The sequence below is a fragment of the Pyrus communis genome, chromosome 16, assembly GCF_041283825.1.
Source record: "Pyrus communis isolate YQ-2024b chromosome 16, ASM4128382v1, whole genome shotgun sequence".
Lineage (NCBI taxonomy): Eukaryota > Viridiplantae > Streptophyta > Magnoliopsida > Rosales > Rosaceae > Pyrus > Pyrus communis.
In genome coordinates this window covers 20062757-20134845 of record NC_142580.1, presented here as the reverse complement: position 1 = coordinate 20134845, position 72089 = coordinate 20062757, and the positions used below count along the sequence as shown (strand labels likewise).

Genomic DNA, 72089 nt, shown 5'->3' with positions numbered 1-72089 from the left:
AGAAAAAGTAAATTCTACCGCAACAGTTTCTTTTTTGCAAAAACAATACTACCACTACTAAAAGTGGCATTTGTGGATAATTTTAAGTCTTTTTCACTATAGCATTTTTGTCTTGAAGACAAACTCAATTAGACTGGCAATTTCGGCTTAACACAATAACTAATCGGATCGTTATCAAGTTACATGATAAGAACCCGTTAATAACGAGTGCTTAACAGGTTTACACAAGGGTGACACGCAAATAACCCGTTTCGACACGTTACGAAAAAAGTTATTTTGATGATTTTAATTTTTTTTAAACTACTAAAAAAACTTACTAAGAAATATTGACACACCCAACCCGGATTATCCAGTAGGACTCCGAATCGAGTTGTGTTGACCGACACCTGGAAGGTGACGAAGCCATAAAGTGTGGTGTAGTGGAAAATGTGAATAAATTTAAACCTAAAAGTGCCCAACCAAAAGAGTGCACTGGTGAGCAGGATTGAACCCATTTCACACGTGACGTCAGAGCATAAGAACAGTACAGCAAATAGGGTGAGGGTTATACCATTGAAGATAACCATCTATTGAGATTTGCCAGAGTCCTCGTTTATACGTAGGCACAGCTACTAAATGTGGAGGGGCGAAAAATAGAAGGGTGATTGGGCACAAAAATAAAGGTTTATAAAATCCAATTATTTTCCAAACATACTAACCCCTCACTGTAAAACATGTATAGTTTCCATAAAAACATACTACGTATAGGTATGAAATCAAACGCATGTCAACAGTAAATCCAGAAGTATGCCACATCACAATAACTCAACAACAATATAAATATAAGCATGTTCTCAACAATCTATACTAGCATGCAAGTCGGAGTCGCCTAATGGGACCTGTACGACTACACCTATTGCTCATTAATCTATACTAGCACATGAGTCGGAGTCGCCTAATGCAACTTGTACGACAGGATTAGTTGTAATAATAATATACGCTCTAGTCCTGTCATACAAGTCGTATAGGTTGCATTAGGCGACTCTGACTTGCGTGCTAGTATAGATTGTTGAGCACATGCTTATATTTATATTGCTATTGAGTTATTGTGTTGTGGCATACTTATGGATTTACTGTTGGCATGCGTTTGATTTCATACCTATACGTAGTATGTTTTTCAGGAAACTATACATGTTTTACAGTGAGGGGTTAGTATGTTTGGAAAATAACTGGATTTTATAAACCTTTATTTTTGTGCCCACTCACCCTTCTGTTTTTCGCCCCTGCAGGTTTAGTAGTCATGCCTACGTATAAACGACGACTCTGGCAAATCTCTATACATGGTTATCTTCAATGGTATAACCCTCACCCTATTTGTTGTACAGTTCTTATGCTTTGACGTCATGTGTGAAATGGGTTCAATCCCACTCACCAGTGCACTCTTTTGGTTAGGCACTTTTAGGTTTAAATTTATTCACATTTTCTACTACACCACACTTTATGGCTTTGTCACCTTCCAGGTATCTCCCAAAACAACTCGATTCGGAGTCCTAGTGGACAATCCAGATCGGGGGGGGGGGTGTCAAATACAATAGCCATAGTGTATATGTATATATTGTATATTAAATATGTATTTTCGTATTTTTATTCTATATAAATTTTAAAATTTTAATTTTTATTTATTTATTTTTATAGTATGTTATAGGCTGATAGGAGCATATTTATGCGACTTAGTTAACTTTTTTCTTGCATTTATGTTGTTAGTTCCTAGTTATTTTAGTATTTTAAGCTATTTTTGTGTGTTTGTAGGTCCTAATGGCAAAGTTGGCAAGAAAGTACATTTTGGTGCATTTTAGTGCAATTTTGGACTGGAATGGATAGCTTGCATATGGAGCAAGGTGGATGGATGAATTTGAAGTCAAAAGAGGCTAGAAACATGTTACAAATCTGGAGAAACAAGTTCAAGACAAAGAAGATAAGGAAAGAACAAGAAACATGGAACATTATCCAAATAACCTTATCTTATCCTTACCTTATCAAGCCTTATCTTATCTTATCTTAACCTAATATTTTCCCACCTTAATTCCAGCTGCAAAGATGACTAATTTCATATTAATTCACCTAAATATCAGGTTCTAGAAGCTCTATCCTTCTCCTACATTGGTGCCGCACCCCTTAGCCCTTGTTCTTCTAGAAACCTGCCATGATACCCTTTCTAGAAGCCCTAGTCCTGATCTTAAATGTATGCCGCACTCTCTCCCTATTGTCTTTGGTCTTTGCCGTGTAACCCTAACCTTTTCCCCTTAGGATTGTGCAATCTTTTTCCCTTCAGATTTTGGTGCACCCTAGTCCTTTTCGCACCTGATTTCTGCCAAACCCTAGACCTAATTCTGAGGGTTTCCAGCCGTGCATCATATATATATATTTAAGTGTGTGTCGCAGAAAAGGGTTGAGAACCACAGAGAGATATATTTTAGAGAAAAGGGAGGAAGGAAAATTCTTGGAGATTTGTGCGTGCTTGCAAGGAAGGAAGGAAGGAACTTTGTGCCATGGCTTGCAAATCCAAGGAGGGTTCGAAATCTGCCATTGGAATTGCCGGGACGTTCTTGGTTCTCTCTATCCTTAGATTTGTTTCAATGTTTGTTTTAATTTGGTTTTATGTTTTCAAAGACATGAGGAACTAATTTCTTTATAGTTGGAGGTGAATTCGAAGCCATGATTATATGTTTTATATGAATTGATTACGTCCAGTTATTGTTTCTTGAGTCTTGAATGTGATTTGCTTATCTGAGTTATCAAAACTTGTTTATGTATGTTGATTGAGGGTCGACACTTAATTTGCATGCATGAATTTGATGCTAGAGTATAAGGGAGTTTCACCTAATCGTTATGAACTTATATTCACAAGTAGTGGAAGTCACTAGTCATGATTGTGTTAAGTAAATTCTTGGCATAAGTATCATACTTTTCATAGTTACGAATACCTCGTCAACGCTTATGGTTTTCAAAGAACTTAATGACCTTTGATATGTCTTTCTATCATGCTTTTCATAGTTAGGGAACTTGATAAGGATAATTTGGTTGCGATGCGTAAGCCATCCAATTCAATGAGTTAAGGAAAATCTGATGGTTAATTTGTGCTATCACGGTTAACTTGGGGTGTTGTCATTCATAGTCTAAAGGAATAATAACTGGAAATTGGTTTGTATGCATATGTCATGTGTGGAGAATGACCCTCTAACTAGCGTTTCACCCTTTTCAATTCACCAAATTCGTTTTTATAAAGTGTTTTATGCACAGTTTCTGTTTTAAGTTTTAAATTCGTCAATCCCCCTTCCATTGAGTCTTGATATTTGAGTCAAAATCCGTCTTCTTTTAGTCTCTTGAGTCAAATTAAGTCTTCTTTTCGTAAAAATCACTTGTTAGGTCTAGAATTGAGTCTTTTTTATTGTTTCTTGTTGTTTTGAGTGTTTTGAGTCAGTTTTGAGTCTATAGAGTCTAATTTAGTGTTTTTAAGTCTTATTTGTGTTGATTAGCATTCCTAGTTAATTCCCGGTCTAGAATGATCCCTACTTACATATATACTACAATTGTTAACATTAGGGTTTAATTTGTGTGTCAAGTTAATTTTCACATCATAGGCAAAGAGTGAGACTAAAAAATTATAAAACACATTAAATATAAAAATATCAAGTAATTTAAAAATATCAAACACATTAAAAAATTATAATAATTAATTTACAAGTGCAAAAAATGTGAAAAATATGCAAATACTCATGATCGCATACCCTACGCTTTGAGGATTGGTACGTCATCGTTTGAATTTATAAAACCACAGAAACTCTCACGAATAGTATTTTTAAGGGAGTTCAAAATAAATAAAATTTGGTATTTTGCATATCCTTGAATATTTGGTATTTTGTAATACTTGAAAGATAAATTATTTTTTCTATGTTTTGAAGTAATATTTATGTGACAATGTGGTATGCATATACTAATTTAGTATTATGTTTTTCATTTTCATTATTTATTGATTTAAAACATATTTTCTTTAATAGGTAACAGATTGGGTCATATTACCTGATAATATTAATGGATCGATTTCGTTTCGGGTCATGTCGACACGAGCCGTTAAGATATCAGGTATACCACGAAAACAACATGAATACAGAAAACACGACTCGAATACTAGATCTAAACTCATTTGTATATAAAGATTATTGTAGTCAATTCTAAAGAGAACAAGAAATTAAGAAGCCCTCTGCTCTCTTGTATTGTTCACTTTGTGAATATCGCTCTCGTAAACACTTTCTATGTAAACTCTTGTATATCAATAAAAGTTCAAGTGTACATATTCAAGAAAGTCTTTAATGTGACAGCCCGTCCCGGACTTTTCGTACCGTTTGGGTGAAATGACAGTTTTGCCCCTAATGGATAATTGTTGTTTGTGTGGTTGTTTTGGGTTCTTGGTTGGTTTCATCCCAGCCACACATCCATCATCATCCTCATTCCCCTATCCTGTTCACCCTATGTGTCCCGAGACCCCCTCTCTCTCTCCCATTCCTATCTTCTTGTACGGACAACACCACAAACCCTTGAAATCGTCACGGATCGAGGAAACTAATTACACAGTTGTGCTCGTGAGGTCTTTAGGAGTTCAACCATACCCATTTTAGGTAAGGATACCTTCGTTTTCATGTCGAACTCGGGATCCCCGATTTTGGTCATTGTTCATGCACACGTTAATTCTTGTGTTTTTTGGAATTTCAAGCTTGTAGGAAGCTTGGTGAGGTCCTTAGGAGGCTCGGGGTGGTTCGTTTGAAGGTTTTGGACGTCAGGATCGTGAGTTGCAGGTTTGGCCGGAGTTGGTGGTGTTTTCCCGGTGAGATTCCGTTGGTTTTAGTGCTTGAAAGTGGTATGGATTTGTTCCTCTTGTTGTAAGCTTCATTTTGGTACCAATTTTATGAAATTTGGTTGAAAAACGAGTGAGATACGAAGTTTTGAAATTTTCCCGATTTTTCGGCACTGGCAACAGCGCCGGAGTTTGGCCGGAGAAGATGACGGTTTAGACGGAATATTCCTAACGGCGTTAACTGATACGTGAATTATACGCACACAAATTAAACCCTCTTTTTGACAATTGTAGTAAGTATGTAAGTAGGGATCGTTCTTAACCGGGGATTAGGAGGGATTGCATAATCACTTGGAAACTAACTCAATAACGTAAAACAAAGTTTAAAACACTAAACTAAACTCAAAGAATGCAAAACTCAAAATAAGAAAGATTGTAATGACTAAACAAAATATTGGGGGGGGGGGGGGGGTTGTGTTTGGACGAGATTAAATTAAATGGACAGATTATAAATAAAACAGATTGTAAGACAAGTTGTGATAGAAAATATGGATGATGGAATGGCTAAGGGGTTTTTCTTCACACATGAAATATATGCAACGTCAATCACTTTCCAGTTATCGCTTCAATAAGTTATGAACCTCGACACTCCAAGTTAATTAGGTCCGCTTAAATTAACCTTCAGATTTCCCTAGAATCATTGAATTGGATGAATATGCATCGCAAACAAATTATTCCTAACAAGTTCTCTATATGAACAGCATGATAAAGATACAAGTTAGAATCATTACGTTCTTTGGAAATCATAAGCATCGACAAGGCATTTGTAACTATGAAAAACATGATACTCTTGCCAGGAATCTACTTAACATGATCGTGACTAGCGACCTTCACTACTTGTGAATATAAATTCATAACAATTAGGTGAAACAAACTTATATCCTAGCACCAAATTCAAGCATGCAAATTAAGCGTGCACTCTCAATCAACATACAAGAATAAGTTCTAAATCAAACGGTTAAGCAAATTGTATTCACGACTTATGCAACGATAACTGGAAGTAATCAACTTATTTCACATATATAATCATGGTTTCGAATACACCCTTAGCCATGGGGGGTTTAGTTCCTCATACGTACAAAACAAAGATAAGTAAATTTAACCATTGAAATCGAGGAAAAGAAACACCTAAACATTCCAACAACTCAAACTTGAATTGTATGAACGTTTAGGCACTCTTCTCCTCCTCTTCGTTGTAGCATAAGGTCTAAGGGATGTTGTTGGTGTGTTGAATGGATTGGGGAATTATGGAAATGGATGAGGAGTGGTGTTTGGATTATAAGGGAATGGGAGCTCACGGCAAGGAAGAATGGATGTGTTTGTGGTGTGTTGTGTATGAAAATGAGATGTGTTATGGAGTGGGGATGCAAGGGTTTTTATAGGAGGAATGAAGGTGTATATGGATGTTTGTTTAAGCATGCATGTGGCTGGAATGTGGTGGAAAAACAGCTAGGAAAGCTGGTGGAAAGCTGGAAAGCATGTGAAGGTGCTGGAAATGGGAATGAAGGCCACGGCAAAGGTGTTTTCTTGCTGGAAATGCATGTGAATGCATGGCATTTGAAGTGATTGTTGTTTGGAAATGAATGTGAAGGCATGTGAAAGCTGGAAATGCATGTGAAGATGCTGGAAATGGGAGTGAAAGGCACGGCATTGAGTTGGGAAATGAATGATTAAATGTGCATGGCTGGAATGATGAAGAATAAAGGGTGCATGTGTGAATGATTGAATGTGCATGGCTGGAATGATGAAGAATAAAGGGTGCATGTGTGAATGATTGAATGTGCATGTGGGTGAATGTGAAGGGAATGCATGTGGAGATGCACGGCATTGAGTTGTTTGTTTGTGTGAAGTGTGTGTGAATGCATGTGAGTGCATGTGTGTGTGAATGGTGGTAGCTAGGGTGAATTATGATGAATGCATGTGAGTGACAACTAGGTTAGTTGGTGGAAATCTGAAAATGGCATAAGGGATGCACGGCACAAGGCTAGTGTTTGGTGATGGGTGCATGTGTTGGTGGTTTTGCATGGCTTTGATGGATTGTTTGATTGGGCTAGGCCCTTTGTTTTATGTCCCAAAGAGCATACAAGGCTTCAATTTCGTCCATCCTCTTTGCTCCATGATTAAGCTATCCAATCCATGCCCAAAAATGCTCCAAATAGCCTCAAAATGCACTTTCTTGCTCCCTAAGCCCTTAGAACCTGAAAACACACAAAAGAAGCATAAAGGACTAAAATAACTAGAGAAACATAACGTAAATGCACGAGAACAAGCCATTTAAGTAGCATGAATATGCTCCTATCATTAACGACATTAGTTAGATTTAACAGAATATTAATGACGGCGTTAACTGACACCGTCAGTGTGCCAGGCACGTGCCTGCATGTGGGCAGCGCATGTAGCCATGCCTTGGCCGGCGCGTGGGGGCACGTGCGGTGTTAAAAAATTATTTTAAAAATATGAGGATGTTCGTGAGGTTGAGTAGATCACGTTAATGTATTCATACACCCCATTTAAGCATTGTATGAGAAGTTATTTCGTAATGTTGGTTATGTGCTTTAAAAGTAACGTTTTTATAGTTGTTTCGCATATAGGTGAGACCTATCCCGAGGACGAGCGCGGTCACTCGAGGTGATGCGATAAATAATAGCACACAAATTAAACCCTCTTATTGACAATTGTAGTAAAGATGTAAGTAGGGATCGTTCTAGGCCGGGGATTAGGAGGGATTGCTAATCTACTCTAAACTAACTCAAAAACATAAAACTAAACTTAAAAACACTTAAATAAACTCAAAGACTCTTAACTAAACTTATATGACTCAAAACAAACTCAAAAGACTCAAAACAACACAAAACAACCAAATAGACTCAAACTAGACTCTAAGACTCAACTTGGACGAAAATAGGTTTGGTTTTGACTCAAAATACTCAAAAACTCTAATTAGGACAGATTTGACACAACTAAATAAAGGGGATTGGGTTTTTGACAAATTTAAGAGAAAAACAAGTAACTAAAAGACTTAAACAAGGGTTGGATGAATTTGGGAAAAACTATGGATGGGTGATTAGCTAGCTAGAGGATTCTTTTCCACACATGATACATTCAAACACAAATTGATTTCCAGTTGCTTTTTCGATAAACCATGAACCTCAACACCCCAGATTAACCGTGACATCACTAATTAACCCTCAGATTTTCCTTTAGTTATTGGATTGGATGACATCATACGACAACCCAAAACATTCTTCAAAAGTTCCCTACATGACATCATAATAGAGATACAATCAAAGATCATTACGTTCTATGAAAATCATAAGTATTGACAAAGCACTTGTAACTATGACATCATGATACTCATGCTAGGAATTTACTTAACATGATTGTGAAAACAACCTTAACTACTTGTGAATATAATAAGTTTGTAACGATTATGTGAAACTCCCTTATATTCTAGCACCAAATTCAAGCATGCAAATTAAGTGTGCACCCTTAATCAACAAACAGGAAAAGTTATCCATCAAACGGTTAAGTAAATTGCATTCACAATTTATGAAATCACAACTGAAATTAATCAATTCATATCGCAAATATAATCATGGTTTCAAAGTCTCCTCTAGCTAAAACAAGTTTAGCTCCTCATGTTGACAACAAAACAAAGAGAATATAAATTAAACATTGAAAACAAAGATTGAATACACCTAGAAACGCTCCAACAATCCAAGCTTGAATGGCCAAAACGTCCAAGGCTTCTCCTCTCTTCTTTCTCCTTCTTTGTTGCGGCACAAGGGTGTTTAGGTATGAATTATGGTGATGGATGGATAGGTTGGATGGTGGTAGAGGGTGGATGATGGTTGAATGAATGGAGAGAATGAGAGAGCCCTCTTTTGTGCGGCAGACTTGTTTATATATAGAGGGAGAAAGGTTAAGGCATTAAGTAATTAATTTGGGAAGGTTTTAAGACTCCAAATCCTCCAAGAAAAGGGTAATTAAATTCATAGTCCAAGAGGGAAAAGGGAAGTAAAATAAGCAGCAAGGAATTGGGAAAAGGGAAAGGGAAAGCTGCGGCAGTGATGTTTTAGAGAATGGGAAAGTGATTTGCTGCAATAAAAAGGGAAATCTAGAAAAGATATGTGCGGCATGGATTAGGAAGTAGGACTAAGTCTTCTAGACATTTATTTAAGTGTCCTAAATTAATTAGGAACCCTTTTTGGGAACTGAAACTTAGGTAGGAAGAGATTAGGAAAGTTATGTCAAAATAAGGAAGTTTGACTCATGTTTCCTTCTTTGTAGTTGATTCCTTTTCTTCCAAGTCTTGAATTAATTTCTTCCATCTTCTTAGCAGATTCCTAGACTCCTTTGGACTTCAATTTCGTCCATCCATATTGCTCCAAGCATGTGCAATCCATTTAATGCCCAAAACTGCTCCAAAATGCACCAAAATGCACTTTCTTGCCACTTTAACCATTTGGACCTACAACCATACGAAAATAGCTTAAAATACTAAAATAACTATGAACTAACAACATAAATGTGAGAAAACAAGCTAACTAAGTTGCCTAAATATGCTCATATCACGAGGCAAGGGGGTTACGACCCTTCTACTTACCAGTGAGTGGGCTTTTGGTTTTCCGTATATACCTATATACTTATGTTTTTCCCAGAAAGTGAAATGAAACGTTTATACGTTTATATGCCATGCATATTGTTTGCCCATTTAATTATGCATTATTAGTTGCATATATATATATATGTTGGTGCTACGGACGCACATGTAAGTGCTAGGTAAGTTATGGTTTATGTTTATGTTCAGTAGTGATTTAAGATGCATAGAGAGCTCATAACCTGCACCCCCGGTGTTAGTGCTCCCGCCCAGAGTTGGGCACAGTCCTTCACATGATGTTCACCTCCCGCACCACACGCTCATCTTGGATCTAAGTTAGGTGCACAGTCTTGTCGTACAGACCACTTTAGGTGGTTCCAACTCGTAGGTGACCCGCGATTATTTGCCCAATCTTCACGTGATCGTAGCACTTGAGCGTACTTATTATACACCCAGTCCTGTCATACAGACCACTTTAGGTGGTTCCGACTCGTGTGCAGGTGTAGTTAGTGAGTTAGAGATTTGAGCTCTAGATTCAGCCGTACAGGTCACGTTAGGTGACTCCGGCTGACAGATTACATGACATTGTTTGGCATTACCTGAGTACTTGCATTTTATCTCGAGGCATTTGGCATGGCATATTTCTGAGCATGGTTATTATGTATATGTATATTCTATTTTCTGGGAAGTATACAGGTTTTACGGCGAGGGGTTAGAACTTGTTTATGAAATGATTTTTGAAAAGCTTTGTTTTTGCCCAATCACGCTTTCTGTTTTTGCCCAATCACGTTTTCTGTTTTGCGCCCCTCCGGGTTCTAGTTTGGCTAGCACTCTTGGTGGCTCCCCAGAGGATTTCCCGGCTTATCTGACAGATTATCACCAGTGTAGGACCACCTTTGGGTGTGTTTATTTAGTGTTGTTTCTCCCGGACTGCACTAGGTCTTCCATGCTCTAAACTTTGTTTTTACACTTACGCTTGCACATGTATGTTATTTACTTTGTGTATAGCGAGGTTTTGTTTTTATTCGTACTTTTATTATTATTTATTAGCTTCTGCACTATGCACATGGTTACGTCACTTCCACGTGATGGCCAGTATGCCCTGATCTCGGTCGGGGTGTGTCATTCAAGCTTAAGTAAGCGCTCTATCTTTTCTTTTTGTGTGTTTGAGCACTCTTTTATAGTTAAATGTTTGTTATACAAATGTTTGACATTAATCAGAGTACCTCTAAGTTCTTAATATATCTGAGTTTAGCCCTTGCAGGTGACAAATAACACATATAAAAAATAAGGTAATTTAGCCAAAGATCAATAAAAACTTGACTATTTAACCATATATCAGTGACATATTTTTGTTGTGGACTTAATCAATGATATATTTTTATTAATTAGGTATAGGTCAATGATAAATGCTACATGGGCTTTAAGGAATTATCAATAGTTAGAATTTTACCCTTCTCTCCTTCTCTCTCATTTTTTTTTTTTAAAATTGTGATTACATGCTGTCCAACCTTTTTCCTCCACCTCACAACCAACTGACAACCTCATCTGTGAAATATGCAGTCAAACCGTCCATGTGCGCTCCGTCTTCCCCCGCAAGGACACCATGTTGATCTTTCTCAGCCTTCTCCCACTCCCAATCCAGCAACTTGTTCTTAGCGAAACTATTCAACGATGCCACACTACCACCTCCCGCAGGAGAAAAAAGACCCGAAATCAGACCCAAAAAGCTCTAATTTCAATACACATGCCTCTTTGCCACCATCTTTCACCGGCAAAGTCTTCTAGTTGAGCCCAAAATGGGTAAAGCCGTGATGAGGATCTGTGGGGATGAATTTAGGGTTGAATTTTATGGGTTTTGATGTTTTCTTCTTTTGGGTTTGAAATCTTTTTGCGTTTCTATCTCCTTTTGTTCTATGATATGAAATTTATAGTTTTTTTTAAGAAAATTTTTATGGGTCAAGAGAGACTATGAAATGTGGAATGATGACGGGAAAAAGAAGAAAACCAGGAAATGGACACTACAATGCAACTTCTAAATAGAAATGTAAAAACAAAACAGGAAACGGACATTGCATTGCAGTGTTTGAATCAAAATGCAAAAAAGAATAAATCAAAATGTTAAAATAAAAAAATAAAATAAAAACAAAAAAAACGGAACCAAGAAACGAACACTGAATTGCAGGCTCTAAATCAAAATATAAAAATGAAAAAACAGAAGCAGATAATGGACACTGCATTGTAGTTTCTGAATCAAAATGTAAAAAAAGAAAAACAAAACAGGGAAACGGACACTGCATTTCAGTGTCTAAATCTAAACATAAAAATAAATAATCGCTCGAAGAATGAAGCATAGAAGGTGTGTGAATGATAGAAAAGGGAACCAGGAAACGGACACTGCAATGCAGCGTCTAAATCCAAGTATAAAAAACAGAATCAGGAAACAGACACTACGTTGCAGTGTCTGATCCGTATTGACCTATTCCAAAATATGAAAAATATGAGAAAGGGGGTGTCAGTTGAAGTAGGTGCCAGCTATAATGGTAGATTCTATAATTTTTGTTTATTTTAAATGTATTTAAGTGTCACAATACATGATTAACCTATTTATAATTAACATAAATATTGTTGATCTATTGTCAATATGGTAACTTTGTATTGCTTTTATACAAAATCACTCTTAAATATTTAATGTGGTCAATTTATTCATTGACATGAATTTTACACATAATTTACCACATAGTTATACCGAATGTGGTTTAAAAATGTAATATTCCGATTGTTTTTCATTTGATACTATTTCGTTTTTTAAACTAAAATATGAAGGAAAATGTTACAACATACCACATTATATCACATCTCTAATAAATATGAGATCTACTTGGTGGACTATGCCTCTGTCAGAGAGGCACTAAAGTGTAGTTTACCAAGCTGTGCTCTCTCTAGAAAGTAGGAGGAATGAGAGTGTGTATTATTCTCTTTATAATGCCTATTTATAGGCTTAGGGTTTACTTGGAGTTGGACACAGAGCAAGTTCCCCTACTTACATGCCAAAGTGGACAGCTACATAAATGACAATATTTACAACGCTTCCACATGAATGTCCAACGATCAATGGTAGTTGCATCATAAAAATCTTACTTGAAAACCTAATGAGATAAAACAAAAGAAAAGGAAATATAGTACAACCATTTGTGAATTCTTGATAAGGGGTTGGACGCGATCAATAATGTCTTACTAAAACCTCGCTAGGAAAAACCTAATGGGATAAAAGGCTTGGAAAAAAAAAATGAAGAAGGAAGAGCGTGGTGGACTTATGTCTCGTATAGCATCTTGTCGAACACTCCCCTTGACGAAAATCTCCTTAGATGAATTGCTCCCCTGAAAGTAAACATTAATTCAATTGTCGTTATTATGTTGAGTTTGAAATAGTCAAAATCAATCTCCAAGGAATTAAAATTTAGTTTAACTTGTTCTTTGGAAGTACGAGAGTTTATTGGAAATGAAAGACAACAACAACTCTTCACTTCCAAATCCAACTCCCTCAATACACTGCTCCAAACTTCAACCAGTTATGCCTCTTGAAATTGTGTTTTGGATTATTTCATTCAAACCGGTTATGTAAAATCGAGTCGTTCTTTAGAAACAGTTCGATGTCAATGAAAGATTCTTTGGGCTATGTTTAAGTGAGACATTTCAAAATTATGGGATTGGAAGCCATGTATAAGGAAGATGAAAATGTTGGATAGGAAAAATGTGCATCATGGAGCATTACAAGGCCATATAAAGAGGTATTTGCAAAGGACAACTTCTAAGGAGCTTGAAAATCTCTCATCCAAACATAGCCTTAGCCATAACGTTGATGTCGTCATTCTGTTTAGGCCTGAAATACTAGATCTGAGCCGAAGGTGGATGGTTTGGGTTGATTCTCGGCCCAGTAGTGATTCCTCAGGCCGAATGATATTCAGCCCATAAAAGAATTCAGCTGAGTCGTAATAGAAGTAGGATTCTTAAGGGGTCAGATTGAGTAATGACTCGGCCGAGTCTTGATTAAATTGAAATTACCAAGGATTAGAATAAGATTTGATAAGATTCAAATTATTCTAGGAATCGAGACTTGCGATTGGTCAAACAAGAAGTTAATTAAACACATCAAAGGACTAGGTTCATAATCCTAGTCCAGATCAAAGCGGCCAAAACCATGTGCGGATTAGTGAAAGGATAATGTTGTGGATATTCTGAAAAGTGCCGAAGAAGTATAGTTCTATCAGGAGTCTACTATGGCATGCTTGGCCATCAAGAAACTCACCCCTAAAAATAGAAGTGGTGCTATAATGAGAAGAGGACCTCTAACTCAACACGCAAACGCTCTACGCAAAACCTCGTTTTACGTGAATCTTTGTCACACTCTAAGAGATTACTGTTTATTCCAACCCTTCCATCAACAGCATTGTGTTGACAGTGGGTGACATCTTCAGTTTGGATTAATAACACTAGAGCTATAGAATTAGGCAGTCGACAAGTATCTTCATTTTGGACTAACAACACTGCTTCATGTTTGGCTGGTTATCCATCCAAGTCTCTAACGGCTAGGAGTCTTTGACTCTCTCACTGAAAGAGATGTTCTCATTAGCCTTGTCGGCCAAGTGAGATGCTACTAGGTTACGTAGTGTTCGGCACATTGAAAACCAAACCTTTATTAAACTTTGCAGTGACTAGCAACCTTGTCTTCAAGTTCTAGAACCCAAGGCCAAGACGTTTTCCTTCCTCGGTAGTGATCGCTCAAATACAGGAGTCAACATCACATTCTACACTACCACCACATTTACCTTGCTCGCCGGCCAAGCTCGAATGCGAGCTAGCATGCCACATTCACCAAAAGAATGTAGTTAGCTCTTAGTTACTTGACATGCACACCACGTAGACGTGGTAGTTTTTAGGGCCAGCCCGTTCAAGAGCCAAAGACCATCTAGTACATAGGCAGTCCCTTGGAAATCACACCCTAAACCTTAAGATTAGGTCCAACTCAGTCCCTGGATATCGGATGTTGTAGCCCAAACAACAACGACTTTCGTATAACTCAAATATCATAGGATCAGTTACATTTTGCAGCGTTATAATTTCCCAGTACTCGGATGGATCTACTGCGGCATGAAGAAGCGAAGATTATAGTTTTCCTTCCATACCGTCAAAGATCATCAAACATACACGAGTGACTTTATGGTAAAATATGCGAAACATAAAGGCCCAAGGGGAAAAAGCAATAAAATGAAAGAAGATTATTCTAAAGGAATCAAATCATCCTTGTCCTCTCCTATATTCTCTTCACTCTTTAGCTCACAAAACACAAAGTAGTGATATGCCAACTCAATGAAACAAACAGATGCCATATTCCTATTCCTTCGGATCAATCCTTTACCATAACACAAACTGAGCAAGTGCGTACAAACGAGAGCAACAGTCACACAGCCGCAGTCAAATTTACATAACAAATATATCTGACCAAAGGTAAGGAGGAAAATGAAAGACAACACGGAATCAAAGAGAACTAAAGAGCAAAGATTCAGGGCAGCAAACCGAAGAAGCCACATTCCTTCGAGACTGAAAATTCTTGAATCTTGGTCACAAAACTTGATCTGCACCCAAAAATGGCACACCCTTGCTCTGCAGAGTTGAATGATGGCTTCTACAGAAAATCTGCCACACAATCTTATCTTGTATATCTTTTAAGCTGGATGACAAGTTATAAACGAAAGAAGGATAGCAGAGCAAGGATTCATTACATACAGAGGAGAGGACTAGCAATACGTTACTATAAACATAGCATCATTTTCACGTTTTGTTCAAATTACAGAACGTAAAATTAAAACAACACATAGGCATAATAAGACTAAGCCTACATATATAAAACCTACCTATCCACCATGTACTCCTAACCTGCCAAAGGAAGAATTATTCATTGTCCGTACTGAAGGGCAGTCTCACACAAACCTCACAAAAAACAAACATGGTTCAAGTCGCTCATGAAATCATTGAAACTTCATCTCGAGCCAGGACAATTCCATATAAGAAATGTGCACTATCACTAACACCCAAAACACGTCCCAACTAAAGTAACTTTTGTCAAGAGCTATTAGTGACTGAAGCAACAATCTCTGCCTAGCTGATTCAGAATGATCCCCAATCTTGCACTTTAAGGCTAATGTGGTTACGGCGTGTTCCCATATACACACTCAATCAGATTACAGAGTTTGCCAACGAAAGCTCATGGAGTTCACTTAACATCCACTCTTCTCCAGTTTGACCACCAAGGACAATTGCCCTTGTCCCTCCAACAACACAAGTACTATGTCCCCAGGCAAATCTTGGGGGCCGCCCAGGTACATTCAATATCCTCCATGTAGGTTTTTCATCTGTTGGATCCAAGAGATAAAGTTGTGATGCAGAGTGAAGACCAGCAACAGAACCACCAAAGATCAGTATTCTCCCACCTGGAAGGCTCACAGCTACGTGATCAAGTCTAGGAGGAGGAGCCATACCCCCTGGATTTCCAGAACCCGGCATTCCACTCCCTGTAACACACCTCCAACACGGTTCATCCTCACTCAGATCCATTGTGAACACATCGCTGGAACGAAAACGAAGTGGACCACTTTTGGCCAGGCCCCCAAACATCAAAATTTTTCTACCACCATATACGGACAGGGTGTGGCCCAATCTTGAAGGGGGCTTCCATGCTACTGGTATCTCTCTCCAGACAGGTTTCTCCATTGAGAGATCAAGCAAGAAAGTATCACTAAGGAGTACTCCAGAATCTGCACAACCACCTGAAACTATCAACTTGGTGCCATCAAGAGTGCAGGAACTGTGCCATGATCTTGGTAGCGGAGGAGCCAACCCAGATATTTCACGCCAAGTTGGAGGCTTTGCATCCAAATCCAGTACGAAAACATCATTCAGCAAGCCCTGCCTTCCACAGCCTCCAAATACCACCAAATGGGACCCATTCACACAAGATAGTGTATGGCCCCAACGACCAGGAGGAGGAGAGCTGACTTGGACATGCTGCCACTCTGGATTACTGGCGTTTAGATCCAATACGAAGGTGTCATTCATCGGTTGCATATTTACCCCTTCACCACCAAAAAGGACAACACGATTTCCAACTGCACAAGCACTAAAATTACAGCGCGAGGGTTCAACAGAACCTCCAACAGTCACCTTTCTCCATGTCGCTGCTTCAAGAGTAGTCAGCTCCCGTGCCAACCTACCCCAACCGAGTCTCTTTGCACCAGGCACGGCCTCTAAAACCCGCGTTGTTTCACTACCCCACGCATTTTGGCAGACCATTCTCCAAAGGTCTTCATTCTTCGAAAGCTCATACAGCCGCCTACAGACTGAACCAATAGATGCAATGTCTCTAGGTGCCAATTTTGATAGAATCTTGAGAGCAAGTACCTCATCACTCAATTGCAACATCCCACAAACCCCACGACATATATTTCGCTCCCCCAGGAGGACAGAAGGACGGAAAGCAGAAAGACAAGAACGAAACCGATCAGAAGATTTCGCAGACTCCTTGATTGAAGTGCCAGGCACTGGACCTAGATCAATGTCTGCCTCTGTGAAGAACTGAATCCCGATGACGTGGGTTATGATATCATCATCCCCATATATCGGTGTCAGGCGCAATCTATTCATCATTGGAGATCCATCTTTCCTAAAGTTTAATAACTCGCCTTGGAATTCAATACCCTCCTCCAGACATCTTTTAATTTCTGCAACTACTGCAGAGTCAACTAGTGGATGCCTTCTTTTTGCAAATGGCCCTCTATATTGCAAAAACCGGCTGTGAAAAAAGCACCAACATCAGAACAAAACAGAGAAGGGAACAGAAAGAAAGATGCATTATTTCTTTATGCTAACATCCAATTCCAACAAAAGAGAGCCCTCAAATAAAAAGAAACACAAAAACTATTTGATTTGTCTCCAACGTCCAAACATAAAAATAAATAAATAAATAAATAATAATAATATATACACACTGTATTATATAGCAGCAAAATATCGAATTTTTATTAATGCTTTGCCTTGAATAAGGTCAATTTTAATCACAATAGAACCAAATGTCAAAGATTTAGCAAAGTTTATACTGACCTCCCCAACAAATCAGGATATCTTATAGCAGTCCCTTTAAATTTTGTAATAATTCGCATGTAGCAGCTTTGCTATTGTAATTTTGACTCAATTACTGTCATTGTTAACTTAATCTCAATTTTCCAATACTATATATTGAAAAGCAACAATTTTATGAGATATATAAATAATAACAAAAGTTTAAAGCTGTCAAAAGTACTAAAAATTATGAAACTTCAATCTTTTGTTTCCCCTCAAGGTGAATCAGCTACTCAGATAATGAAATCAATCTTTTCTCTCACGGATGGAACATTGGAGCACACACTCCATCTAATTCTTAAGGCCCATGATGGATCAAAGACTAGGAATCATAAGGGCAAATAATGTTATTGTTGTCATGACACATGGCCAATCAATATTACTTATCCTAAGCTAAGGGCAAAAGCACTAGGTAAGGTCATTGATACAGTGACCATAGTTTCAATGATTCAACTGAATGCTAGTTGCATCCAGTGCCTGTCATATGGCCATAATGTCACACGACAAATGCCCATTGATTCAACTCAGGTCATTGATACAGTGCCCATAATGTAAAAATATTCAACTCAGAATCTATTGAATGTTCTAGTAGTTGGTTTCTTGATTTTGGTTGTTCTTTTCACATATCCAAGTATGGTTCTCTTTTGACAAGAGTGAAGAATGTGTTGCATTCACTGTAGATGGCCAACCTTATAAAATAGCTAGTAGATAAACAATTATACATGTCTAGTACTACTAATTACAACAACAACAAAGCCTTATCCCACTAAGGGGGGTCGGATGTATGAATCCTAAAATGCCCCTGTGCTCGTTTTTGTGTCAAGTCTTCCATTAGATCCTAGTACTAACAATTAAAGAGACCTAAATAGGAAAAATAAACACGCATTTAGCAATAAAACTTGAAACACTATCCTCAACAAATGTTACATGTAACCAAACAATAACCCTAGTACACAATTTTTCCTTTATTACAAAATATATATATAAACACACACATACATGTACATACATACATACATACATATAGTTCCCTTCTTAAGAGGGATCCCTTTCAATAAGAACCAAAAGGGATTGCATTGGCAGGGCCACCCAGCAATGCGGCTCAATCATCCAAATTGAGTGATTTTTAGATTTCTTTATAAGTTTCCCATTTAAATTATTTTGCTGATTTTTCGCATGGATACTTCTTAAATGGAAATCCAAATTAGACACTTTGCATCATTGGACGGTAGTGTAAAGTGGGACCCAAAAATACCATCCCTTTTACATCAGGTTTTTTATACTTGTAAGGGTCCAATACACACCAACCCATTCTTGATTATGATCCTGGTAGCTTAGTTACACTTAAATCTGATGATCAAAAATTCTAAGACTGGATTAGATCATTTCTTGAGCTTGTTCAATATCTTCATAACTCAGTTAAGCCACAAACACCAAGAATCTCACAAACAGAAACATTAGCGAATTTCAGAATGAAGATTCAAATAATTGTAAGTATAAGAAAAAACTAAAGAGTGTTGCTCTAAACGATTGCATCATAGTATTGGCTCGTGTAAGTCACAAAATATAAGTGTTGACTACTAAGGAGCTGGGCATAAACAGCTCAGCTTCAGTGACTAACACCTTATGATATGTATAAGATTGCACTATTCTAAGGTATGTAAAATGAATAAAACCAACCAAAAAAGATCACATGGTTATGCAAATTGTTTTTTGTAAAACAACTGTTCCTAGTATATCTACTTTGTTAAAACCCTGAGGGAAACTTTACTTCAAAACTTAAACTTTGGTGTAGAGTTTAAGTAATCCTTCCTACTGACACCATCTCTAAGCTCAAACAGGTTTATCAAAGGACAATTAATTAGAAGGAGAATATTGAACACAAACATCTCGCTGGTCGGAGGGGACATCCTAATATTATACAAGAAGGCGGTGAACATTTAAGCTTTATCCTACTTTAAAGTGGCCAATTATGGTGCCTATAATTTCATAAGAGACTCATGCTCTTTCTTCTTTATTTGCTTCTAATCACGAAAAATCTAAACACTTTTGTGCAACCTTAGGCACTTAGCTACTCAACTAGATAGGGCAATGATAGAAAAAGAGATGGACCACATTAGGTACCATCTAGCATATGAATCTTAAAAAATTAACTTGATGCTTGCAATCTGATGTATTCATTGTATGACATTTACTCATGATGCTACAACCAGGAGACAAAACCATTAAAAACATGAACCCCTTACATAAAATATTTCAACTATTAGGAAAAGCACCAAAAAAAATACCTACAATGTAATCTTTAATATTATAACTAATAGAAAGAAAATAAAAGCATTGATTTCAATAGTATTATAGATTTTAGCTAAACAAAGCTACGATACAACTCGTGTTAATGAACCTGCTAATGGATTTCAAGCATTATAATAGCAACTATCAAATTCACCAAGCTTATACCCCAGATTAGATGTGGAGAAGACTTTGTGTTAAAGTAAATTTTAAAATACGTATATTCAAGGTATAAAACAAAATTTTGAAGATACAGAAGGCAATTAGAGTTTTCATTTGGGACATCCATAGAGTTTTGGCCCCCTTGAGCAATCTGGAGATGTTATAATTAGTGTGATTCATCAACTACAGTGGAGTTCTGTATCGAGTGTTGCTTGTTTTATTCCTTTTATGTAGTATTTTCTAATTGGGGTACCTAGAAGGACTACTTGTCCATCCCATTTTCCATTATTTTCTTCCCAAAATTTTCACTTCTTAAAAAAATTAAAATTAAAACTTTGATAAGAATAGAGCGATAGGATGACAAGGCAACACCCAAACACAGAATAGAAACCTTTCGCATCAAACTTCGTAGTAATTGTATCCTAATTTGCTTTGACAACTACAGAATGAGAAATTTGTATTGCTCCTACAAGAAGTAACACTCAGCACAACATGCCTGAGCGTTCAATACCACAAAGACTCAACAAAACAACTATTTGCAGCTCCAATTTGCTTGATTTTCATCCAATTCCCGAGCCCAAACAAAACCCTAGACAGCTCACAAACGCCAGGAGCAGCCCAATACCAACCACAACGAAAAACAATTCAATCCAAAATACCCATTACGCATCACCTCTAACAAAGCAAAATACAATTTCCCCACGGTTTCCGCAACCAAAATTAAACATTTCCAAAAAAACCGAATTCAATCCCCCACCGAAAACCAAACATGCAACCCTAAAACCCCCAATTCAAAACCCTAATATAAAATCCCAAGAAAGGAAACTGACCAATTGCGACCAAGAACCTCCTCGGCACGGTACCCTGAGACCACTTCAAACACAGTGTTCACATAGATGATAGGGTGATCAGGGTCAAGAGCGTCCGTGACAACGAAACCACACGGGGCCGTTTGGAGCAAATTCTCGACTGGGAACGGAAGCGGACCAGGTCCGGGGCCCGAAACGTCATCGTCGTCGGGGAAAATCAAGCTCCCTTCCTCGTCCTCCTCCTCGGTGCTCAGATCCGAATTGCTATCCCACTCCATTAATACTGCTTTCAATCGCCCGGAAGAATTTGAATCGTCGACCTCCTTCTTGATCGAAGGCGAACGGAGGAGGTGGGAGGTGTGTGTAAAGGTTGAGCGATACGAGTGGTGGGAAGTGTTTGGGAAATTTAGCTAAAGGCCCAACGGGTGGTCGGCTAAACTTTTAACTGCTTTGATCGTATTTTCGCACCCAAAATATTATATATAGTATAAATATGTGGAGTAAAATTGGAAACTCTGTGGACCGGCTGGAGTTCGTTGGGGAAAAATCTAAAGAGCCGGGTCGGGGTTTCCACCAGCGGGCGCCGTTTCATTCCATCACAAGAAACGTCACGCGTGGTTAAGCAGAAATGTTATAATACCCGGTGATGCGCCATGTGTTAAAATTGATTTGGGTTTGCAATGCTTTTGGAAAAAACAGCTTAATAAAAATGGTTTGACGTCAAACCTATTTATAGACAACTAATAGGTACCATTCAACAGGTGCAAACATTGTTGATGTTTGTAAGTTGTAAACCCTTATAAGAGGTTGTTTGGGCCTTAAATAACAGTTTAGGTCGAGGATGGACTAACCCGAGTTGAAAAACCACAATCCTCGGCCCAGTAATGATCCTTAGGCCAATAGAGGCTTTCAGCTTAAGAAATTATTGATTCGACCAAGTTATCATGGAAGTGGACTCTGAAAGGATTAAGTTCATATATGGCTTGGTCTAGTTCTAAGTAAAATAAAATTGCCAAGGATCATGATGGCTCTGGTAGGGGTGGGCATAAAAATCATGGAACCGCAAAACCAAATTGAACCGCGACAAAGTAAACCTTAAAAAATTGTGTTGACAAAAAAAAAGTCAACGTAGGTACAAAAACTGAAAGAACCGTTCATAACTGTTCCGGTTCTGGTTTTCACCTTAGTAGAACCAAACCAAACCGTAAATATATATAATTAATTTAATTTAATAATTGTATACAGGTGTCTTTAAATGAGAGGTAAAAACCAAACAGGTTTCACCTACTACAACTACATGGGAGCATTTCTCGATTAGGTCTTGCTCTCCACGGTTCACCTATTGAGATAAGGCACGTATTTGAAAAGAGAAGGTCATTTTCTCTCCTAGATCTCCAAATTTGACATTCAAGTTTCGATTTCTTTTTTTCTTTTTCTTTTTTTTTTCTTTTTTTTTTCTTTTTTTTGATATAATGATCTTAAGGTTTTTTCTCTCTTTTTCCTGGACCTTTTTTTCAATCTCTTGATAAGTCCCCTTTGGCTTAAATTACTGTGCTCGAACTAACATTCTTACTACATGGTAGATGTATTTGTATGTGTGGATGTATATTTGTATTATGGATGCATATGTACATTTGAATTGTGTTTCTTTTTCTGTTTGCTTGGTGTCAAGGACATTTGCATTTTGGTTTAGGGTAAATTACACAAAACTATCTCAACTATTGGGTCATCCACAGTTTCATACCTCATCTTTTAAAAGTTTCAATGTCATACCTTATGTACGAATTTGTTGCAATGTTCTAGCTCCGTTACGTTGTCTGTCAATTCCTCCATTATATGTTGACGTGGCTTATGTTGGGTCCCACACTCTCCACATATCCATGTTGGTAAGTCAATGTTTGCAAATCAGTTCAAAAAACCAAAAGAAAGTCAATGTTTGTAATGTCTAATTCCAGAACCGATGTACCATAATTTCAGTTCCTATTGCACATAAAACATGACGCAAAAAAACATTAATTTATTACAATTTCTGGCATCTTTAGGTCTTGGTTTGCCTTGTCTTTCTCTGCTTGGTGGCTCTCGGTGAATGAGCTTCAGGATTTGTAGATGAATCATCCCTTGTTTGTGGTGCCTAATTTCAATGTTCATTACAAAAGGTCAAATGCAAAGCAAGGTTCTAAACTAAAGTTGATGTTGTAAACTACAAATGAGAGGATTAGGTTTTTACCTTATATTTCCTTGTCCTCTTTGTAGGTGCAACTTCAGCTGATGATGATGCTCTCCCTTATGCTGATGTGGATGCCTAGAACAAAATATAAAATCATTAAAGGATTAAAGGAATGAGGATTAAAGGATTAAAGGATTATGTTACATGTTTGTCCCTTGGAGAAAGATGTCAATGATGGGTCCTTGAATTTGGGCAGTGATTTGGGACGGGTGATATGAAATTAGGGTTAGGGTTCTTTGATTTTGGGAACTAGAACGAAACTGAAATGGAATTTGCAATGTTGGGGATTTAGGCTTCAATTCGAATTGCATGATTTACGAGGCAATTTTTTTTTTTAATTTTTAAATTTTTTTAAATATTTTATTTTATTTTTTTAATTTGAAATTTTTTATTGTAATATACACATGTCATCCTTTTAGATGATCCACGTGTTTCAGAAACGAATATGGAAGTTCATATGTGGAGACGGTGGGACCCAGCATATACTAGAGGAATTTACAGACAACGTAATAGAGGTAGAACATTACAACAAATTTGTAAGATAAGGTATGACATTGAAACTTTTTAAAGATGAGGTATGAAATTGTGGATGACCCAATAGTTGAGGTAGTTTTTTGTAATTTACCCTTTGATTTAGTATTTGAAAAGGATATGTTTTGTTTATAACTTTGTATAACCATTTTAGAAGTTGTATTTCAATGCAAACATGCAAAAAACTAAAAAAAAAAAAAAAAAAAAAAACGTAAACTTTGAATACCATTTTTTTGGTATTCAAAATCGTAAAACAACATGAACCAAACCGGAACCAGTGTGAACTGAATCGTATGGTTTTAATAAATTTAAGTGGAACCACACCGAACCAAACTGTTGATATTTCCCGGTTCTGGTTTTGTTTTGAGGGTGGAATCGCACCAAACCGCACTGTGCCCACCCCTAGTCAGATAGCCCGTCCCGAATTATTTGTACCATAGGTGTGAAATGACGATTTTGCCCTTGGTGGGTATTTGTCATTTTGGTGTGTTGTTTAGTTGTTTTTGGTGGTTGACTCTACAGGACACACACACGCCCATACCACATACTCCCCTGACTCTCTCTCTCTTCTCTCTCGAACTTCATTCCATTTTCCTTACAACTCGTACGGACGAGCTTCCATTCAACCATTTTTGGCACGGATCGTGACCATTGTTGGTGTTTTGGGACTCCCTTCGAGCTTAGAAGTCGATTGGTGGTGTTGGTCGGACGTGAAACCCTTGAAAACCCGAGAACCAGGGAACCCCGATTTTGTGCACTGTTCATGCACACATGATCATGGGGTTTTTAGAAGTTTCTAAGGTCATAGGAAGCTTTAGAATACTCTCGCGAAGCTCGAAGAAGCATTTTGGAAGAAATTGTACGTCGGGAAGGCCAGGAGTGGCGAGCTATAGGTTTGGCCAGAATTTCGTGGTTTCTCCGATGAGATTTCGTGAATTTAAGGGCTTGAAAGTGGTAAGGTTTTGTTCTACTTGTTATAAGCTTCATTTTGGTACAAAATTCATGGATTTTAGTTAAGTAATGAAGAAGATATGAAGTTTTGAAAATTTTCCAGTTTCCGGCGAGACTTCGAGTTGCAGACGGTGGCGCTAACGACGGTGACCGGCGAGACTCACCGGAAAAGGCAAGGAATATTTCGTCAACTTTGACGGAATATACTAACGGCGTCAGGTATATTTTCCATTTTTTTGACAGAATATTCCCTAACACCATTTGGCTAAAGAAGGGATGAAAGGGGAAAAAGAAAGAATATTCAGTAATGCCGAGTGATACAATCCTATCAGGACTCTACCTCAACGGACCTGTTTATCATGAAAACCATCCCCATACATAGGAGAGGTTCTGCAACATGAAAGTCCCCTTCAACTCAATAAACAATTCAAACGTACTATGCGAAAACCTTCATTCTATGAAAAACTCTTATCACACCCTTGAGAAAAACACTAACAATATTAACCCTTTTATCAACACATCTTCAGTTTACGATATGATATTAGGGAATTGAAAAAAAAATTAAAAATTAAAAAAAAAAAAGGGAAGGAGATCTAAAAGATCTTTTTCCTAAAATTATTGTTTGGCCCATTTATACCTTCCTTCAATGAATATTCTCTTTATAGTGTTTTGTTTATTCAATTCCAAAATAAAGTATTAGGAGATATATTAAATATTAGGAGTCATAATCCTCTTAATTGATACACCGAAAGTACAAGATATCGATTCTTTTTCTAGATTAGAATTTTTAAAAGAGGTTTATGGAATTTTGTGGGTGCTTGTTCCTATTTTGACTCTTGTAGTGGGAATCACAATAGGCGTACTGGTAATTGTCTGGTTAGAAAGAGAAATATCGGCAAGGATACAACAATGTATTGGACCTGAATATGCCAGCCCTTTGGGAGTTCTTCAAGCTCTAGCAGATGGGACAAAACTACTTTTCAAAGAAAAAAAAATTCCATCTATGAGGGATATTCGTTCCATCCATAGCAATCATATCAATTTTAGTAAGCTATTCGGTAGTTCTTTTTGGATATCACCTTGTTTTAGCGGATCTCACATTGGTGTTTTTTTTTATGGATTGCCATTTCCAGTACTGCTCCAATTGGATTGCTTAGTTGTAGGGAGGGACTTATGTCACCACAAATAGAGACCAAAGCAAGTGTTGTATTCAAAACTGGTGTTAAAGATTATAAATTGACTTATTATACTCCTCAACCTGGAGTTCCACCTGAGAAAGCAGGGGCCGTGGTAGCTGGTGAATCTTATACTAGTACATGGACAACCCTTTTATCAACACATCTTCAGTTTAGATAAGTAAGCAATATTGTGTTGATAACCGCGACACCTTTAGTTTGGATTAGTAAACAGTAATGGCGTTGTGGAACCAAACAGCATAGAAACACCTTCAGTTTGGAAAAGTAAATAGCTCTTCTTCTAGGTTTGTTGTTTACCTATCCAAACAAACGAAAACTTCTTAATTCTTTCGCCCAAAGAGGTCACCTCATTAGCTTCCCAATGAAGTGAAGTGTTCTATAATTGGTTAGTCTCAGGTGCATTTTGCAATTCGGGCATTTAGACAGCCGAACCACGTTTACCATAAAAACGATCATCTCCCTTGAGTACATATGCCTTGATAGCTTGATACCAATTTGGCGCACCTATATTCTCACGAATATAGCTGAGGCAACCGAACCTGCTGTAAGAGATCCTGAACTTCACAATGAACTAGGAAACCTTGTTTTCGCGTTCTAAACCCCAAGACTGAGACATGTTTCATCCTCAGTCATAATCGCTTAAGTGCAAAATTCAGCAGTGAATTTGACACCACCATCACCACATCTATTCTACTGGGCCAACTGAGCTCGATCACAAGTTGGCACACCTGTATTCACAAGGACATAGTTAGCTCATAGTTACTCAACATGCGTGCCACATAGGCTTTGTAATTTTTTGGGTCAACAAAGGTGTAACCTTTTATTCAAGGGTTTTACTTCTTTATACATTTGGTTCACATATTGAAGCAAAGTATCTCTTTTTATTTTTTGAACAAATGATATTATCTCGCTAAGAGGATGGGGGATTGGGGCTAAGCCTCACAATGGGTTGCAATAATATGGTTCAAATTTGCCTTTGGTGAAAATCGAACCTAAGACCTCTCACTTACCAATGAAGAAAAATATCAATAGACCGTAGTCGAGAATCGAACCTAAGACTTCTCACTTACCAATGAAGAAAAATACCACTAGACCGTAGTACTAAGTAGTGAAGCAAAGTACTCTTCACTGAACCAATGCCTCTTTTTCAAGAGTCATGTCTCTTGGCCAACAATCATATATTCCAATATGAAAGCACTATCACATGGATCACTTTATTCATTCATCTCCCACTTGATCCTTCGATGTGGGATTTTTAGTGCTTCTAGTGTGGATGTCTTTCTGAGTATCCAATCCTAAATACTCTTGATTATTCCAACCGTTATCAGTATGTTGTCTTATTAATATGCACACTTTTAGACACCAATATTGATTGCGCCTTACCATTGACTCCATGTTACTATCTTTCAAACCATCACCCTTATACTAAGAAATAACCATTTGTACTTAATGATTAATGACGACTTCAATCAAAATTAACCTTTCCTTGATCTGCGTTAGAAATTTCAATCAAACAGTTCCCTCTAGAAGATTTATTTGATACATCTTATTAGTTGTGGAAAAAATACCAAAAGTCCCGAACCTAATCGCAAAATTCCCAAAACCGAACCGAAAACGTCCCGAATCAAAAATCATGAACCATTCGGTACCCGAAACTAAACCAACCTTGAAATGTTTGGTACGGGATTCGGAATCCCACATGCCCTTGTTTGGTAATCTAGAACCATACCAAATATTTTGGATTCCTAAACCTAACCAAAAATTCTAAACCTAACCGAAAAAGTCTTGAAACCGAATTGAAAACGTCTAAACCAAATATCTTGAACTGTTCGGTAACCGAAAATGAACCGATCTTGAAAAGTTCGATACGGGATTCGGAATCCCATATGCCTTCGTTTGGTAATCCCAAACCGTACCGAAATATAAATTATACATACATATATATATGTATGTATTTAATTTTTAATTAGTTTTCAGGATTGTCAGATTGGTTGAGATTTAATCTCAACCATCCAATTCAGTCTCATTGATAGGAGCATATTTACGCACCTTAGTTTAGCGTGTTTTTGTGCATTTATAGTGTTTTTCCTTAGTAAAGTAGTCTTTTAAGCTAGTTCTATGTGTTTTCAGGTTTTAAGGGCAAAGTATGCAAAAGGATGCATTTTGGAGCCTTTTGGAGCAAATTAGAGCTTGGAATGGACATCATATGCTTGGAGCCAAGAGGATGGACGAAATTGAAGACTTGAAGATGATGATTCCTACTTGAGCAGGGTTTCCTAGTTGAATTAGGATTCCTAGTTAAGATGGGTTTCCTAGTTGAATTAGGATTCCTAGAAGAATGAAGATTCCTACTCAAATAAGGTTTCCTACTTGATGAAGGAAAGTCAAAATCCATATGGTCTCAAGTGAAGCAACAAAGAAGCTTTCCAAGTCCAAGAAGGAGAAGAATTCCAAGATGAAGAAGGATTAGCTTTCCTAATCCTAATGCACAAGGTTTTCAGCCACAAAGAGGAGTCCTAAACACTTTAGGACACCTTATCCTAATCCTATAGGGATGCCATGCACTTTACCTTATCTTGGAGGGTTTCTAGAAGCCTTAGATGCCCTATCCTATCTTTGCCGTGGGTTTTATCCAAATCCCCTTAGTTTTTAGGCTTTCTAGAAGCCCTAACATTATCCCTACAAAGGTGCCGCACCCTTATCTCTTTTTCCCTACAAATTTGGCCCTTAAAACATGATTCTAGGAACCTTATCTTATCTCCTACAAAAGTGGCGCCCCAAATCCTTCTAGAAAGCTGATTTCCCTTGCCTTGCAAGGCATTCTAGAAGCCTTATCACCTTATCTCCTTACCTGCCGCACCTAGGAAGCATTATCCCTTTCTATTTCTGATTTCTAAGCCTATTTCCTTGTGGATTTGGGTTATTCAAGTCCATATCTGATTACCCTAGGGTTTTAAGTGCCTATATATACTCATATTAACCCCTAGATCAGATCACCACCTCTCATACACATTCATTAATTCCAGAAATTCGTCCAACCCTCTCCACACCCTTGCCGCAACCACCAAAAACCTTTCTCCTTAGTTTTAAGCTTTGCCGCACCATCCCCTTCCCCTAAACACTACTACATCCCTCCATAACCATGCATCCATACACCTAAGGCCCTAAACCTGTCCCTAGACCCTTGCCGCACCAAGGAGGAGGACAAGGAAGCTCGGAAGTTCATGCAATTCAAGTTCGTGTCACTGGAATTTCTAGGTGTTTCTTTTCCTTTGATTTCAATGTTTAATTTCAATTCTCTTTGTTTTGTGCGTATGAGGAACTAAACCCCCCCTTGGCTAGGGGGGGATTCCAAACCATGAACATACTTGCTATATGAATTGATTACTTCTAATTGCGTTTCATAAGTTGTGAATTCAATTTACTTATCTATGTGAATTACATTGATTTGTGTGTGTTGGTTGAGAATGCACGCTTAATTATCATGCATAAATTGGATGCTAGGATATAAGGAAATTTCACCTAATCGTTATGGAATTATATTCACAAGTAGTAAAGGTTGATGATCTCAATCGCGTTAAGTAAATTCTTGGCATAAGTTTCATGCAATCATAGTAACAAGTGCTTCGTCAATGCTTATGGTTTTCATAGAACTTAAGGATTCTTGCTTGTATCTCTATTATGCAATCATGTAGGGGACTGGTGGGGAATGTTTTGGGTTGTCGTATGCAATCATCCAATTCAATAACGTTAGGAAAATCTAAAGGTTAATTTAAGCGAACCTAATTAACTTGGGGCATTGAGAATTCATGGGTTATTGAAAAGCAATTGGAAATCGTTTTATATGCAAGTATAACATGTGTGGAGATGAACCCCTTAGCTAGCTTCCCATCCATTCAATTCCATCAAATTCGTTTTACAATCTGTTCTAATTTAAAAAGTTTGTTTTGTTTTTAAATTCGTCCAAAACCAATCCCCCTTTACTTTGTTGAGTCATAGTAGTTAGAAATCACTTTAGTTTGTGTTTTTAAGTGTCTTAGGTCAAAGTAAAACCAATTTTCGTCCAAAGTTGTGTCTAGTGTTCAAAACTGCCCAGATTGTGTTTTTAAGGCAGTTTTGAGTGTTTTGGTGCTGTTTTGAGTCTTTTGGTTTGTTTTGGTGTTTTAAAGTTTAGTTTTGCATTCTTTGAGTCTAGTATAGTGTTTTAAACTTGTTTTTACATATTTGAGTCAGTTTCCAAGTGATTAACAATCCCTCCTAATCCCCGGTCCAAAACGATCCCTACTTACATTCTTCACTACAACTAATAAAAAGAGGGTTTAATTTGTGTGCGTATAAATCTCGCATCAAATTTTGGCGCCGTTGCCGGGGATTAGCAACTTTGCTAATCCCTTGGATTTTTATTTTCGTTGTTCTTATTAGATCAGATTCTTATGTTATTTTGTTTCTTGTTTTAGGTACTTGTTTATGACTCGGAGTTCTAATCCGGTTCACGAACATATTTTAGACTTTGACGACAATTTTGAGCGTGAGTTGAGACGTAAGAGGAAGAACCCAGAACCTAGTGAATCAAGTGCAAGTTCCGAGTCCGTTTCTGAATTTGAAGAAGAAGTGGAAGACATGGCAGCGGACAACCGAACAATCAAGGAGCTTTCCGCTTCGGGATTGGCCAATGCCGCACCCTTGTGCATCCAATACCCAAGGGCGGCTCAAGACAAGACTGCCGAGTTCGAATTAAAGTCAAGCCTGTTACATCACATTCCGAAGTACCATGGGCTATCCATGGAAGATCCGAACAAGCATTTGAAGGAGTTTGAAGTCGTTTGCTCGAGCATGACTCTGGTGAACGTAGATGAGAGCATTTTGAAGATGAAGGCCTTTCCCTTTTCTCTCCAAGAGAAAGTGAAAGATTGGTTGTACGAATTGGCTCCCGGAACTGTCACATCATAGGAGAGCATGAAACGAGCTTACTTGGAGAAGTTTTTCCCAACTTCTCGAGTCATCCTCCTACGAAAAAGGATAAGTGGAATTCAACAAGATGAAGGTGAATCCTTTCCTACTTATTATGAACGTTTTAAATCTCTTGTTGCTTCATGTCCACAGCATCAAATGAAGGAGGAACTACTTCTACAATACTTTTACGAGGGACTTCTACCTATTGAACGTCAAATACTAGATGCCTCAGCGGGAGGAGCCTTGGTGGACAAGACCCCCACGGCTGCAAAGTCCTTGATTGCTAATCGAGCATTGAACGCTCAACAATACGAAGGCGTTGGACAGAGGAGTACCCCATGGCAACACCAAGTCAATGAGGTAAGTGCCATAACCGAACTTCAAAATCAAATGGCTAACCTTACTACGTATCAAATGGCTAACCTTACTACGTTGCTTTCTCAGGTGGTGGAAGGTCCAAAAGTCAAAACCGTAGCTTCTTGTGGCGTATGCTCCATGCAAGAACACCCTACGGACAAGTGCCCACAATTGATCGAGAATGGAGGGTGGGAGACACTCAATGCCGTGGGATATGGCAACCAATACCAACCACGTGGTGATCCGTTTTCTAATACTTACAATCCCGGTTGGCGTGATCATCCAAATTTCAAATGGCGAGACCCCTAACAAGGTCAACAACAAAGCAGATTTAGGCAACAACCCCCGGGTTTCTATCAAAAGCCGTTGGCACCACCACAAGCCCAAGCACAACCTGCCCAAAGCAATGTAGGTAATTCAAGTGATAATGATAAGATTTTTCAATTACTTACTACTTTGACGCAGGAAGTCCAAACTCAAAACAAAGAGAGGCAAATCCAAGACAAGAGGGTGGACAACTTGGAGAAGCAAGTGGGACAGATTGCCGAATTCATGGGGCAATTTCGTGAGCAAGGAAGGTTGCCTAGCTCAACGGTGGTCAATCCGAGAGGTGGATTCGAATCTGCAAAAGCTATACATTTGCGAAGTGGAAAGCAAGTCGGATCTGACCTCAAACCATCCAAATCACGTTCCAACGAGGAGGACGAGTTGAGAATTGAAGAGGAGGAGCAAAGGCCACTCACGGCCAAGGAGGAACCAAATGTGCCGCAAGTTCCAAGTGATCCCAAGTCGCCCAATTCATCCAATAAAGGTAAAAACGTGTCAAGTTCGGTTCCTACTAATGATTTTCCTGCGAATGTTCCTTTTCCTAGTAGGTTTAAGCAAACAAAGAAAGAAGAAGCGGAAAAGGACATTTTGGAGACGTTTCGGAAAGTTCAAGTCAATATCCCCCTTTTTGATGCAATAAAGCAAGTGCCCAAATACGCTAAGTTCTTGAAGGAATTGTGCACTACGAGGAAGAGGGCGTCACATAAAGAGGTAGTACGGGTAAGTGAAAACGTTTCCGCTGTTTTACAAAGGAAGTTACCACCAAAATGCAAGGATCCAGGTAGCTTTACAATTCCTTGTATTATTGGTCAAACTAAGTTTGAAAATGCTATGTTAGACTTAGGGGCTTCAATTAACGTCATGCCCTACTCTATTTATGCTTCAATGAACCTTGGTGAATTGAAAAATGATGGTGTGATTATTCAATTGGCCGATAGATCTAATGCCTATCCAAAGGGAGTTTTGGAAGATGTTTTAGTGCAGGTGAATAACTTGATATTCCCGGCGGATTTTTATGTGCTTGAAATGGACGATTCGGTTCATTCTCCACCCTTGCCACTCCTACTTGGAAGACCGTTCATGAAAACAGCCCAAACAAAGATTGATGTGGCCAAAGGAGCACTAACAATGGAGTTTGGTGGTGATATAATTAAATTCAATGTTTATGACTCTATTAAGAATCCTAATGATAGTCATTCTTGTTTTGTCATGCATGTGCATAAGGATATAGGGCCGAAAGGATCCACACTTATCAAGAAGGATGTATCAAGAACCACCATTGGAGAAGAACTTGGAGTGATTGCCCTACAACCACCCAACATGGCCGAAAGTAGCCATGGTGACATTGTTGATAGGGCTGCCGATTTTGAGCCTTCACCACAATATGTTTGTAAGTCGTCAATCCCAATTTCAATTCCCATTTCAACTAATAGGTTGTTACCTTCTTTGGTGCAGGTGACCAATCGATTTAAAGGTGGTGGGAGCATTTACATGGACTTTCGGAACCAAAACACCACCATCAGGGAGGATCACTATCCCCTCCCATTCATTGAGCCATATTATGAAAGTGTTGAAGGGCAGGTTGTGGAGGACCATACACTCCATGCCGTGGGCTCTAAGTGAGGCGAAGAAGCATGTTCGTCCGGCTGTACGACGTTAAAGCAAGCGCTACTTGGGAGGCAACCCATGCATTCAACAAAGGAAGACAGAGAAAGCACTCCAATTCCAAATTTGCGTTCCTAAACTCTTCTCTTTGTTGTTGATTTTGTTTCTGCCATGTTAGGTTGTTAGATGTTGTTTTGTTTGTTTGTTTGTTATTTGTGTGCGTCTATGCTTGAAACATTGAGGACAATGTTTGATTTAAGTGTGGGGGGGTAACCAAAGTGTTTTGATGCAAATTCGTAGGGTTTTGTCACCCATAATTTCAAATGTTGTTTCTTGCTGTTTTTAAGTGTTTTTAAGCCGTTTTAGAGTGTTTTAGAGTTTGTTGTTCTAAAAATCCGAAAATCCCAGAAAAAATTGAAACAAATTGTTTTGAAAACCCAAAAAGAGTTGTTTTTAAGTTGTTTTTGTGTGTTTGTTTGTGTCTTAGGGTACCTTCCAACACAATGATGAGGATTCGGTTTGTAATTGCATGACTGTTAAAGAGAATGATTAACATGGATGAAAGTTTGATTTACTCTTTGTTTATGCTTGGTTGTGGTTATAACTTATGACTTCACATGTAATCAAAAAGAAGAAAAAAATTAGTTTTTGTAACATGCTTGAAGGAAGGAACTCAAACTAATGCTACAACCTTGTGAGACTTGAGCCTAAACGTTTATTTGGAGAGTTAAAATCTGTGCATTCTTGTTTTCTATAGTCGTTGCATGATCTCATTTTTCTTTGCTTGGTTACTACTTAGAAGGCGTTTCATCATTTAGTTCCAAATACTAGAACTCATGCCAATTTCATTCAAAACATGTTATTGATTTGCATAACACATATTCAAGATGAAGTTGTGTAGTGACCACCATAGCCAAATTGCCATATTTCCCTATTTCATTTGTTTTGTAGGATTTAACCCCGTTGAGCCTTGTGTAGCCTACTTTCTTTGTTAACCCACAATTATCCTCACCTAGCCTAGAGTAGGACCACCCATACCTTTGTTCTTGAAGCATAGTAAAAGCATAACTCAAAGATGAATTCCTTTTGATCATTGCATTGCAGAAAACAAGTGTGGGGGAAGGATTCTTGATATATGGGTGTGCCAAAGTCTTGAATGAGGCACGGCAAAGAAAAAAAAAAAGAGAGAGAGAAAGAAAAGAAAAAAGAAAATTCGTGGAAAATAAAAAGAAAAAAAGAAAAACTTGTGAAAAGTATGAAAAGGAGTTGAAAGAGCATAAAATGAGCTCTAAGTTGTTGGTTATTGAAGGAAGGGTCCAAAACGTTGCATTTGACCCTAAGTATGTACCTGTATGCCCCTTTGTGTTTAAAGTTATTTTCTGCACTCTAAAGTGAATTCTAAGTATCAAGTTCATTGCTTTGCTTACTATTGTTTAAAGAATGTTTGTTTTATCCTTTACCTTCCTTTGTTAGCCAATACCCCTAGCCCCGTTACAACCCTTGACTTTAATCTTGAGTGTTATGTGTTTCAATTTGTGGAGTTTAAAATTGGAATAAGCATATGGTGTCACTGGTTCTCGCATCTAAGTAGTAGCGTTCCATTCATGAGATCATATCTAAACATGTTATTAACTCCGAAAAGTGCTTTCTTTGTCATACATATATGTGAGCATTCGTTTTCATATTTACATCTATCTTCTCACATATAACTAGTATAGGGTGTGTAGTCAGAAAATCTGTGTGAAAATTGAGTGCATATCTAGTAAGGAATTGAGGAAATTCTCTAAGGCATGTTACTACATTCAAAATCATGTTTTATGTGGTTATTTGTGAACTAATAAGTAGTGACTATGATTAAGTAAAGGCTTAAGCGTAAAGATGGCTAAAATCTGTGGGAATGATGATTTTTAACATGTCATGTGCATTGGAAATCCCTGAGGCGATTGTTGGAAGGTGTAGGTTGTGTTTTACTCGTTTTACTTCGTTTATTTACTTTGTTTCATTTTGTTTTGCTCGAGGACTAGCAAAAGCTAAGTGTGGGGGAATTTGATAGGAGCATATTTACGCACCTTAGTTTAGCTTGTTTTTGTGCATTTATAGTGTTTTTCCTTAGTAAAGTAGTCTTTTAAGCTAGTTCTATGTGTTTTCAGGTTTTAAGGGCAAAGTATGCAAAAGGATGCATTTTGGAGCCTTTTGGAGCAAATTAGAGCTTGGAATGGACATCATATGCTTGGAGCCAAGAGGATGGACGAAATTGAAGACTTGAAGATGATGATTCCTACTTGAGCAGGGTTTCCTAGTTGAATTAGGATTCCTAGTTAAGATGGGTTTCCTAGTTGAATTAGGATTCCTAGAAGAATGAAGATTCCTACTCAAATAAGGTTTCCTACTTGATGAAGGAAAGTCAAAATCCATATGGTCTCAAGTGAAGCAACAAAGAAGCTTTCCAAGTCCAAGAAGGAGAAGAATTCCAAGATGAAGAAGGATTAGCTTTCCTAATCCTAATGCACAAGGTTTTCAGCCACAAAGAGGAGTCCTAAACACTTTAGGACACCTTATCCTAATCCTATAGGGATGCCATGCACTTTACCTTATCTTGGAGGGTTTCTAGAAGCCTTAGATGCCCTATCCTATCTTTGCCGTGGGTTTTATCCAAATCCCCTTAGTTTTTAGGCTTTCTAGAAGCCCTAACATTATCCCTACAAAGGTGCCGCACCCTTATCTCTTTTTCCCTACAAATTTGGCCCTTAAAACATGATTCTAGGAACCTTATCTTATCTCCTACAAAAGTGGCGCCCCAAATCCTTCTAGAAAGCTGATTTCCCTTGCCTTGCAAGGCATTCTAGAAGCCTTATCACCTTATCTCCTTACCTGCCGCACCTAGGAAGCATTATCCCTTTCTATTTCTGATTTCTAAGCCTATTTCCTTGTGGATTTGGGTTATTCAAGTCCATATCTGATTACCCTAGGGTTTTAAGTGCCTATATATACTCATATTAACCCCTAGATCAGATCACCACCTCTCATACACATTCATTAATTTCAGAAATTCGTCCAACCCTCTCCACACCCTTGCCGCAACCACCAAAAACCTTTCTCCTTAGTTTTAAGCTTTGCCGCACCATCCCCTTCCCCTAAACACTACTACATCCCTCCATAACCATGCATCCATACACCTAAGGCCCTAAACCTGTCCCTAGACCCTTGCCGCACCAAGGAGAAGGACAAGGAAGCTCGGAAGTTCATGCATCTTTAAGTAAGAGAAGGTCTCTGATTGGACTCCGCCCCGGTTTAGGTCCTCCAGAAGGTCATAGAGTCGTTCTAAGGAGGGTTCTCCCGTTCAAGTTTGTGTCGCTGGAATTTCTAGGTGTTTCTTTTCCTTTGATTTCAATGTTTAATTTCAATTCTCTTTGTTTTGTGCGTATGAGGAACTAAACCCCCCCTTGGCTAGGGAGGGATTCCAAACCATGAACATACTTGCTATATGAATTGATTACTTCTAATTGCGTTTCATAAGTTGTGAATTCAATTTACTTATCTATGTGAATTACATTGATTTGTGTGTGTTGGTTGAGAGTGCACGCTTAATTATCATGCATAAATTGGATGCTAGGATATAAGGAAATTTCACCTAATCGTTATGGAATTATATTCACAAGTAGTAAAGGTTGATGATCTCAATCGCGTTAAGTAAATTCTTGGCATAAGTTTCATGCAATCATAGTAACAAGTGCTTCGTCAATGCTTATGGTTTTCATAGAACTTAATGATTCTTGCTTGTATCTCTATTATGCAATCATGTAGGGGACTGGTGGGGAATGTTTTGGGTTGTCGTATGCAATCATCCAATTCAATAATGTTAGGAAAATCTAAAGGTTAATTTAAGCGAACCTAATTAACTTGGGGCATTGAGAATTCATGGGTTATTGAAAAGCAATTGGAAATCGTTTTATATGCAAGTATAACATGTGTGGAGATGAACCCCTTAGCTAGCTTCCCATCCATTCAATTCCATCAAATTCGTTTTACAATCTGTTCTAATTTAAAAAGTTTGTTTTGTTTTTAAATTCGTCCAAAACCAATCCCCCTTTACTTTGTTGAGTCATAGTAGTTAGAAATCACTTTAGTTTGTGTTTTTAAGTGTCTTAGGTCAAAGTAAAACCAATTTTCGTCCAAAGTTGTGTCTAGTGTTCAAAACTGCCCAGATTGTGTTTTTAAGGCAGTTTTGAGTGTTTTGGTGCTGTTTTGAGTCTTTTGGTTTGTTTTGGTGTTTTAAAGTTTAGTTTTGCATTCTTTGAGTCTAGTATAGTGTTTTAAACTTGTTTTTACATATTTGAGTCAGTTTCCAAGTGATTAACAATCCCTCCTAATCCCCGGTCCAAAACGATCCCTACTTACATTCTTCACTACAACTAATAAAAAGAGGGTTTAATTTGTGTGCGTATAAATCTCGCATCACTCATCTCTCTCAGTCTCTCATCATTTTCTCTATCTCTCGTCATTCTCTCATAGTTGAACCCTCTCAACTCAATCTCATCACTCTACACCTTGACTCCACCTCCCCTCCGCCAACCTTCTCCAAATGTCGACTCTGGCTAGCCACCACACAACAGCATACCTTCTCTGATTCTCTTTCCTTCTCAATCAACTGACTTTCGAGCCCCAAAATCAAAACCCAAATCTCTGCCATTTCCTCACTGCTCCAAACCCAAATACTTGAGCACCTTCATTGCCTTCCTCCCAAACATGTTGCTTCCACTGTCTCCCAAAGCGTGGTGAAATCTCGTCCACAAATTTGAACCCAACTTAAATTTTAGAGGCCAAGGTCTACTACATCGTCTTTCCCTCTTCAAATGTTATAGTCTCTACGTCTTTCATTCTGGAAACCCGACTTCGTCTACTTGATGTGTGAAAGTCCAACCCTAAAAAAGGTAAAATCAAGCAAAACCTCATCTGATTCTTTCATTCATATGTCCATCTTTGGAATATAAAGAACTTGAGTGTAACATCCCAAACTGTGCCTGTTGTACCAAAAATATGTCGTCATTTGTCTTGACGAATTTGTACTTATAAAACAATCAACACCTTTGATCAAAGACCAAAGCTTCACACACCTACGGGAGAGGGTTTGACCAATGGGCCTCTAATTCCTAAGTTAGTTTTTTTCGGGAGGGGGTTTGACCAATGGGCCTCTAATTCCTAAGTTAGTTTTTTTCAAAAGAGTGAGTGTTTAGGGCTTGTATATGTAGCAAAAAACTTACCAAAATTTGGTAGAAATAGGAGGAGGTGGCTGGCTATGGGGTTAGTGTTTTGCCTACACATGGCGACATCTTATTGAACAAGATGGGTCATCCGTTGATTAACTAAGAAAAGAATATTCCCAAGATATTAATTAGGAAATAATATATTGGGATGATGATGGAAGTATCCATAATTGATTATGATAGGGATTCTTTACTTGATGAAGTTGATTTTCAATTGGAAATGTATTAAATATATGATTTAGTAATTAATCTTATCTTTAATGTCTTTGACTTTTTCATGCTACGAGTGGGGAGCTTTGAGCAGAAGTAGTTAGATCTTTACGGATGCTGAGCTACGCGTGGGAGTATTTGAGGGCATTGCCCATTTAATGAGGGCAATCTTATCTTTCTTGAGAAAAAATCCACATGTCGTCTTCTGAATTTTTAGGATTTATTTTTGCTCAACAGTACAGAAATCCCGAAAAAATTTCAAGAATCCCAAAATTCAGAAAGACCAAAATTTCTATTCGGTTTTGGTTTTTGGAAATCCGGTCTAAAAGGGATCGGTTTGGGATTCGGGTAGTGAGTTTTGTATGGGATCCCGACCCGAACCATCCCGACAACTTATCAACGGTATGATTTGTTTTCAATCAGTTGGAATTATACTCTTCATTGATCATTCAACGGTTTAACTCTTTCATTTGAATTTTTGGCACTAAGAATTTCGATGTTTATCGAATATGTATTGATAAGTAAAACCAATTATAAATGGTTTCAAACTCGGAAATAGGTCAATTTGGTGTACATGTCTATTTACAAACGCTTGCTGTCACAACGAAAGCACCATTCCTTACATTAAGAAATTCACAACAATACCCAACAACAAAGTAACAAAGGTCTCTATAGGACAGCCAAATAGCTGAATGTTACATTCTTTTACAATTACATTCGCTGGAAACCCTATATATGCAGGTGCTATTACAAAAAGAGCAAAAAGAAACCAACAGTGAACAGTCAATAATTCATGAATCCAAATTGCCCCGAATGCGAGAAGCAAGTCTTTGCACATATTGATCATCAATCGAACTATCAATCTCCTTAATCTTGGACAGAAAGTCCATGGCTTCTTTATATTTTCTCGCTTTACAATAACCATCCACCGCAATCTTGTAGCTCAGCTCATTCGGCCTGCAATTGTTCTGAGTCATATAGCTAATCACTTCATCTATTTCTGAGAACATTCCCTGCCCTGCATAGCCTGTGATGAAAGTATTGTAGGTGAAAATACACGGCCGAATTCCTCTAGTTGTCATCTCCGAGAGAATTCTTATGGCCTCCTGCATGTGCCCTTGCCTGCAAAACCCTTTGATGACTGTGTTATAAGAGACAAGGTCTGGTTTCCCACCAGAATTTTGTAGGGCCATGAGGATTTCTTCTGCTTTCCAGCACTCTCCCTTTCTGGCGTACATGTCCATCAAGCTGTTGTAAGTTATGAGATCTGGCTGAAGGCTATTTTCACGAATCATGTACAACATGTCATTGGCCCGATCATACATGTTGTTTCTAGCAAAAATTGAAAGCATGGAGTTGAATACAACCAAGTCAGGTTTGTATCCGATGTTCTGCAATTGATGGAATGCCCTCTCCATGCCGTCCAGTGCTCTACACTTGAAATTTGCAAGAATAAGCGTTCTCAAAAGAATCCAGCTGGGAAAAATATAACCGCCATAAATTTCTCTCTCAATTCTCTCAATCCCCTTGACATTCCCTCCTTTAGCATAACAGTTGATCATCAATGAATACGAGGTTTCATTAGGCTTGAAGCCCTTATTTCTCATGTCTAGCATAACAGCTTCTGCTGCTCTCCAGTCCCCTCGCCGTGCCAGGGCATTTAGAAGTGCATTGTAAGTTGTAACGCATGGAGTAAATCCTGCTTTGATCATCTCATCGTACATCTGTGCAGCATCTATTTCTGATCCACACCGTCCATATGCGCTGATCAAGGTATTGAATGTGTCTCTGTCAGGCTCAAAACCACAATTCTTCATTTCTCGAAATACCTGGTTCACATACTTGTGCCTACCCTTATCACCGCACATGGCAAGCATTGTGTTCCATGTAATACGGTTTGGGGCACATCCAGTTGACTTCATTTCACAAAGTAACTTTATCATCTCCTCGGGCAGTGACTTCTTTCCCAGCATTCCAAGAACAGCATTGTATGTGCAAACATTAGGAACACAACCTGTTGCCTTCATATGGTTGAACAACCTTAGAGCCTCCTCCTCCTTTCCGGCTTTACCGTATGCATTTATCACAGTTGTGTACGTAACAGCATTTGGCATTATTCCTTTTTGGGTCATCGTCTCTATGACAGATGCACCTTCCTCGGAGAATCCTGCCCTCACATAAGCTGCCACAAGCTCATTGTAAGTAACAGCATCAGGTGGGCAATTATTATCCTCCATTTCTTTTAATATGCTCAAGGCTTCTGTAAATACCCCTGCCTTGCCAAAAACTTGTAACAGCGCATTATAGGTTACAGTTCCGGGTACATACCCTTGTGACTTTAATCCAATAAAGAATTCATTTGCTTCATTCAACAAACCCTCTCTTCCACAGGCAGATATCACCGTACTACAAGTGAACTCATCAAATTCAAATCCCTTGCCCCTCATCTCATCCAAGAGGCCTAAAATCTTATCCCAAGATCGACCCATCTTCCCATAAACATCAAGCATGACATTGTATGTGACCAAAGTTGGTGAGATTCCAATTTCCACCATTTTGTCAAACAAGTCAATTGCACTTTCGTACTTACCAGTACGAGAGTGCGCATGAAGGATCGTCGTGTAAGCTCGGACATCCAGCGTGTATTCTTCTATGGGAATTACATCAAACAGCTTCGATGCAATCGTATGCTGCGACTCTCTCCCAAGAATTCTAACCATTAGCTCAATCATCTGGCCATTTAATTTTAAATTTTCAGAGCTTAAGTTGGACAGAATCCATTCAAACAACAAAAAGGCTCTTTCCCAATTGCCAGAAAGGTCTAATGCTTTCAACAAACTAATCAAATCAACTTCAAGTAACTCAAACTTCACAGATCCAAAGTAATGGTCCAAACCATGCAAAGGCTGCTCTACAATGGAATTGAACATCAACTTACCCTTTATAGTCAAAAAGTCGAGAACCCCATCTCCTGATTTCAGCAGCTCTCGATCGTCCTCGAAATTTGGGACTAAAACTGAACTGGGTTTCTTCATTTGATGCTGTTTGGAGGTCGAATCCGCCGAAATTTGAAGAGAAAGGAGACTGCCATTGGTTTGGTGAGGTGGGTTTAAGGGTTTGAGCTTGTGGGGAGTGTTGGGCGGCGAGGAGAGGCTCAGGAGGTGCTGGAGGAGGGAGTCTATAGGAAACGGCGGAGCTGGCGACTGAGGAGGCGGTGGCAGCATCGTTGAATTGAATTTCACAGGAGGGTTTGGCTGCGTTGGTCTGTTTGATGGGATGGGATACAGAGGTCGAGATGGAAAGAGAGTACCTTCCATTGTTTCAGAGAAATGGGATGTCTCGGTTTTGTTACAGTGGAGGAGACGAAGCTATATGGGGTGAGGAGTTGGAGAAGGAACAGAGGAGATTGGATTTGGTGGAGGCGAGAGATAAGGAGTGCATTTCTGCGTGGGTTTTGATACAAGAAAGACGTTTGTTTTTATGGAAGGGGGTGTTGGATTGGAAGATTGATTTTGTATAACACACACAGAGGGAGCGGGATGTGAGAAATGACTGGTCTCTATTCAAGATGATATTGGGGAAAAGATTGGGCTTCAAAAGGTCAAAGGTTACCATATTCACACCATAAGATATCATTTTTTAAGTTCATTTTTAAGAAGTAGGAGCTGGAATTTGGATAAAATTGTACAAGACGAACTAACTCAACCGCTAGCATAAGTTTGATCAAACGAACAACCAAGTGACTCAACCAAAACTACCAACAAAAAAAAAAAAAACATAATTCGGCACTATTAGCCTTAGTGTTTGAGACTTGGCTAATAAAAGTAAGTTAATGAACTAATGGAAAGTTATGTCCAATGCCTAATGGAATTTGGAACTAACTAATGATTAATCAAGGTGGTTCTTGGGTGAGTTTTGTAGAGGGGAATGAAAGCTTCAAGATGGTGGTGGCGGTGTCGAAAAACTCCATCGGAGTTGCCTGAAATCGGCCTTGGAAAATGGGTGGTCACACAGGGTTGGGCACCGGTGCACGGGAAGCTTTCCCAATTTTTTTTTTTTTTTTTTTTCTGATTGGGTCTCACCCTCTCCCTCTAATTTTAATTAGTTCCTTCCTATTTGTGCCTAAAATCTGATTGGCCACTTTCCCACAAGGTGGGAATTCAAATAATTTATAACTAAACTTTAAATAACCATTTTCAAACGTCTACAACTATACCGTTACAATTCGGACTCGCAAACAGCTTTCGCTTATGCGTTCACACCAACAAGTATTACGAAAATATGTTAAAAGAATAAGTCATACGTCTCTTTAGACGATGGTCAACGAAAGTCAAAATCTTTGCCTCTAGGGCATTTTCGTAAATTTACACTTTTAAAATAAAATAAAAACGTAAAATTTGGAACGGGTTATCATATCATCCAACTGCAATAACTTCCTAAGAAAAAAGTAAGCATCTCCAATATCAAGATTCAAATTCTAGATCCTCCGATGCATGAGAGATAATTTGCCTCATCTAAACTTAAATATAAGATTTGAGTCCTAACTTTTCAGAAGAATGGAGATGCTCTAAAGGTGGATTAAGATTTAGGAACGAAGTTATGGTAGCTACCATTCACTTAAATAGTTGACTAACATCGCACTTACTATTCACAATCTATCCCCATTGTGACAATCAATTATTTTATTTTTGACGTATAATTCAATTATTTAATAATTATTTAAAAGATGAGATTAATTTAGAATAGATGATTATGATTATGCACGTGTCTTTGTCCATAAAAATTATTAAATTTTCAAGTAGGTTTTCGTGGTCGACCATGCGGTTTCGGTTTTGACTCCACCTTCGACTAGAGATGTCAATTTTGTATGCACAAACAATGTAGAAAATGAAATAAGAATGTAAAGAAAGGATATAAAAGATTGTTTTGAGTTTATTGAGTTTATTGAGTTTTGGTGTGGGAAGTAATAAAAAAAAAAAAAAAAAAAAAACCTTAGGATTTAAAAAAAAAAAAAAAATCAAACAAGGGGTTAGAAATTTTATTATTTCTTATTATTATGATTTTTTTTCAATTTGTTTTTTAAAAATCATTATTATGGAAAATAATAGTACCGTTGAATTAAAGTGTGATAATTTGAAGTGACTTCTGAGACTTGCACACGTGTCCTGACAGCCATTGTGGTAAGACTTATGCAACAGAATATGTCGTGCCACTCTTGGATCTCGGCTTGTGTGGCGCATGCGTCTGGCAAAAACGTCAGCGCAAACGTTTGAGCTTGGACTTTAGAATCGATATGACGCTAACATCTCTAGCCAAAGAAGCTAAATATAATTTGTTCAAAATTACATCTGTAAGAAATTATTTTTTAACAAATAATGTCATACTATAATCATATCATCTTCAACCAAAGTAATTAAACATAATGTCTCAGTAATTTTCTTTTTTTTCTTTTAACAAACAATATTATCTATACTGAGAAAAAATGAATGTGTTTAGCCTTACAATGGAGTTAACAGTAATATAGTTCAAATTCATTATTGACGAAAATCATAAGAAAAATCATTCACCTACCAGTTATAAACCCATAATGGGTGGGGTATGTTTTGAGTTGGATTTTGAATCAAACTTCATTAGGCTAACAACAACATTCAACTACCTACAAACGACATTAGAGTTTGCTTTGTTGGTCCAGATATTTTTGGTAAGGAAATGAGCAATTGAGTTTGCAAGGTTCAAACATGTGCTTAGCCTTATAATGAGGTTAACAATAATATAGTTCAAATTCATCATTGACGAAAATCGTACGAAAAATCATTCACCTACTAGTGATAAACCCATAATGGGTGGGATATGTTTTGAGTTGGATTTTGAATCAAACTTTATTAGGCTAACAACAACATTCAACTGCCTACTAGCGATGTCAGAGTTTGCTTTGTTGGTCCAGATATTTTTGGTAAGGAAATGAGCAATTGAGTTTGCAAGGTTCGAACATGTGCTTAACCTTACAATGAGGTTAACAATAATATAGTTTAAATTCATCATTGACAAAAATCGTACGAAAAATCATTCATTACCAGTGATAAACCTATAATGGGTGGGGTATGTTTTGAGTTGGATTTTGAATCAAACTTTATTAGGCTAACAACAACATTCAACTGCATACTAGCGACGTCAGAGTTTTCTTTGTTGGTCCAGATATTTTTGGTAAGGAAATGAGCAGTTGAGTTTGCAAGGTTCGACCCTACAGCATGTCAGAAGCGAAGGTCCCAAGCATTCACGGGCTTCTGAATTGCAATTTGCACTGCACGTCACTGAATGTTTTGCCACGTGGTCAAATTGAAAGGCACTGGTACCCGCGTGGACAATGGACTTGCAAGTCGCATCCATTGCATTTTTCGTGGTATCAAATAACCTCACTAGTTATGTTTGAATTACGTAACTCCCCCTCTCCCCCTCTCCCTCTCCTGAGTGCTTTGCTTAAAGGCACTGAGTTTTCACAGTGGTCTCAGTTGAACTGAAGCATCGGTTTCTTTGTTGGCTTAAGCACATGGACTCTGCGCTTGTTGGGTCCTTCTCCAAAGCATCTTTGGGTATTGTGATTTTAGTTTTACAGAAAATATTCATTTCTTTCTCTGGCTTTCTCTTGTTCTTGATTTATTAAGGTCTCTGATTATGTATTTATTTGTTTATTTCCTCTGAAATTAGTAATTGTTTCAAATGCTTCAAATGCTGGTTTTTTTTTTAATTTATTATTATTATTTTGTGGTATTGTAAGTACTTATTATAATCTTTGTCGATTCAAGGATTCATTCTTTTTAGTCTTTAGAATCAGCGGACTGAAATAATTTACCTTTATTCGGTTGGGTTTTCTTAAATTTAAAATTTTTCTTTTTCTTTTTTACTTTTTATTGTCATTTCAAGATGTGACTAGGTTGAGTTGACTCTACCTTTGCTTGTACCATTTATGGAGTCGAATTTGGTATTTTAGGACGGATTTGATAACCATTTCACTTCAACCTTTTAGTTTTTCTTTTCTTTTTGCTTGAGATAGAGATGGAATATGAGCCCAATGAGGAATAGGGAAGGAAAAATGAAGGAGCTCATATGAAAATAGAAGCTTAAAAATCAAAAGAACTTAACAATTCTTTTCAGCTGTTGGCTTTTAGTTTTTCACTTTTTCGTGTCATTTTCCTTCCTTCACCTTTTTTGGTTCCTCCCTTCCCCCACATACTTTTATACTATCTATAGCACAAAAAGTGAAAACCAACAACTAAAAACGAAATGGTTATTAAACGCGCACTCACTGTTTAGTTGTGAGTTTATTCCTGCTAATTGAATTCTGATGCATTATAAAAATTCATAGGTGGGAACGTTTGGAGAAGGGACAATCTCCACAAGAACTGCTTTTCAGGTATTACTGGTCCCATCACGACGTCTGATCTCCCTTTTGACTTTTGAGCAATAAAAATTTCGTATTGTGATTCCATGTATGCTGTATACAAACATATGCTGGATACGAGCATAGTATTTAATTTAAGCTTAGTGTGATAGCTGCTTAAATATTGGTGGTGCTATTTCAAGACATTATAGTCATCAATGTTTGTAGCTAACCATGCAGCGTTGCTGAATCTGCACATTGAGATTTGTAAGAGAGCTTTCTTTACTGTTTTATTCACTTTCCATTGTATGTGTTTGGGCTTCTTAGTCTTTATATCTTAGTTGGGATTACACATGGTGGAAGTTTTTAACAGCAAGGTAGCGATGGATGTTTTTATTCAAAGAATTAGCTCAAAGTGTACTGGCTTACATCTCAAGTTCCAAGATAACAACTCATTAGTTTAGGATTCTGATTTATAATGTGGATAAGAAGCCTACTGTAATTCACAGTGGGCCTACTGAACTGATTCATGTTTTCTTATATGAAATAAATTTTGTCTCACAAAATATATTAATCAAAATAACAAATACAACAACAACAACAAAGGTCGGCTATATGAATCCTAGAACACCATTGCGCTTGGTTTTGTGCCATGTCTTTCGTTAGATCCAACATCCAAGTAGTCCAAGTCTTTTCTTAAAGTCTCTGCCCAGGTCTTCCTAGGTCTTGCTCTACCCCTTTGGCCCTGAGCCTCTGTCTCGTAATCACATCTTCTAACCGGAGTGTCTGTAGGTCTTCTAACTGGAGCGTCTATAGGTCTCGTAATCAAATATTCTAACCGAAGCATCTGTTAATCAGAATACTGTGCATTATTTGATATGGTACTTCACTTAGCAATGTATTGTGCAATCTACTCCTCTTATTATTAGCTTATCCAAATTTAAGAAACAGTAAGACAGTAAGCTTCGAATTCTCATTTGAAATTAAAACTGATGTATGATTTGCCTTTCTCAGTCCATATTGAAACTTACTGGAACCCGGATCTTTCTTCTTATAGGTTCATATGTAGCATTCAGAGTTTCAAGGCGCAGAGCATGGGATATCCTAGAAAGTTACTGTGGTGTTGGATTTCAGCAACATATTTTTCAGCAAAATACCAGAGGCACTAAGGAAAAGTCTACATTCTACAGGAGGCATGATAAAAAGTTCTTGGTGAATGCTACTGCAGGCCACCCTCTTGAATCTGAACCTGAAGCCTATAATCCGAAAAGCATATGGAACTCTATCAAAAATGCCGTAGATGCTTTTTACAGGTTTTCAAGGCCGCACACAGTTATAGGCACAGTTAAGTTTGTGACAGAATCATCACCACCAATCTTGACATTCTCCAATTTAACTTTTTGATATGTAACTCCACTAATATGTGCTTGAGATTAGTTAGGATCGTTACTGTTATTTTTTTGTCCTTTCCTTTTTCAAATCGATTTAGAGAGACCTGACCTATGTTTTTCTCTAAACAGGCATTGAGCATAATTTCAGTTTCTCTCCTTGCAGTCAAGAATCTGTCAGATTTGTCTCCATTATTTTTCACGGGGGTGCTGGAGGTGATGCCTCTAATAAATATTGATAATCTTAAAAGATTACAGTCGTCATTGCTATTCTTACATGCTTCGTTTTTTTATTTTCAGGCTGTAGTTGCTGCTCTCTTTATGAATATTTACATTGTTGGGTTGAATCAGTTGTCTGACATCGATATAGACAAGGTAGGTTTTGTGAGTTTACTGGTAGAATTGCAATGATTGCGGGATAAGAATTATAAATTATGTCACTTTTTTGTTTCTTAAGGGGGCATTCCATTAGGATGGTTCTATATGTAGAATTCCAGGATAGGTTCTTTTATCTAGAGTTATCAAGCTGCCTACTAAGCCATTATTTCAAGCTTCCCTCACTACACTCACGGATGTTCAAACGTTACCAATTTCCAAGTTGTGCTCAATTTATTAAGCGCCGCTTTGGATTATTTGGCTTATATTCTTGGAAGTCATGAACAAAAAGATTATTTACATGGAGCATATGTGAAATGTCTAATTGTATACTTGTATTTTATGGTATGTTGCAGGTTAACAAGCCTTATCTTCCGTTGGCATCTGGGGAATATTCAGTTGGAACCGGCATCATGATTGTGACATCTTTTCTAATTATGGTATCAAAGGCAATGTTTGGAAGAAAAAATTAAAACTAAAAACTGAAGACCATTTAAAACTGTTATTAGATTTTATTTTGAAAGCCACTATATTATCCTTCATCCTTTAAGCTTTTTCATCTCTCGTCCTTCATCTTCTTCATCTTCTTCATCGGATTACCAAATGGGCCCGTAATGTGATTCCCTAACTTTTGCTTGCAAACTGCCTCCTGTTCTTCGCTAGAAATTTAGTTATTCTGGTTAAAATTGTTAAGGATTCGAGTGCTCTCAATAGTGTTTTTACTTCTTATTCCTCTAACTATTTGTGTAGCCAGCATTGTCATTGTTTCCATGCAAGAAATAAACTTCATCAGATTTTTTCAGACATCTGAATAGTACCAAATTACTAGTACCTTAATATACATGCAAAATCAGAATTAAGACTAAGGAAACTGGATTGAATGTTCAATATTTACTTAGTATATGGATTTATCATCAAGCATAATCATATTATGACTGAAAGACATTCAGACCGTAACCATTCTTTTCGACAGAGCTTTTTGCTTGGATGGGTTGTTGGTTCATGGCCATTGTTTTGGGCCCTTTTCATCAGTTTTGTACTTGGAACTGCTTATTCAATCAATGTGAGTTGGCTTTTGCTCATATGTAATCTTATTGACGTTCCTTAAATAGCTATATGAGGAAAGCTTATGTCACTCGTGATAACCAATTTGATGAATGAAATTTAGTTTAAGAGTGTTTTTATTCCATAGTATATGGAAGGCTGGACTTTAGTATCTAAAATTTTTCCATGTAAATTTAGCGATTGTACTAAAGCATAAGTCAGAACCTGTCTTTTATGATCGCAGTTGCCACTATTGAGATGGAAGAGGTCTGCTGTGGTTGCTGCAATGTGTATCCTAGCTGTTCGGGCAGTGATAGTCCAACTTGCTTTTTTCCTACACATGCAGGTTTGTTATTTTTCTATTAGGAAATCAGTTAATACCTTCCCATTGTTTCATTCTCTCAGAAAAAACTTGATTTACACAATATGTTTTCCACATTGTGCGGCATTTGCTATTATAATTTCAACCTATAACATCATCGAAAGGTATCTGTCACTTGAGCAATGGTTGCCAGTGTTCGATGCAATGCTTGTAGGACAAACATATCTGCGTGTGAACACACATAAGACGGTTGTGAGGGCTCATAATAATTGATTGCTCTCAACAGATACTGTTAACGGATCATCTCTGTCATGTAGTTGGATGCGCTTTCAGTGGTTGAGTTCTAATTTATCTAACGGTTTCCAGATGCATGTGTACAAAAGACCAGCTGCCTTCTCGAGGCCACTAATCTTTGCAACTGCATTTATGAGCTTCTTCTCAATTGTTATAGCATTATTTAAGGTAAAACCTTTTCCTTTTGTTCATTTCAAGTTGAACACGAGTAGATTTATGCGTTTGCTATTATTTCACTTCGTGAAGTTATGATGAAAAAGGATGATGATCAATTTTATTCACACCGTGGAATCATGTAGGACATACCTGATATTGATGGAGATAAAATATTCGGCATCAGGTCTTTTACAGTACGCATGGGACAAAAGCGGGTAGGCCTTTAAGTTTTAACACACGCAAATATACAGTTTCACTGATATACATGTATTCATACATATGCAACGTATTCAGACTTTTATGGTGGTAAGCAAGCATATATAGTTTTGATCCTAATTATCTTTGGGCAGGTCTTTTGGATTTGTATTTCGCTACTTGAAATGGCTTACAGTGTTGCCGTTTTAGTGGGAGCATCATCTGGCTTCATGTTGAGCAAATGCGTCACGGTAATGTTTCAGTTTTCTAAATCTAAAGAGAACAGTAGTGAGCGTTACCAATCTTCACTTATTCTAGGTTACTGAATGGCACAATTTCTCCTTTCTCTATAATTTTTGAATTATACGCGTTTAATTCTGAACGTATAAATGCAGCGAAAAGCATGAATTTAATGATTTATTTTCGGTTGTATTTTTCTGCCTTCACCGTTTGCTATTATGAAATAGTTGGTAATGTTGTGAAGTTTAGGTGTCCACGTTAAGGATTCTTAAAATTCTACCAATCGCTCTTAACTCTATATTTCTGATTCTAATTCGTTGCCTTCCTTTACAAAAATGCAAACATTTGAAGTGTTAAACTGTCAAATGAGGCCACTTCAGTTTGTATTGTATACATGTGTTTGGTTTTACATGAGAACAAGCGGTGCTCTTATATTCTCAATAGAAGTTAATAATATTTTGGGGAACCTTAAGTGCGTTTTCATAATCCCATCTTACTACTGATTTTTTGTTCATCTATACCTCTTTGTTCAGATACTAGAAACTGAAGAATGCGCCAAGAATGCAGATATTGATTTATTCTATATTTGCATTGTTTTAGGTTTTGGGACATACAATTTTGGCTGTGGTACTGTGGAACAGAGCCAAATCTGTCGATCTCAACAGCAAAGCTGCAATCACATCCTTTTACATGTTTGTATGGAAGGTAAATGCTTACTACCACTACTTGAATGCAACTGCAGTGGAATAAAGTATATCAAAAACCAAAGGTGACCCTAATTTGCCTCATCAGTTTTGCTGTTAACATCTTACAAACATTCCACAAGCTAATTCAAGCCCTCATATTGCTGTTTCTAATATTGCTTATCGGTTGCTTTATCTTTATCGAGGGCTCGAATTTTGTTCAGGCACAACAAATGCCTATATTCTTGGAGATGAGAAAATCCCTCAAAAACTCTTAAGAACTGTTGGTTTGTGCGGTCTGGAAATTGGACTCCGTCTGGAGACTCCAACCTAAGACCGATTTCCAGCTTTACTTGTTTCAACGTGCCAGTTGCTACCATTGATTTTATGGATTGTACACAACTTGTTTGTGATTTCATTTATGTATGTTTAAATTCCAATGTGGCATACGTTTTATTCATTTCTTTCAGTTTTCTTCTTGCAGCTTTTCTACGCTGAGTATCTACTTATACCGCTTGTTAGATGACGATGCAACTTATTTCAGAGTAAAGGTTGCTTTCGGAATCTTAAGGGGTAAAAATCGAACGCTGTTGTTGGGTTATTCGATGTACATTGTACTCTCCGATATTTCCTTGGTACATTATTTCACCGTCCCGGGCTGGATTCCGGGGAAAAGCTGGAAACTTTGAGGCATAAGAGAGAACATTTCTCTAGCCTAGATCTTTGTATATGATTGAAATGTCCCATACTGATTTGCTTCACATGCATCAACACATTTTTGATCTGTTCCTGCGATTTTACATGACGCATTTTGTTGCACCGATTCCCAAATATTAAATCCAATTTATGCCTAAGGGATCTTTAGACCTAGTGTGAATTCTGCGAGTTGGTGAAATCAGAAATTTAGGGTGAGTTTGTTTGGGCTCATTAGCCTTCTTTGGATTGGACTGAATTAAAAGTCTAGTGTAGTCCGGTGTTTGTTAATGGTAGGACTAATTTTAGTGGGATTACGTGGGACTCGCCTAGACTAAGAGCTGGTTTGGTATTGCTGTGTTTTGAAAAAAAAACTGTTTCTGCTGTGCTGTGAGAATAAGCTTATTTTTGCTGCTTTACGTTTTTAGTTTTTTTTCATCCAAAACTATGAAAATAAGCTGTTTTTAAGTGTTTACCAAACATCTTTTTGAGCTCAACCTTTTTTATACCCATTTTTTTTTATAAAAAGAGCTCAGTACCAAACCAGTAATGCAGCAGACTGCTAAGACCTTCCCTACTTTGCTTCGTTTGCTCGCGTCACGTCCTCTTCTTGCACGACGACCTCGCCGTCAAATCCTCCCACACCTTCCCAACATGGATTTGCCTCTCCCTTGCTCTCTCTCTTTATATCGACAGCCCCACCCAGCCCCACCCACTGCCTAATTCCCAAAATTCGATTACCACCCACATATGGGTCGGCTCGATCCAAGGCTCAAATTGATGTCAACGATGCCCCTCCTTTTTTGAAACCACCTCCGTAGCACCGCGTCAACTCTCTCATAAAGAGGCTGGCATTCATATGATGTTGGCCGCCGAAGCCTTCAGGGAAGAGATCCTCGTTTTCTAAAATGGGGACTAGTTATGGCGTCTATACTACATCGAATTTTAACGATTCGAACTATCTATTTTTCAAGTTGCACCTCATAGATCATTCTTACAAATATTAGCCAAATTGGAAATATTTGAAGCATCTAATTGAGTTTAAAGAAATTGACGAACACTTTGTTCTTTAAGAAACATTGAAATTTCATCGTAATAATTAAATAGGCAAATGATTTTGGATTGAATTGAATTTTTGTAAGGATAATCTATAAATCAAGACTTACAAAATAGACTTTCGAATCGTTGAAATTCGATAACATTGTGTATTGGATTAACTATGGATTAAATCAGGTATTTGAGTGACACCAACATACTTTGAACATGGAGAAGATGAAATGTTTAACGGAAATAATATGAATATTTGGTTGAAATTGATGTTTAAGCAAATATTATGAATATTTTGTTATATATATATATATATATTTTTTTTTTTATATTTTTATTATCCTGCTTCTTAGTTCGACATTACACCAAATGTTTTATTAAGTCAATCCAGCTTAGTCATTTTAAACCAATCCAGCTTAGTTCTTGAAGCTATAATAATCTAGTGCAACAAATGCACACTTAGAGAGAAGGGATTTAGGTTTTCCAATTTAGTGAAATTGAAAACAAAATACCATACCCTACACCTTTTGCTGCCGCACCATCTAGAGGAAAAGGTCTTAGCAGATTGTCATCTTCTTGCTTCACTAACTAGAGATTCATTCGTGTGGATACTAGTAGAGGGCTAACACTTGGGAGTCTCAATGAATCCGTTTGTATATGAAATCTAATGTTGGAGTTCTAAACCTAATCTAAGTTCATGCACGTGTTCTTCATTCATTTTTGCATGAACATAAGTACATTGATTAATCACGATCACGTGGATTAGTTTATCAATGTTCCACTAACTATGCATGTTAATATGATTTTTTATACTAATGTCATCCCTTCACACTTTTGCACAAATGTACTAAAGTAGTTCACAACCCAACAAGATAGAGTCAGAGAACGAAGATCCTAACCATCGTAAAAAGTTGCAAAAGAACTGTAGCCCAATTAGAGAAATGTCATTTCAAAGTTCATTTTTTTAATACATACAATATTGTTATGCCCTGACCGGGAGTTGGTGAAAAAAAAATTAAATCTTGTGCCTGGCGCACCAGTAGAAATAAAATAAAACGAACATATAACTCCAAAAGCTTTTACAAGGTGTGCAAAAATAAATAAAACCCTTAAATCTCTCGTCTAACACAACCTCAACCCGTCTACCCTTTTATTTATCTTGTACCAATCCAGAAAGGTCTAAAATATAAAGGGTGAGCAAAACCACAACTCAATAGGGATATAAGTGTTATCAAGGATAATTGTCAAGGTTAAACCAAGTGTCATGCAACACGTCACAACAAATGAAGAGGAACACCACCATATTGTAGTACTAAGCGATTATTTTTAAACTAAATTAGTTTGAAAAGTTTCAAAAAAATTTAAGCATGTATATCAGAACAAGGGTTTACTTATGTACACTTAATTTGCTATTTTGTAGAGATCTCTATCGAATTAGCACGATTGTGTTTTAGCTTTATCACATGACATCCAAGGGTGGAGCCAGGATTTTTTCTTTGTGTGACCTAACTGAAAATAGTACTATAAAATCATATGTTTATTTTTTTCTTATATAAACTTATATAATAATCTATAAAAGAACAATAATATAAGATAAACTATTCTCAAAATCAAGGGTCTTAAAAATGCTAGGCACTAGTCGAGCGGCGGATTGGGACCTAGTGCCTAGGTAGCTAGGCGAGAGTCTAGGCGGCCTAGGCGGATTTAAGTAAATTTACTATATAATATATAAATAAACATTAAATAATATGTTATTTCTTAAAAAGAAAAAAATATATGTATGAAATAATGTAAAAATTTAGACTCATTTTGTTAGTTTTGCATCATTTTATAAGGCTATAAATAAAATGCAAGTTGGGCCTTGTATTCCTTGTCTTACCTTTAAATAGAATTGTTAAGTCCATTTATAGATGGGCGTAATGGACCCTAACAAAAAACCAAAAGTCATCTAATCCATTTATTATCCTATTAGAATAAAAAAACCAAAGACACTTGTATTTAGCCATCCTGATTCCCAATCACTGATTCATTTTCAAAAAAAAAAAAAAAAACCCTAAGCTGCTAAGCAAAAACCATTGATGTCGTATACTTACCACCATATCTGCAATTGCAGATTCATATTCTCTCTCTCTCGTAGACCATCATCACACCTAGAGTAGATGGCGAGACGCATAGCGCCCAGATTTTCCAGTGTCTACCTGCTCCTGGTTAGGCAATCGTATTTTCCTAGGCCACCCAGACCGTCTAACTTCCATCTAGCCTGCCCAGCGACCATTTAGCCTGCCTAGGCGTCCGACTTACGCAGCCTAATAGCTTTACCGATTTAGTAAATGATTTCGGGATAATCATGGCGGAGCACCGCCATCTAGCGCCTAGGCCGCATTTTAGAACACTGCTCAAAATCATAACCCTAACCGATGAATTCAAGGACCATATAAATAATTAACCTACTAATTAAATCAAGAATAAGTAAATAATAAAGAAATTAAGAAAGTAGCAAAGGTGACATTTATTGGAAAATCGCAATAGAAATTAAGGAATTGTTGTGACATCCCACATCGTCCAAGGGAGTGATCCTTAAATGTATATTCCCATCCCTACCTAGCACGAGGCCTTTTGGGAGCTCACTGGCTTCGGGTTCCATGGGAACTTTGAAGTTATGCGAGTAGCGCGCGAGAGCATTCCCAGGATGGGTGACCCATCGGGAAGTTCTTGTGTGAGTTCCTAGAAACAAAACTACGTGGTCGGGGCCCAAAGCGGACAATATCGTGCTACGGTGGAGTCGGGCCCTGGAAGTGGTTCCGCCCCGGGCCGGGATGTGACAAATTGGTATTAGAGCCCAACCCTGGTCGTGTGTGTGCTGACGAGGACGTCGGGCCCCTAAGGGGGTGGATTGTGACATCCCACATCACCCAGGGGAGTGATCCTTAAATGTATATTCCCATCCCTACCTAGCACGAGGCCTTTTGGGAGCTCACTAGCTTCGGGTTCCATGTGAACTCTGAAGTTAAGCGAGTAGCGCGCGAGAGCATTCCCAGGATGGGTGACCCATCGGGAAGTTCTCATGTGAGTTCCTAGAAACAAAACCGTGAGGGCGTGGTCAGGGCCCAAAGCGAACAATATCGTGCTACGGTGGAGTCGGGCCTAGGAAGTGGTTCCGCCCCGGGCCTGGATGTGACAATTGCAGAGATAATGATTTAATTGTGGATTTAAAGAAATTATTTTTCTTTTCTTGAGTAAGAAACACATAGGGTAAATGGTCTTTTTCTTTAAAGAATAGGATAAAGGGAGATTGAAGATAGAACTAATTTATAATTTTTAGCATAAAACGTCTTATTTATTACCTATCCTCTATAAAATATACATTAAGTAATAATTTCTATTGAAATTGAGTAAGCTATAAGCATGAGTTTACAAAAGAATAGTTCTATTACAAACCCATTTTTACTTTCAACATAGCCTTATTAATTTTTTGTCAGTGATCATCTCCAACTCATTAGATTTGAACAATCGAAAATAGACAGAGGTGTGTGAGAAGTAAAAATAAGAGCATACATAGCTTATAGAAAACCTACTTGAGCTATAGCCCACCTTAGCCTTGTGGGTGGCTACACCATTGATGACATCGCGTTATTGACTTATAATGTTATGGCGGCATACCGGAGGAGGAATTCTTCTATTCATTGAGACATATGCAACAAAAAACTCAACTTATGGAATCAATCTGAAGTGGGTGAAACATAATACAACCTAGCATGCATTTGGTGGGATTGTGCTGCAAAGGCCAGCACGTCCAGAAAGTCATATGTGAAATTTATCGTATGTATTAATTTGTTAGTAGCTTGCAAAAATGTTTAGAACCTAATAGTAATTTTGTAAACTGACAAATGACTTTAGGTAAACAAAGACTAATGTAAACCACATCAAGGGACCCACTAGTAAGGGCGCGGACTGTGGCTTCTTGATGCGTGATTTATACGCACACAAATTAAACCCTCTTTTCGTCAAATTATAGTATATGTATAAGTAGGGATCGTTCTGGACCGGGGATTAGGAGGGATTGTTAATCACTTGGATTTGACTCAAAAACGTAAAAACACAATATAAAACACTAAACTAGACTCAAAGAATGTAAAACTAAACTTTAAAACACTAAGACAAACCAAAGACTCAAAATGCTTTTAAAAACACAAACTAAAATTATTTCTAACTAAATTGACATTAAAGTAAAGGGGGATTTAAGTTTATACGAAAATTGAAATAACGAAACAAGTTAAATAAACTAGACAGAATGTAAATATGAAATTGATGAAATGGAATGAATGGATGATAGAATAGCTAAGGGGGTCATCTCCACATATGTTACACTTGCATAATAAAAAGATTTCCAGTTGATCTTTCGATAAATTATGAAACTCATCACCCCGGGTTAATTAGGTCCGCTTAAATTAACCGTCAAGTTTTCCTTAAGTTAATGAATTGGATGGGTTAGCGCAACGCAATTCACAACATTCTCCAAAAGTCCTTTACGTGAACAGCACAATAAAGATACAATCAAAGATCATTAAACATTATGAAAACTATAAGTGTTGACGAGGCATTCGTTACTATGATGAGCATGAAACTCGTGCCAAGAATTCATTTAACGCGATTGTTTATAAGCAACCTCCACTACTTGTGAATATAAGTTCATAACGATTAGGTGAAAATCACTTATATTCTAGCGTCATATTCATGCATGAAAATTAAGCGCGCATTCTTAATAAACATACATAAATAAGTTATCAATCAAACGGTTAAACAAATTGAATCAACAACTTATGAAATGCAATTAGAAGTAATCAAATCAAAATGCAAGCATAAACATATATTTCGAATCACCCCCTAGCTAAAGGGGGTTTAGTTTATTATAACTTTGAAATCAAAGAAATACCTAAACATTCCAACAACTCAAACTTGAATTGTATGAATGTTTAGGCACTCTTCTCTTCCATTCCTCATACGTACAAACAAAGAGAATTGAATTTAAACATTGAAATCAAAGAAACACCTAAACATTCCAACAACTCAAACTTGAATTGTATGAACGTTTAGGCACTCTTCTCTTCCTCGTTGTTGTAGCACAAGGTCTAAGGATAGTTTGATGGTGTGAATGGTTTGGGGAGTGGTGTTTGGATTAATAGGGAAATGGAAAAATGGTGTGTTGTGTATGAAATGAGATGTCCATGAATGAATGAATGCAAGGGTATTTATAGGAGTAGTGGAGGGAACATATGGCTATGTCATTTGTAGGTGAAGTAGGTGGATGTTGTAGGTGAAGTAGGTGGATGTTGTAGGTGAAGTGGATGTTGTAGGTGAAGTAGGTGGATGTTGTAGGTGAAGTAGGTGGATGTTGTAGGTGAAGTAGGTGGATGATATGTTAAGTGATAAGTGATAAGTGATATGATATGTGGTTATGATATGATAAGTGGTTAAGTGGTGATGATAAGTGATAAGTGATTAAGTGATATGATATGTGGTGATGATAAGTGATAAGTGCATGTGGGTTAACTAATGAAGGAAATGCATGTGCAATGACAATGTGTTAGAATGGATGTGTGTTATGCATGGCATGATTGGGATTAGGAAAGGTTTAAATGTCCTAAAACTAAAGAGAACAAGGTTCCAACACTTTGGCTCCAATTAGGTCTTCAATTTCGTCCAACACTTTGGCTTCAAGCATAAGCTATCCGTCCTTAGCCCAAAAGTGCTCCAAAAGTCTCCAAAATGCATCTTTTTGCTCCTTTAGCCCTTTGGACCTACAAACACACGAAAATAGCTTAAAGTACTAAAATAACTAAAGAAACATAACGTAAATGTACGAGAACAAGCCATTTAAGTCGCATAAATATGCTCCTATCAAATACCCCCACACTTAGCTTTTGCTAGTCCTCGAGCAAAACAGAAAAACAAAACAAAAAGAACAAAACACAACCTACACCTTCCAACAATCGTATCAGGGACTTCCAATGCACATGACAAGTTAAAAATCATTATTCTCACAGATTTGAGCCATCTTTACACTTAAGTACATTCTTAATCATAGTCACCACATACTAGTTCACAATTAAGCAATTAAAACACATTTCAAATGTAGTAACATGCCTTTAGAGAATTCCCTCAATTTCTTACTAGATGTACTCTCGTTTTTCACACAGATTTTCTGACTACACACCCTACACTAGGTATATGTGAGAAGATTGATGTAAACATGTAGACGAACACTCACATATGTTATAATAAGGAAAGCATTTTCTGGAGTTAATAAGCATGTTTAGATATGATCTCATGAATGGAATGCTACTACTTAGACGCGAGAACCAGTGACACCATAAGCTCATACCAAGTTCAAACTCCACAATTGAAATACATAACACTCAATATAGAAGTCAAAGGGTAGTAACGGGGCTAGGGTATTGGCTAACAATGAAAGGTGAAGGATAAACAAACATTCTTAAAGCAATAGTGAGCAAAGTATTGAATTAGGCACTTAGAATTCCCTTAAGAACGCAGAAGTCAACTTTGAACACCCAAGGGAAAATCACACAAAACTTAGGGCCATATTCAACTTTTTGGACCCTTTCTTCAACCATCAACGCTCGTGAGTTCATTCTTACTTATTTCCACTCCTTTTTTTTTTTTTTTTTTTTTTTCTTTTCTTCTTTTTCTTTTAAATCTCAAAACATACATATAAACGTAAGAACAAACTTTTACTCCCCCACACTCATTTTCTTGCATAATGTAACTCAAAAGGAATTCATTTAAGTCATGCTCACTAAACTTTAAGAACAAGGGTGGGGATTGTCCTAAACTAGGCTAGGTGAGGAAAATGTGGGTAAACAAAGAATAAAGGCTAAACAAGGCTCAACGGGGTTAAAACTTACAACATATACGAAGTATGGGAAGTAAGGCTATTTGGCTATGGTGGTGGTCACTACACAACTTCTTCTTGAATATGTGTTATGCAAATCAATAACATGCTTTGAATGAAATGGGCATGAGTTCTAGCATTTAGTTCTATCATGATACAATTGCATTCTAAGTAGCAACCAAGCAAGGAATAATGAGATCATGCAACAACTTTAGAAAATAAAGAATCACAGAAAATAACTCTCCAAAGAAAGTAATGGCTCGAGTCTCACAGGGATGTAGCGTTTGTTTGAGTTTCTTCCTTCAAGCATGTTACAAAAACGAATTTTTCTTTTATGATTGCATGTGAAGTCATACATTATAACCATAACCAAGCATATACCAAGAGTAAATCAAACTTTTCTCTATGTTTATAACTCTTTCTAACCGTCATGCAATTATAAACCAAATCCTTATCATTGTGTTGGAAGGTACCCTAAGACACAAACACACAAAAACGACTTTTAAAACAACTCTTTTTGGGTTTTTCAAAACAATTTTTCAAATTTTTATGGGATTTTCGAATTATAAAACAAAACACACTAAAACACTCTAAAACAACTTAAAAACACCTTAAAACAGCAAGGAACAACATTAGAAGTTATGGTGGATAAAACCCTACGAATTTGCATCAAAACACTTTAGTTACCCCCCCACACTTAAATCAAACATTGTCCTCAATGTTTTAAGCATAGATTCACACAAAACATAAGTAAACACATAAAAAGCAACTAAAACATATTAAACATGGCATAATGTAATTAACAAAGAGAAGAGTTTAGGGACGCAAATCTGGTTATGGAGTGTAAATTCCCTCTTCTCCTTGGTGATTGCATTGAGGCTTTGATCTTTGTGATTCCACAGGCTTACTCTTGAACTGGTTTCTGCCCATCGTTGATTTTCCTTTGTGCTACTTCTTGAACTGGGCAGCAGGATGGTTCTTTTGGTTTCCCCCGAAGGTCTGAGCTTCCTCCTGTTATCTGTTTCTTTGTTCAATCTTTGCAGGAGTGGTCCCTTCTCTGGAAGTGTAACAACCGTTGAAGATGACTACTCGAGAGCAACGCTAGGTAAGCAATCAGGAATAGATTCCAGGCAGTTGGCTCCAGATCGGAAGACTGACTCCAAGTGCCGGCTGATTGCTTCTTTTACTTTGCCATGCAAGTAAGAACAAGGACAAAGAAAAAGACAGGGAAAGAGCATGATATGAGATACTTTTGCTTTTGACCTTGATGATATGAGATACCTTTGCTTTGAAGAAGCGGTGAATGAATCAGCACATGCTTCAATCCGCCGTTTCCTCCTGGGTCATATGTACTCCAGGCATCTGGTATCATCTTTGGGGAAGAAGAAAGAATTGAGTATTTTGAAAGGCTTTGCTGGGAGTGCGCCCTCAGAGGTGAGGGAGGGTTGGGCATTTTCTTCAGGTTTGCCCTGCCATAAAAGACGAAGGTCGACATATATAGAGATAATATCAAGTGGTGGTACTTTTTACCCTTGTCGACAAACGTTTTGATCCCGCAAATCCGGCTCTTTGAAATAGTGGCGCCTCTTCGATCTTTGAATACGCCTCTTCGATTTCTGAGCAGGCGCCCCTTCGATTTCTGAACGACGCCCCTTCGCTTTCTGAACGACACGTGGTAGTGCAGATGCGGCTCCTTTTGACAAAGATGCACGCGTCTTCTGAAAAGCAGAGAAAGCGTCGCCGAACTTTGCGCTTGTCGGCTAAAGATGTGTAGATGCGATGATGGCCTCCACGTGTTTTCAGCTTTGTCAGAAATCTTTTGACAAAGTTGAACGCGTTTTCTGAAAAGCCGAGGGAACGTCGCCTAAATTACGCTGGAAAATCCGGCTCTTTGAATCGGTGGACGCGTCGTCTTGGCTTTTTATAGAGCTATCAATCACCCCAACACACACACTCTGAAGATTTCCCATTCCTGAAACTCGACTCCGGCCCTTTGTGAAATTTTAACTCCATCCACCCCTTCTCTTTGAACACTTTTGAAAAAAATGGCAAACTCATCGAACCTTAGCTTAGATTTGAGTCTCAGCAGCGATCCGGTTGCGCCCCGTCAAGGTAATGTATGGCGCCCTTCTTTTTTATCTTCTAACGGTCCTCTTTCAGGTGAAGACTCTGTGATGCAGGACGCCACAACAGCTACAATAGTAGCTAAAAACCTCCTCACTCCAAAAGATAGTAGGCTGCTGTCAGGACGGTCCGATGAGTTGGCCGTTCAAGAGTCCCTCGCACTTAGTGTTCAGTGTGCGAGTTCTGTGTCCAACATGGGCCAACGCCTGCTTGCTCGGTCCCGCCAAGTGGAATCGTTGATGGCAGAGGTGGAAAGACTTAAGCAAGAGATCCAGCAGCTTAAGTACGAGAATAGAAGTTTGCATGTGCTTGCAAATAACTATTCGTCGGGGATGAAGAGGAAGCTTGATGAACTGCAAGAGTCTGAAGGTCGGATTCAAAGTGACCGTCAAAGGTTTTCGTCTTTCCTCCAGAGGCACCTTTTTCCTGGATCATCTAGCGTTTGGCCAAGTATTGAGGCCTCGAATGCTCTATCTTCGATGCCTCCAGCTCCGATGCCTTCCGCTCCTATGTCTTCTGCCCCGATGCCTTCCGTCTCGATGCCTTCCGCTTCAAGAGTTTTGCCACGTAGTGGGTCTTTAAGTAAACAACCTTTGTGAAGCCTCCATCGTTCTGCCATGTTTTTTTTTTTTTTTTTTTTTTTACATAAATAAAATCAAACGGCATGGAATTGGTCCTTGAATGGAAGGTGATACTTGAAGTGAACCGGCATTGGTTTGAATTCTAATGTAGGTGCCTGATTCATAAAAAACAACAAGTTAGTATAAAATGTAATGAAATTTGGAAAAAATGACTTACTTGTTTTGTCTGACAAGAACTCAATGACAAACACCACTCCTTTGAAAGTTTCAGGGATATTGGACTTGGCCAGATTGCATGTGATGGTTATGACTTGTCCAATGTCATCAAATTTAACTTCTTTGGATTTTGTGGTTTCAAGAACGTCCTCTTTGATGAATTCATGACATTCCCTACTTGTCACCTTTGGAATGGCTTCCAAGATGTCTTTTTCACCTTCTTCTTCCTTGGAAGTCATGAATCTGCAAGGAATAGGGATACTTGTTGGAACGGGGTTAAAAATAATGAAATTTGGAACAACCATACCTGTATTAGATGGCATAGGAGCAATAGGTGCCTCCGGTAAAGGTGTTTCCACCCTTTCCGTGGGTTGGGTGTATTCCTCTTCCTTGTGATTTGATTTTGATGGTTGAGGGTCCGTTCCAACCTCCTTGTCACTTCTCAACATGATAGCATTGGTGGTTTCAAATTCTCCTTTCTGATTTGCAATGGTTGAACTAGGGAGTTCGCCTTGGTCGCAAAATTGTCCTTCGAACTCCGCTATCTGCCCAATTTGCTTTTCCAGAGTAGTAAGTAATTGAAAAATCGTATCATTTTCATTTGAATTACCTACATTACTTTGGGCAGGTGGTGGTGGCTGCATAGGCGTTGAATAGAACTCCTCATACGGCTGCCAATATCCTTCTTGTTGAGCCTCATTGTCTTGATTTTGTGAGCCCTGCACCAAACAAATTAATTCATTAAGCTTTTGATTATAATCTATTGACGAACTTAAATTTGGTTGGGCATATTGAATATGAGGTTGTGGTGGCTGCCAATATCCTCCTTGTTGAGCATTTTGAGGTTCCCACCACATAGAGTTTGAATGATCACTCCAATCCGAATTGTAAGTATTGGAAAACACGTTATTCCTTGATTGAAGATTAGATATATCAACTCTTTGCATTTGGGACCTTTCCATGAGCTGTGACAAAAGAGAAGCGTTATCAAGTGCCATGTTGTTCTTAACAAACAAAACACAAATAAAAACTAAATCTAAAAGACAATACAGAAACAAACAATCCAAGGGATTAGCAAATTTTCTAATCCCCGGCAACGGCGCCAAAATTTGATGCGTGAATTATACGCACACAAATTAAAACCCTCTTTTGACAATTGTAGTAAAGATGCAAGTAGGGATCGTTCTGGACCGGGGATTAGGAGGGATTGTTAATCACTTGGATTTGACTCAAAAACGTAAAAACACAATATAAAACACTAAACTAGACTCAAAGAATGTAAAACTAAACTTTAAAACACTAAGACAAACCAAAGACTCAAAATGCTTTTAAAAACACAAACTAAAATGATTTCTAATTAAATTGACATTAAAGTAAAGGGGGATTTAAGTTTATACGAAATTAAATTAAATGAACAAATTAAAACAGAATGTAAATATGAAATTGATGAAATAGAATGGATGAATGCTAGCTAAGGGGTTCTTCTCCACACATGTTACACTTGCATACAAGATTGATTCTCAGTTGGTCTTTCGATAAATTATGAAACTCAACACTCCGGGTTAATTAGGTCCGCTTAAATTAACCGTCAAGTTTTCCTTAAGTTAATGAATTGGATGGGTTAGCGCAACGCAATTCACAACATTCTCCAAAAGTCCTTTACGTGAACAGCACAATAAAGATACAATCAAAGATCATTAAGCAACATGAAAACTATAAGTGTTGACGAGGCATTCGTTACTATGGAATACGCATGAAACTTATGCCAAGAATTCGTTTAACGCGATTGTTTATAAGCAACCTCCACTACTTGTGAATATAAGTTCATAACGATTAGGTGAAATTCACTTATATTCTAGCGTCATATTCATGCATGAAAATTAAGCGCGCATTCTTAATAAACATACATAAATAAGTTATCAATCAAACGGTTAAACAAATTGAATCAACAACTTATGAAATTCCAACGAAAGTTAATCAATTCATATTGCAAATATAAACATAGTTTCGAATCACCCCTTAGCTAAAGGGGGTTTAGTTTATTATAACTTTGAAATCAAAGAAATACCTAAACATTCCAACAACTCAAACTTGAATTGTATGAACGTTTAGGCACTCTTCTCTTCCATTCCTCATACGTACAAACAAAGAGAATTGAATTTAAACATTGAAATCAAAGAAACACCTAAACATTCCAACAACTCAAACTTGAATTGTATGAACGTTTAGGCACTCTTCTCTTCCTCGTTGTTGTAGCACAAGGTCTAAGGATAGTTTGATGGTGTGAATGGTTTGGGGAGTGGTGTTTGGATTAATAGGGAAATGGAAAAATGGTGTTTGGATTACAAGGGAAATGGAAAAATGGTGTGTTGTGTATGAAATGAGATGTCCATGTATGAATGAATGCAAGGGTATTTATAGGAGTAGTGGAGGGAACATATGGCTATGTCATTTGTAGGTGAAGTAGGTGGATGTTGTAGGTGAAGTAGGTGGATGTTGTAGGTGAAGTGGATGGATGTTGTAGGTGAAGTAGGTGGATGTTGTAGGTGAGGTGGATGTTGTAGGTGAAGTGGATGTTGTAGGTGAAGTAGGTGGATGTTGTAGGTGAAGTAGGTGGATGTTGTAGGTGAAGTAGGTGGATGATATGTTAAGTGATAAGTGATAAGTGATATGATATGTGGTTATGATATGATAAGTGGTTAAGTGGTGATGATAAGTGATAAGTGATTAAGTGATATGATATGTGGTGATGATAAGTGATAAGTGCATGTGGGTTAACTAATGAAGGAAATGCATGTGCAATGACAATGTGTTAGAATGGATGTGTGTTATGTATGGCATGATTGGGATTAGGAAAGGTTTAAATGTCCTAAAACTAAAGAGAACAAGGTTCCAACACTTTGGCTCCAATTAGGTCTTCAATTTCGTCCAACACTTTGGCTTCAAGCATAAGCTATCCGTCCTTAGCCCAAAAGTGCTCCAAAAGTCTCCAAAATGCATCTTTTTGCTCCTTTAGCCCTTTGGACCTACAAACACACGAAAATAGCTTAAAGTACTAAAATAACTAAAGAAACATAACGTAAATGTACGAGAACAAGCCATTTAAGTCGCATAAATATGCTCCTATCACCCTTCCACATACCAGTGAGTGGGCTTTTGGTTTTCTGTATATACTTCTATACTTATATATTTTCCCAGAAATTGGTTTGAATTGTTATTCGTCATATGCCACGCATTATATTATCGTTGTTTATGCATCGTTAGTTGCATTATCAGTCGTATATATATATATATATATATATATATATATATATACACATATGCATATTGGATGCTGCGGACGCACAGGTAAGTGCCAGGTAAGTGTTATTCATGTTTACTTTCAGTAGTGATTTGAGATGCTTAGAGAGCTCATAACCTGCACTCCGGTGTTAGTGCTCCCGCCCAGAGTAGGTGATAGGAGCATATTCATGCGACTTAAATGGCTTGTTCTCGTGCATTTACGTTATGTTTCTCTCGTTATTTTAAGTCCTTTATGCTTCTTTTGTGTGTTTTCAGGTTCTAAGGGCCTAGGGAGCAAGAAAGTGCATTTTGAGGCCATTTGGAGCATTTTTGGGCATGATTTGGATAGCTTAATCATGGAGCAAAGAGGATGGACGAAATTGAAGCCTTGTATGCTCTTTGGGGACATCAAACAAAGGGCCTAGCCCAATCAAACAAATCCTTTGAGCCATGGAAAACCTCTAGCCCAATCAAACACATTATGCCATACAAACCAACCTATTTTAGGCCCATTCTATGTACTTAAACCCTAGCCCTTTAAACTAGTTCATTTATCACTTATCAAACCATTCACTTATCACTCACTACATATCATTCACTTATCACTTAACATATCATTCATTTATTTCACTTCCATACTCCTCTTAATTCCACATGCATTCTCACACATGCACATCATTCACTCACATTTCCACCATTCATTCTTTATTCCTTTCCAAACATCTCACATGCATTTCCACCTTCCTACTTCATCATTTCACCACATTCTCCCTCTTTAACCCTACATGCATTATTTATTGCATCTTCACATGCATTCACACACACTTTACACATTCAAACCGTGAGCTCCCATTCCTATTTGCCATTTTCAGATTTCCACCCACTAACCTAGTCATCAACACATGCACTTCCACCTTTCATCCACAATGATTCATGATTCATTCACTTTGCATCCTTTAATTCAATCACATACTTTCCCATTGTATAATACATCCACATGCATCTTTAACCAACAAACATTACAACCACATGCACCCTTTTCTCCACATTCCAAACATTGCCGTGTATCCCCTTCATTCCCATTTCCAACATCTTCACATGCATTTCCACTTTCACATGTCTTCACATTCAATTCCAAACAACAATCATTTCAAATGCCATGCATTCACATGCATTTTCAGCACCTACACACCTCACACACATGCAATTTTCAGCACCAACAAGCATCATTGCCGTGTACCCCATATGCATTTTCAGCTTTCACATGCTTTCCTAACTATTTTCCATCATTAATTAGCCACTTGCATCTTAAACAAACAGCCATATACATCTCCATTCCTCCTATAAAAACCCTTGCATTCTCATTCATTTGGCATTCATTCACTCCCCATTGAATTCATATCTCATATTTCCATTCACAACACTTCACACAACACAAATACACATCCATTGCCGCAATTCCCCTTCCATTTTCTGTGCAGTTTTTCTCCTTCATTGCAGCCACTATCCAACCACTTCCCATCCCTCCAAAACACTTCACATAATCCCCAAAGCTCACTTAGACCTTGTGCTACAACAACGAGGAAGAAAAGAGTGCCTAAACGTTCATACAATTCAAGTTTGAGTTGTTGGAATTTTTAGGTGTTTCTTTGATTTCAAAGTTTAAATTTAATTCTCTTTGTTTTGTACGTATGAGAATGGAAGAGAAGAGTGCCTAAACGTTCATACAATTCAAGTTTGAGTTGTTGGAATGTTTAGGGGTTTCTTTGATTTCAAAGTTATGAGGAACTAAACCCCCTTTAGCTAGGGGGTGATTCGAAACTATGTTTATATTTGCAATATGAATTGATTACTTTTGGTTGGTATTTCATAAGTTGTGGATTCAATTCGTTCAACTGTTTGATTGATAAATTATTTATGTATGTTCATTAAGATTGCAAGCTTAATTTTCATGCATGAATATGACGCTAGAATATAAGTGAGTTTCACCTAATCGTTATGAACTTATTTTCACAAGTAGTGGAGGTTGCTTATAAACAATCGCGTTAAACGAATTCTTGGCATAAGTTTCATGCGTATTCCATAGTAACGAGTGCCTCGTCAACACTTATAATTTTCATTGAACTTAATGATCTTTGTTGAATGTCTCTATCATGCGTATTCCATAGTTAGGGACTTTGATTAAGAATAATTTGGTTGTAATGCGTATTCCATTCAATCCAATGAATTTAGGGAAATTTGAAAGTTAATTTAAGCGGACCTAATTAACTTGGAGCATTGAGTTTCATAATTTATCGAAAGACCAACCGAAAATCAATCTTGTATTGCAAGTGTAACATGTGTGGAGAAGAACCCCTTAGCTATTCCATCATCCATATTTTTATCACATTCATATTTACATTTTGCCTTCAATTATATTCTGTCTTTTTAATTTAATATCGTCCAACCACAATTCCCCCCCCCTATTTTGTTAAGTCTTATTCATTCGTATTTGTTTTATTTGTGTATCTTTAAAGCTTTTGGAGTCATAAACAATTGCAAATTCGTCTAAATCAAGTTCTAGCTTCTATTTGAGTCAATTTGATTGTTTTAACAATTTGAGTTTTTCAAAGCCATTCTGAGTCATAGTAGTCTTGTTAAGAGTATTTTAATTTAGTTTTTATGTTTTTAAGTCAATTTAGAAGGTTTTAGCAAGCCCTCCTAATCCCCGGTCTAGAACGATCCCTCACTTATCCATTCTACTACAATTGTCAAACGAGGGTTTAATTTGAGTGTCAAGTAAATCTCACATCAAATTTTGGCGCCGTTGCCGGGGATTAGCAACTTTGCTAATCCTTTGTCTTTATTTTTATATTTTGTTTTTCGTGCATTCTTATTTCAAATTCTTAGTTTGTTTGTTTCCTTGTTTTTTTTAGGTACTGTGTATGACTCGTAGCTCTCGGCCTATTATAGAGAACATCTCCGACTTTGACGGTGATTTTGAACGCACTTTGAGGAGAACGAGGAGTCAACAAGAGCCACCACAACCTCCACCACAACCTGGGCTTGAAGAAGACGAAGTAGGTGTAGAAGAAAAGCCCACGGATCAGATTTTTGAAGAAGAACAAGCCATGGCAGCAGATAATAGAACCATCAAGGAGCTTTCGGCCTCGGGTCTGGATAATGCATTGCCTCTTTGTATCCAATACCCCACGGCTGCCCAAGGCAAGACCGATGAATTTGAACTCAAATCCAGTTTGTTACACCATATTCCGAAGTTCCATGGCTTGTCTATGGAAGACCCCAACAAACACTTGAAGGAGTTCGAGGTGGTTTGTTCAAGCATGACCCCCGTCAATGTGGATGGGAGTATATTGAAGATGAAGGCCTTTCCATTTTCACTTATGGACAAGGCCAAAGATTGGCTCTACGAACTAGCCCCGGGAACTGTGACTTCGTGGGAGAGTATGAAGCGTGCTTTCTTGGAGAAATTCTTCCCTACTTCGAGAGTGATTCTCCTACGGAAGAAAATTAGTGGTATTCAACAGAATCATGGTGAGACATTCCCGGCTTATTATGAGCGCTTCAAGGGCCTTGTAGCTTCATGTCCTCAACATCAAATGAAGGAGGAACTTCTCCTTCAATATTTCTATGAGGGCCTCCTTCCTATCGAACGTCAAATGCTTGATGCATCAGCGGGAGGAGCATTGGTGGACAAAACACCAAGGGATGCCAAGGTTCTCATAGCCAACCGAGCGCTCAACGCTCAACAATATGAAGGAGTGGGCCAAAGGGAAGCCCCACGGCAACAAAGTGTAAATGAGGTGAGTGCTATTTCTGAAATTCAATCACAACTTGCTAATCTTACTTCTCTTGTTTCTCAGGTTGTGATTGGTCCAAAAGCACAAGAACACCAAGTCTGTGGCGTGTGCTCAATTCAAGGGCATCCATCCGACAAGTGCCCTCAACTAATCGAGAATGGTGGGTGGGAATCTGCCAATGCAATTGGTTTCCAAGGACAAAATCAAAACAACCCATACTCGAACACTTACAATGCCGGATGGAGGGACCATCCAAACTTCAAATGGAGGGAGCCACAACAAGCTGCCCAACAAGGAGGATTTAGGCCAAACCCCCTGGTTTTTATTCCAAGCCGTATGCACCCCAACAATCCCAACAACCTTCGGCATCATCTCATTCAGGTACGTCTTTGGAAAGTAATCAAGCTATGCAATTACTAACCTCTATTTCGCAGGGGTTGCAAAATCAAAACAACCGGATAGAAAATAACGAGAAGGAGATGATGGATATGAAGAAACAAATAGGGCAGATTTCTGAGTTCCTTGGACAGATTAGAGAGCAAGGAAAGCTTCCTAGCTCAACCACAGTCAATCCAAAGGGAGGATTCGAATCCGCCAAGGCCATCACCCTAAGGGGTGGAAAAGAAGTTGGGACCGAGCCAAACAATCCCAAATCTGCCCAGAAAGTAGATGAAGAGACGACACAACCTGAGGCAGATCACCCTAACTCGGCCAAATCAGGTAATTTAAGTTCAAATTCATGTACTTCACGTCCTAATCTGCCCAATGTACCTTTTCCTCGCAGGTTCATGCAAGAAAAAAAGGAAGAAAGCGAGAAGGACATTCTTGAAACGTTCCGGAAGGTGCAAGTGAACATACCGCTTCTCGATGCAATCAAACAGGTTCCAAAGTATGCTAAATTCCTCAAGGACCTATGCAATACAAGGAGAAGAAGGGCAAACAAAGAGGTAGTGAAGGTAAGCGAGAATGTGTCCGCTGTTTTGCAACGTAAACTGCCTACCAAGTGCAAAGACCCCGGTAGTTTCACGATTCCTTGTGTGATTGGACATAATCGTTTTGAACATGCCATGCTTGATTTAGGTGCATCCATAAATGTCATGCCTTATTCTATTTATGCATCTATGAATTTGGGTGAATTAAAACAAGATGGTGTAATTATACAATTGGCTGATCGTTCTAACGCGTATCCAAAAGGAGTTTTGGAAGATGTGCTTGTGCAGGTGAACCATTTAATTTTTCCGGCTGATTTCTACGTCCTAGACATGGAGGATTCAGCCCATTCTACATCTTTGCCGATTCTCCTTGGTAGGCCATTCATGAAGACGGCCCGAACGAAGATTGATGTATACAAAGGCACATTGACAATGGAATTCGATGGGGAAGTGATTGATTTTAATATTTCTGAAACTATGAGATATCCCGTTGATGACCATTCTTGTTTTTCCATTGATGTTATCGATTCTTTGGCGCAGGTATACCTTGAAGAATTGAATGAGGACGCCCTGGAAACAACCATCACTAAGGCCATAGAGCGCAAAAATGAAGGATTTGGGCCAATGCAAGGCCACGGCAAGGAGGAGGAATTCTTTGCAATGGGTTCTAGTGAAGAAATAATTGAGGTTGTGGCAGCCCTTGAGTCATTACCACAACAATATGGTAAGGTTCCACTCTCACTTTCAAATTCAGTTTCCACTAAGATGCTACCTTCTGTTGTTCAGGCACCATCGCTTGAACTTAAGCCGTTGCCGGACCATTTGAAGTATGTGTTTTTGGGAAAAGGCGAAACATTGCCCGTCATCATTTCATCAAGTCTCACGGCAATGGAGGAGGAGAAGCTTGAGAGGGTGCTGCGAGAGCACAAAACGGCCATAGGGTGGACTTTGGCCGACATTAAAGGAATAAGCCCTACCACATGCATGCACCGTATACTTCTTGAGGAGGGGGCTAAACCAACTCGAGAGGCTCAACGCCGTCTCAACCCTCCGATGATGGAAGTGGTGAAGAAGGAAATAATCAAACTTTTGGATTGCGGAGTGATCTACCCTATCTCCGATAGCCATTGGGTCTCTCCAGTTCAAGTCGTTCCCAAGAAGTCCGGAGTAACTGTTATCAAGAATGATGAGAATGAGCTCGTGCCTACACGCATTCAGACTGGATGGCGAGTGTGTATCGATTACCGGAAGCTAAATGCCATGACTAGGAAAGATCACTTTCCTTTGCCATTCATCGACCAGATGCTCGAAAGGTTAGCCGGTCATGCTTTTTACTGTTTTCTTGATGGATACTCTGGATATAACCAAATTGTGATAGCCCCGGATGATCAAGAGAAGACCACATTCACATGTCCCTTTGGAACATTTGCTTATCGTCGCATGCCATTTGGCTTATGCAACGCACCGGCCACTTTCCAAAGGTGTATGGTAAGTATATTTTCCGATTTTGTTGAAAAGATCATTGAGGTTTTCATGGATGATTTCAGTGTATTTGGGAGTTCATTTGATAATTGCTTGGACAATCTGACCTTAATTTTGAAACGATGTGTTGAAACTAACCTTGTCTTGAATTGGGAGAAATGTCACTTTATGGTGAAACAGGGTATAGTTTTAGGACATATTGTTTCAGAAAAAGGAATTGAAGTAGATAAATCAAAAATAGACCTTGTACGTCACTTACCCTCTCCTACTTCGGTTAAAGAGGTACGTTCGTTTCTTGGCCATGTAGGGTTCTATAGGCGTTTTATCAAGGACTTCTCCAAGATGTCCAACCCTCTTTGCCGATTGCTTCAAAAAGATGTGCCATTCAAGTTTGATGGAG

The 72089-nt window shown here is 38.0% G+C and overlaps 3 protein-coding genes across 4 annotated transcripts; 1 reads left to right on the top strand and 2 right to left on the bottom strand.

Annotated features, from left to right (window-relative positions):
• Positions 1 to 15300: 15300 nt before the first annotated feature.
• LOC137731466 (adagio protein 1) lies at positions 15301 to 21606 on the bottom strand. Its single transcript, XM_068470575.2, has 2 exons — positions 20948 to 21606; positions 15301 to 17340 (listed from the first exon to the last, which is right to left on the bottom strand). The coding sequence occupies exons 1-2, from the start codon at positions 21202 to 21204 to the stop codon at positions 15729 to 15731; spliced, it is 1869 nt and encodes a 622-aa protein (XP_068326676.2). The 5' UTR covers positions 21205 to 21606; the 3' UTR covers positions 15301 to 15728.
• Positions 21607 to 39143: 17537 nt separating this feature from the next.
• Positions 39144 to 42317, bottom strand: LOC137731698 (uncharacterized). Its single transcript, XM_068470883.2, has one exon. It carries the CDS (start codon positions 41862 to 41864, stop codon positions 39339 to 39341), a length of 2526 nt encoding a protein of 841 aa, XP_068326984.2. The 5' UTR covers positions 41865 to 42317; the 3' UTR covers positions 39144 to 39338.
• A 2628-nt stretch (positions 42318 to 44945) lies between these two features.
• Positions 44946 to 51492, top strand: LOC137732279 (homogentisate phytyltransferase 1, chloroplastic). Of its 2 annotated transcripts, XM_068471585.2 has the most exons (13): positions 44946 to 45137; positions 45911 to 45958; positions 46983 to 47269; positions 47446 to 47529; positions 47614 to 47688; positions 48045 to 48128; positions 48662 to 48751; positions 48977 to 49078; positions 49421 to 49516; positions 49648 to 49719; positions 49855 to 49950; positions 50540 to 50644; positions 51107 to 51492. In XM_068471585.2, the coding sequence occupies exons 1-13, from the start codon at positions 45095 to 45097 to the stop codon at positions 51146 to 51148; spliced, it is 1224 nt and encodes a 407-aa protein (XP_068327686.2). In that variant the 5' UTR covers positions 44946 to 45094; the 3' UTR covers positions 51149 to 51492. The 2 variants fall into 2 exon arrangements, with proteins under 2 accessions (XP_068327686.2, XP_068327685.2); XM_068471584.2 differs by lacking the exon at positions 51107 to 51492 and having other exon boundaries at positions 50540 to 50817.
• Positions 51493 to 72089: the final 20597 nt, after the last annotated feature.

What these genes read in the sequence shown, in the direction of transcription:
- LOC137732279 (XM_068471584.2), top strand. Translation starts at nt 45,095, where the DNA reads ATGGACTCTGCGCTTGTTGGGTCCTTCTCCAAAGCATCTTTGG. An exon ending in TTGTTATAGCATTATTTAAG is followed by an intron (nt 49,517 to 49,647) that starts GTAAAACCTTTT and finishes GGAATCATGTAG; the next exon opens with GACATACCTGATATTGATGG. An exon ending in TACGCATGGGACAAAAGCGG is followed by an intron (nt 49,720 to 49,854) that starts GTAGGCCTTTAA and finishes ATCTTTGGGCAG; the next exon opens with GTCTTTTGGATTTGTATTTC.
- LOC137731698 (XM_068470883.2), bottom strand. Translation starts at nt 41,864, where the DNA reads ATGGAAGGTACTCTCTTTCCATCTCGACCTCTGTATCCCATCCCATCA.
- LOC137731466 (XM_068470575.2), bottom strand. Translation starts at nt 21,204, where the DNA reads ATGGAGTGGGATAGCAATTCGGATCTGAGCACCGAGGAGGAGGACGAG. An exon ending in GAGGTTCTTGGTCGCAATTG is followed by an intron (nt 17,341 to 20,947) that starts GTCAGTTTCCTT and finishes CTTTTTTCACAG; the next exon opens with CCGGTTTTTGCAATATAGAG.